This window comes from Capra hircus, chromosome 4, assembly GCF_001704415.2.
Source record: "Capra hircus breed San Clemente chromosome 4, ASM170441v1, whole genome shotgun sequence".
In the NCBI taxonomy this organism is placed as follows: Eukaryota; Metazoa; Chordata; class Mammalia; order Artiodactyla; family Bovidae; genus Capra; species Capra hircus.
This window is the reverse complement of record NC_030811.1, coordinates 73,657,713-73,729,801: the sequence shown is the minus strand read 5'-3', so window position 1 is coordinate 73,729,801 and position 72,089 is coordinate 73,657,713. Positions and strand designations below refer to the sequence as shown.

Genomic DNA, 72,089 nt, shown 5'->3' with positions numbered 1-72,089 from the left:
TTGTTCATCTTGTTATATTATTATTTTATTTTGTTGACATATTTAGTGTATCTGTTTAAACCTAGAGCTAAATTTCCTCTTTGCTGCAGCCATACATAGATGTCTCTGCCCCAGGGCCTGGACATTTGCTCTCCATGGCTCACTCCCTCACTGGATTTTGATCTTAGCTCAGATGCCAGCTCTCCTGACTAACTTATCTAAAAGAGCAACCCTTCTTCAATCCAGTCAAGCTCTGTTCTCCGCTAGTTAATTTTCTCCACAGCATTTATCAAGGGCTTCCCAAGTGGCACAGTGGTAGAGAGTCCACCTGCCAATGCAGAAGACACAAGAGGCGCAGGTCTTGATTCCTGGGTGGGGAAGCTCCCGCTGGAGGAGGAAATGGCAACCTACTTCAGTATTCTTGCCTGGAGAGTTCCATGGTCCATACGGTTGCAGACAGCTGGACACGACTGAGCAGGCACACAACAAAAAACAGCATTTATCATGACTTAACATTATCTATGTTTCCCCACTAGAATGTAAACCCAGAGGGAAGTTTTGTTGTGTTCCCCTGAATACGCCCAATGCCAAGAACAGGTCCTGGTAAATAGGTGCTCAATAAACATTTGTTGAATGAATGAATAAATCCTAAAAGAGGAAAATTGTAGTGTCATAAAAGCTATGAAAATCCAAATATCATTACAGAAGCAAATAGTATATTGCAACCAATGGAAAAAAGGAAACTATGACCCAATGTCTTTAACATATTAATGGCAATCAAATGACAATCTTTCAAATATCAGTATCTAATATATTCTCTATCATTAACCATATTGTATTATACTTTCTTTCTGCTACACCTATGTCATCTTCTTATTTTGGATTTACTTTGATGTTGCTAGAGAATCTTTTAAAAAAATTTCTCATTAGGGAGACAGACTTTTTGAATATCTCTATGTCTGAAGATATCTTTATTTTGCTTCCACATTTGGTATGTCTTAGCTAAATATAGAATTTTTTTAATTTAAAATTTCATGTTCCCACCCTTTTCTCCTCAAACTTTGAAAATATTGCTTCAGTGTCTTCTATCATTTGATGATGAGAAATCTGAAATTGGTCTGATCTGAATGCTTGGCAGGTGTCACGGCTTTTCACCTCCCTTTGTGGAAAATTTCTGAAATGTCATCAGAACGTGTGGACCTCTTCTCCCCTCTTTGCTCTCTTTTTCTTTACATTAATATATCCTCCATCTGCTGGCTTTTTGGTTTCTGAGAGGCTTCCTCTCTTTTATCTTTCCAGTTACTCAGCCTCCAGGTTTCTACTTTATCGTTCTTCTGATCCAGTAGGTTATTTTGGCAATCAATCTTTCAGTGGTCTGACTGATTCCCTTTCATGGCAGACTCTGTGTGTGATAGATGCACTATCCTCTGAGTATGCTAATTAGGACAATTTGAAAGTCTCCTCTGTTTTTAGAGTTATCTCTGTCTCCTACAGGGCTTGTTATTTCAGTGAGTTTGTTTGGGTCCTTCTCTTCCGTGCTACTGCTGCCTTTCGTCTTGTCTGGTGAGCCCTGACATTCACTCAAATGCAGGAACAAAGAAAGGCCTCACTGCTTAGCCTAGACCGTGGCGGGTGTGTTTCTTTAGTAGTGGAGCTCTCCGTTCCCCAGCTGGCTTCCCTCAAGGGAAGCAAGTGGCAGGGCTTGCCTTCCAGCCTGCCTCAGCAGATGTGCGGGTGCACAGGCAGCAGGAGGCTGGGGAACCCCACAATCACCTAATTAAGGAGGGCTGTACTTTGCATGGAGCAGGTTTAGCGTGTTTCTCTCCCTCTGAGCTGCCTTTCTTTCTCCCCACCCACAGCTGCCTCCCGTGGAGTTCTGAGGCTCAGGCTCCGCTCTCCTTCGCCCAGGCTTGAAGCACTTCACTGGGTGCCCTTCTTAGTCCATCTGCCCACTTTCTTCAGGAAAAAACACTTGGAACAGTGCCTAGTGCTTTGCAATGTGCTCAACAAATCTTTGTTGAACAAATACATGATGGAAGATGAGTGGGGAGGGACCCACATCTCCCTGCGAGTCTAAGCATGCTTTGGTAGTGAATGGTTCTAAACAGGCCTTCCTAGTCCAGCCCTGCTCTTGTACTGACCTCAAACTAGCCAGCTGCCAGGATTTCCTTCATTACATACAGTGTGTGGAACTCAGTGCAATTCCCTCTTCTTTTTCTCTATCAGTGTGATCCCACCTGCTCACTCTCTATCAGAATTTCATAATTTAATGAGGCCTTGGGAGAGAAAGAAGATAAATGTGTGTTCAGTCTGCCATATTAAACCAGAAATATACCTGAAAGGAAAGCTACAAAAAGAAACTTATTTTCAAACATTTGTTGGACTCTTACAAGATGGAAAATAGAAAAACTTAGTTCAGCTTTTTCTATTAATTATATGTTGCTATTTTATTTGGAAATTAGGAACATAATAATTGAATACTTATATGAAAAGCAGTGAGAAATGAATTGAAATGTTCTGGTCTGTATTTATCCGAATCACATTTTAATATAGTATGAATACAGTGTATTAATATATGCTAAATATAATATATATATTAATAATATAAATGAAATTTCAGGACTCCTGAGGAAAAGTCCAATTTTCTCAGTTGAATATAAACCTCATTTGAAATAAATTTAGCTTTTAAAGAAAAAGGAAGTACAGAGAATATTAAATGGAAAAAGAAGTTGCAGCACAATATGATACACACATTACCATCACATAAAAAATGTGTACATATACATGTGAGTACACACCTATAGAGGCATATGGTATATACACACATATACATACAGATAAATACACATATATAAACAGAGAAAAAAATCAAATCACAGCAAAGTGTTAACAAGTTATTTTAGGTGGTTTGGGTGTTTGAGAAGCACCAGCATCGCACAAATTTATTTCAAGTAAGAGGGATTAATTACATAAATGTTTAATTTGAAAAAATACACATGGAGGGGCTTGTAGAGTCAGCTCTGATACACTGAGGTTGGAAGCTGTCTCTCACATCATTAAAAGAGAAAGGATGAGCAAACTGAAAAATCGATCACTTTAATGGCTTCATTCGGAGTCAACAGAAAATTGAGGCAGCAGGACAAACTGCCACCTCAGAATCTGGAGAGAGAGGAGAACAGAGTGAATCACAGACGAAGATCAGTTTACCTGAAAAAGAAGCTGCAGGAGCCATAAACCAGTAGGAACTGCTACACTGACGAACTGCTGAAGGCTGGGTATGGATAGTGACATTAGAGTGAAAAACTCTGAGGGCTGTTTTCTCAGAGAGGCCTCCATACTTCAGTGGGTTTTACTTCCAGGAACCCCACTAGGTTCTCATTATGAAGAGCCAAGAAGAAACACTTGTGTTTCTGGCAGGGGAACGGGAAAAGTAACCATTTTGAAATATGCCCAGTGTTCTCCTTAACAAAGACCTATTCAGCAGGGAGAAAAGACTTCACCAGAGCCTTATCTGACTTGGTGGAAGGGAAATTACCCAAATTAACACACCACCCCACAGCTTTCTTCTCTCACCTTAGGGGGAAAAATGCTGAGAAACACTTGTGAAAGTTCAGGGACACAGGGCCCATTAAAAGACTGAGATTTAAACATAGGATGATAGAACATTTCCTCTCTGGCCAATACATTACCAGGTCAACAGGGCCACGGCTGTTAACAGTGGATTACAGCTGAAAGAGGGGCAAGGTGCAGATTCTATCCAATCACAGAGACAACAGGGAAGATAGAATCAAAGACACTAGAGGAAATGAGTCTCTGACACCTACAGCTGCAGCAAATATGAAATACAATCCAACTCTTAGCAATATAATATAAAACTTCACATGGAACACCAATTAATTTCAGTTCTTATTAACTAATACACAATGTTTGGCTTTCAACAATGATTTACAAGGCATCCTAAGCTTTAAGGCAAGCATCAGAACCAGATTTAGATATGGCACAAACTTTGGGATTTAAAATAATTATGATTAAGGTTCTAATGAAAAGAGTAGATAATATGCAAGAACAGGCTGGTAATGTAAGCAAAGAGAAACACTAAGAAAGAATAAAAAAAACTAGAAATTAAAAAAATCACTGTAACAGAAATGAAGACGGCCTTTGATGAGCTCATTAGTAGAGTGGACATAATCAAAGAATGAATCAGTGAGCCTGAAAACGTTACTATATAGTGAATGACTGTATTCCAGGAGCTCCTGTATCTTCTCAAGCTCACATGGAGCATTCACCAAGAGTAACCACATTATGGGTCATAGGATAAACCTGAAGGAATTGGAAGAGTAAAAGAAAAATCTAAGTACATTCTCACTTCAAAATGAATTAGACTAGAAATCAAGAATAGAAAGATAGCTGGAAAACTCCAAAATATTTTTAAATTGAAGTGTAGTATATTGTGGAGAAGGGATAGGCTACCCACTCCAGTATTCTTAGGCTTCCCTGGTGGCTCAGATGATAAAGAATCGACCTGCAATGCGGGAGACCTGGATTAGATCCTAGGGTTGGGAAGATCCCCTGAAGGAGGGCATAGCAACCCACTCCAGTAATCTTGCCTGGAGAATCCCCATGGACAGAGGAGCCTGGAGGGCTACAGTCCATAGCGTCATGAAGAGTCGGACAAGACTGAGTGACTAAGCAGAACACAGCACATGTGATTTGATTTAAAATATTGCGGTAATTTCCAGTTGACGCAGTGATTCAGTTTAACATATATATTTCTTCTTCCTTATGGTTTACTCAGGATATTGAATATAGTTTTCTGTGCTCTGACAACAGAATCTTGTTTATCCACTCTATATATATTATTAGTATTTTGCACCTGCTAGTCCCAAACTCCCAATCTATCCCTCCTGTCACCCCAAGCCTCCAGCAATCACAAGTCTGTTCTATGTCTAGTTTCTGTTTCGTAAATAAGCTCATCTGTGTCATACTTTAGATTCTACATAAAAATGATAAAATATTCATCTTTCTCCTTCCGACTTACTTCGCTTAGCGTGAAAATCCCCAGTTGCATTCAGGGTGCTGCAAATGGCAGTTTGCACTTCTATTTTACAGCTGAGTAGTATTCTGTTGTATGTGTACCACTTCTCTATCTGTTCATCTGCTGATGGACCTTTAGGCTGTTTCCATGTCTTGGCTATCGTAAATAGTCCTGCCATGAACACAGGGGTGCATGCATCTTTTCGAATTATAATTTTGTCTGGATATATGCCCAGGAGTGGGACTGTTAGATCATATTACAACTCTATTTTTAGTTTTTTGAGGGACCTCCATACTACCCTTCATAGAAGTTGTACCAATTTACATTCCCACCAGCAGTGTGGGAGAGTTCCTTTTTCTCTACACCCTTTCTAGCACTTGTTTGTAGACTTTATAATGATGGCCATTCTGACCACTGTGAGGCGGTAAACTCATTATAGCTTTCATTTACATTTCTCTAATAATTAACGATATTGAGCATCTTTTCATATGCCTTTTGGCCATCTGTATATCTTCTTCTGAGAAATGTGCATTTAGGTTTACTGCTCATTTTTTGAAGGGATTGTTCGCTTTTTTGTTACTAAGTTGTATGTACATTTTGGAAATTAAGCTCTTGTTGATTGCATCATTTGCAAATATTTTCACCCAGTCCACAGGCTTTTTGCTTTGTTTAGGAAAATTTTCAAATATTTGGAGATTAAACAAGATTCTTTACCATGAAATCAAAAACAGGAAAACAATCAAGAAATGCAATGAAATCAAAAGCTCATTCTTTGGAGAAAAAAAATACACAGTGAATTCTTCAACATTAGCTTTGATGGTTTTTGTTAGAAAGCCTTTAGAAGATGAGCTGTAAGAAAAAATCATTTGTAGTTATTTGTATTAACATTAATTTTGCCATTAATATTTTATTGGACCACAAATTCTCTGGTTTTAACACAGCTGATCTATGTAGTTATGTCTCTAAAATTATGTCTTCACTGAGCAAAAAAATTAGGAAATTGCTCATCTAAGGAGAAATATATTCTTTTACTTGTTAAATTTTTAAAAATTGAAGTGTAATTTACAATATTTTGTCAGTTTCAGTACAGCATAGTGTGATTCAACATCACTGCGGTTACACTGCATTACAGGTTATTTCACAATAACTGGTATAATTCCTTGTGCTATGCAGTATATCTTTGCTGCTTATTTCATATATAGTAGTTTGTAAGAGAAATATATTATTCATGTGTCTAATGTTACATATTTCACATTCATCTCGTTTCTAGACTATCTACTTAATGTCCATTTTCTGACTCATTTTCCAGTTTTATTCTGCAGTCAGGCTTCCCTTTCTAGTATGCTTTTGGACTAGCATGCATGGCAGTTTTTCTCCTACCATCAGTTGGTATATGCACAGGAAGGAAGTACTGGACAAACTAATTTTAAGAGCTCCTTGAAGACCAAGGTCTCCTTTAAGGTAAACCAACACAGTGCTTTCCATAAACAGGCATACTCAGAGATACTCTGGGTTCCATTCCAGATCATCACAATTAAGCAAATATTGCAATAAATGAGTCACATGAATTTTTTGGCTTCCCAGTGCATATATAAGTGCTGTACTATTAAGTATACAATAGCATTATATCTTAAAAAAAGTAAATACCTTAATTAGAAAAATACTTTATTGCTAAAGAAAGCTAACCATCATCTGAGTCTTTAGATAATCTTTTTGCTGGTGGAAGGTCCTGTCTGGATATTGATGCTGCTGATCAGACTGGTGGTTGCTAAAGGCAAGGGTGGCTATGGCAATTTCTTAAAATAAGACAACAGTGAAGTCTGCCACACTGATTGACTTCCTTTTGCGAACAATCTCTCTGTAGTATGCAAGTGGTGTTTAATGGCATTTTACCCACAGAAGAATTTCTTTCAAAATTGGAGTCATTCCTCTCAAAACTTCAAAAAGTTGAAATGTTGGTCGTTCAGTCATGTGCGTGATTCTGCGATGCCACAAACTGTAGCCCAGTGGACTCCTCTGTCCATGGAATTTTCCAGGCAATAATACTGGAGCAGGTTGCCATTTCCTTCTCCAGGGGATTTTCCCAACCCAGGAATCAAACACAAGTCTCCCATATTGTAGGCAGATTCTTTACCGTCTGAGCCACCAGTTTAATTGTCTAAGTTTATATAATGTTCTAAATCCTTTATTATTTTAACAATCCTCTCAATAATCTTCAACGATCTTCTCAGTCTACTCCTTTCTAGGAATAGACTCCAATCTCAAGAAATCACTTTTTTCATCCATAAGAAGCAACTCAACTGTGAGAAGTTCCATCATGATTGCAGCAATTCAGCCACATCTTCCACCTCCACTTCTAATTCTAGCTCTCCTGTTACTTCTACCATGTTTGCAATCACTTCTCCATCAAAGTCTTGAGCCCTCCTAAAATTATCCCCGAGTGTTGGAATCAATTTCTTCCAAATTCCTGTGAATGCTGATATTTTGGTTCTCCCCATCAATCGAGAATGTTCTCAATGGCACTGAGAATGGTGAATCCTTTCCAGAAGGCTTTCAATTTATTTTGGCCAGATCCATCAGAGGAATCACAACCTATATTGGTTAGGGCCTTACAAAATGTATTTCTTCAATAATAAGACTTAAAAGTTGAAATTATTCCCTGAACATAGAATGGATGTTCTGTTAGCAAGCATGAAAACAACTTTTAAATTCACTGCACATCTACATCAGAGCTCTTGGATAACCAGGTGTTTTGTAAATAAGTAGTAATATTTTGAATCTAAAAAAAAAAATTTGTATTGGGGTATAAGCTATCAACAATGTGAGAGCTTCGGGTGAACAAGGGGACTCTGCCATACATAATGATACATGTAGCATTCTCCCCTAAACTCCACTCCTATCCAGGCTGCCACATAAAACTGAACTGAGTTCCCTGTGCTATACAGCTAAGTCCTTATTGGTTATCCATTTTAAATACAGTCATGTGTACATGTCTATCCCAAGCTTCCTAACTATGGAAAGGAATCTTTTTTTTTTCTGAGCAGTTAAGTCTCCACAGTGTGCTTAACATATTCAGTCAACCATGCTGTAAACAGATGTGTTACCATCCAGGCTTTGTTGTTCCGCTTATACAGCACAGGCAGAGTAGACTGGGCATAGTTTTTAAGAGCCTTCAGAGCTTTTGGAATGGTAAAAGAACCGGCTTCACCTGAAGGACACCAGCTGCATTAGCCCCTAACAAGAGTCTCCATCCTGTCTTTTGAAATGAGGCGATGACTTCGCCTCTCTCATAGCTGACAGTTCTAGATGGCATCTTCTTCCAACAAAAGGCTGTTTTTGTCTATACTGAAAATCTGTTGCATAATGTGGCCACCTTCATTAATTACCTGAGTGTGATCTGGAAAATTGCTGGAACTTCTACATTAAGATTTGTTGCTTCACCTTGAAATTCTATGCTATGGAGATGGCATTGTTCCTTAAACTTCATGAACCAACCTCTGCTAGGTTCAAAGTTTTCTTCTGAAGCTTCCTCACCTCTCAGAGTCTTCAAAGAGAGAGTTAGCACCTTGGTCTGGATTAGACTTGGCTTAGGGCAATGTTGTAGCTGGCTTGATCTTCGATCCACATCTCTAAAACTTTTATCTATCAGCAATAAAGTTGTTTCCCTTTCTTATCATTCACATGTTCACTGAAGTAGCACTTTTAATTTCCTTCAAATATCTTTGCATTTACAACTTGGCTAGCTGTTTGGCACAAGAGGCCTAGCTTTCGACTTTCAACATATTTTCCTTGCTGTTTAATTGATTCTAGCTTTTGACTTAAAGTGAGACATATGACTCTTCCCTTCACTTGAACACTTAGAAGCCAAGGTAGGGTTATTAACTGGCCTAATTTCAATAGTTGTGTTAATTTCAATAGTTGTGTCTCAGGGAATAGGGAGGCTGAGGAGAGGGAGGGAGACGGGGGAGCAGCTGGCAAGTGGAGCAGTCAGAACACATATAACATGTATATATAAGCATGTTATATTATATATTATAATGTATATTACATGGTTGCAGTCTATGGCATCCCCCCAAAATTACAAGAGTAACATCAAGGTCACAGATCACCATAACAAATAATGAAAAAAAATTGAAGTATTGTAAGAATTACCGAAATGTGACAGAGCTATGAAATGAGTATCTGCTGTAGGAAAAATGACGCCAATAGACTTGATCCACATAGGGCTGCTACAAACCTTCAATTTGTAAAAAACAGTTATCTGTGAAATACAGTAAAATGAGGCACGCCTGTACTGCGAATGCAATAAATATTTGGGGTATGAATAATGCACACATTTTCTTTATAGAATTAGAGGTATCAATAAGTTATGCTATATTTAAAGTAAGCAATGTCTAAGTTTGAGTTTTCACTTTTTGGACTCATCATGACTTCTTCCTAACTAAAGCACAAGGGCCTGGCCCTAAAAAGCCAAGATGGCCCAGGAAAAGAAACAAGACAGGCTTTAGCTCCACATTATTAGACAGAGTATTAGAATCAACTAAGGCAATATCATCTTTCCAAAGGGTTAAGTCAGTGGATGATGGCTTCCTTGTCAAATGAAGTAACTGTGTCCTCTAGACCAAGGTTTTTGAGAGTGGAACATTTTGTCTTGGTTAAAATCAGATCTTCTATGTTGAAAACTATTTGTGTTCAACTCTCTGAAACCCCTTGGACTGTAGCCTGCCAGGCTCCACTGTCCATGGAATTCTCCAGGCAAGAACTGGAGTGGATAGCCTTTCCCTTCTCCAGGGGATCTTCCCAACCCAGGGATTGAACCCAGGTCACTTGCATCTCCTGCAATGGCAGGTGGATTCTTTTCCACTGCATTACCTGGGAAGCCCAACTAGCCATTAGGGATATGCAAATCAAAACCACAAAGAGATACAACTTCACAACCACTAGGGTGACCATAATCAGATAAAAGTGTTGCTGAAGATGTGGAGAACTGGAGTCTTCTTACACTGCTGGTGAGAATGTAAAATGATTTTTAGAAAACAGTATGGCAATTTATCAAAAGATTAAACACAGAGCTCCTACATGACCTGGCGATTCAACTCCTAGCTATATATTTGAAAGAAATAATAACATACATCATAAAAGAAACTTGAACAAAACTGTTTATAGCAGCATTATTCATGTCAGCTAAAAGATGGACACAACCCAGAAATCCATCAACTGATGAATGGATAAACAAAATGTGGCGCATTCACACATGAAATATTATGTGGCAACAGAAAGCAATGATGGACCCCAGCCTTGTCTTGGTGAAGGGGCCTGCATAACTCAATGAAGCTATGAGTCATGCCATGTAGGGCCAACCAAGACGGACGGGTCATGGTAGAGACTTTTGACAAAACATGGTCCACTGGAGAAGGGAATGCCAAACCACTTCAGGATTCCTGCCTCAAGAACCCGATGAACAGTATGAAAAGACAGAAAGATATCACAACCGAAAATGAGCTTCACAGGTTGGTAGGTGTCCAATATGCTACTGGGGGAGTGCCGAGAAATAGTTCCAGAAAGTATGAAGAGGCTGAACCAAAGCACAAGTGACGCTCAGCTGTGGATGGGTCTGATGGTTAAAGTCAAGTCTGATGCTGTAAACAGCAATACTGCACAGGAACCTGGAATATTGGGTCCATGAATCAAAGTAAACTGGACATGGTCAAACAGGAAATGGCAAGAGTGAATATCGACATTTTAGGAATCAGTGAACTAAAATGAATGGGAATGGGCAAATTTAATTCAGATGACCATTATATCTACTACTGTGGGCAAGAAGCCCTTAGAAGAAATGGAGTAGTCCTCATAGTCAACAAGAGTCCAAATGCAGTACTTGGGTGCAATCTCAAAAATAACAGAAATATCTCAGTTATTTTCAAGGCAAACCATTTACCATTACAATAATACAAATCTATTTCCCAACTACTGATGTAGAAGAAGTTGAAGTTGAAAGGTTCTGTGAAGACCTACAGACCTTCTAGACCTAACACCAAAAGATGTCCTTTTCATCAAAGGGGACTGGAATGCAAAAGTAGGAAGAGATACCTGGAGTAACAGGCAAATTTGGCCTTGGGAGTACAAAATGAAGCAGGGCAAAGGCTAACAGTTTTGCCAAGAATGCACTGGTCATAGCAAACACCCTCTTCCAACAACACAAGAGAAGACTCTATACAAGGGCATGGTCAATGCCAAAATCAGATTGATTATATTCTTTGCAGCTGAAGATTGAGAAATGCTATACAGTCAGCAAAAATAAGACCTGGAGCTGACTGTGACTCAGATCATGAGCACCTTATGGCAAAAATCAGGCTTAAATTGAAGAAAGTAGGGAAAACCATTAGGCCATTCAGTTACGACCTAAATCAAATCCCTTATGATTATACAGTTGAAGTGACGAATAGGTTCAAGGGATTAGATCTGGTAGACAGATTGCCTGAAGAACTATGGATGGAAGTTTGCAACAATGTATAGGTGGAAGCAACCAAAACCATTCCAAAAGAAAAAAAAAGTTCAACAAGGCAAAATGTTGTCTGAGGAAGCCTTATAAATAGCTGTGAAAAGAAAAGTAAAAGGCAAAGATATACCCAATTGAATGCAGAGTTCCAGAGAATAGCAAGGAGAGATAAGAAAGCCTTAAGTGAACAATGCAAATAGAGGCAAACAATAGAAAGGGAAAGAATAGAGATCTCTTCAAGAAAACTGGAGGTACCAAGAGAACATTTCATGCAAAGAAATAGTAAAGGACAGAAATGGCAAGGACTGAACAGAAGCATAAGATATTAAGAGGTGGAAAGAATACACAGGAAGAACTACACAAAAAAGGTCTTAATGACCCAGATAACCATGATGGTATGGTCACTCACTTAGAGCCAGACATCCTAGAGTGTGAAGTCAAGTGGGCCTTAGAAATATTACTATGAACAAAGCTAGTGGGAGTGATGGAATTCCAGGTGAGCTATTTAAAATGCTAGAAGACGATACTGTAGTGCTGCACGCAATATGCCAGCAATGTTGGAAAACTCAGAAGCAGCCACAGAACTGGAAAAAGTCAGCTTTCATTCCAGTCCCAAAGAAGGGTATCATCGACTCAACGGACATGAGTTAGCGCAAACTCTGGGAGATGGGGAAGGACAGGGAAGCCTGGTGTGCCACTGTCCCTGGGGCACAAAAAGTCAGACACGACTTAGTGACTGAACAACAATAACAAAATGGAATGAAGGGCTGATATTTACTACATCATGGATGAAACTTCAATACATAAGGTAAATGAAAGCCATCAGTCACAAAAGATCACATATTGCATAATTTCATTTATACAAATGACGAGAACAGACAAATCTATAGAGACTGAAAGTAGTTCTTGCCAGGATAGTGGTTGCCATGGGCTGGGCATGGAAAGTGACTGCTGATGGGTACAGGGTTTCTTTTTTGGGGTGATAGAAGTATTATAAAATTGATTGTGGGGATGGCTGCACAACTGTGAATATACTAAAAACCTGAATTATATACTTTAAATGAGTGAACTGTACAATATATGAAATATATCCCAACAAAAGCTATTAGCAAAAACAAAGCAAAAACTTCAGCCCTGCTTCAATCACCTTACCCTGTCTGTATAAAAAACCTGAGTTCCCAAGCTTATATGCTAACCAGTCACAAAATCCTCACTCTCATCCCTGAAAGCTTAATTCACATTCCATATATTTGGAATCTAAAATCTAAAAGAAGTCGCACTAGGGATTAGCTCTGCATTATTCAGAGAGAAAATTACAGTGTCATCGGAACTGCTTAAGGAAAATTTCAAGCATCCTGAAATATTTAGCATCTATTAACAGTCATGCTTGTTATGTGCTCCCATAGCAAAAATATTTACTCTCAATTACCATAAAATGTAATCATCTATTAAGCATTTCAAAATCACATTTAACCAGTCTTACTCCAAACTTACATATTCCCAGTTTTACAAGTTAAACCTTAGTACTCAAGACAAATTTACCACTATACCAATGACATGCAATAAAGAAGTGACCTTTCAAAACCTTATTGTGTAATATGGTAGCCATTGGCCACAAGCGGCTATTGAATACTGAAATGTGGCTAATCCAAACTGAGATGTGTTAAGTATAAAATGTATATGGTATTTTGAAACAGAATCAATGTGATTATTAGAACATTCTAAATTACATATGCAGCTCACATGGTATTTCTATTGGATAGAGTTGTTCTAGAAAAACATTTAGAGCTTTTATGGGATGGTATGTATCTGAGAACAGGGCTCTGAATAACTTCTCCCATTACAGCTCTCTGTTGCCACCTCTTTTATACACTGGTCACTTGGCAGGAGTCTTCAGTATGGGTGAAAAAGCTGTAACACAGTCATCACAGTACTCCTCAAGACAACAGAATCATATGCACCCTTCAACCCTTCTTGCTTTCTGTAGCTACTGCTTTCATAAGAAGCTATAGTGTGTGCCAGCCAGGAAGGAAAGTTTTTAATGACAGCAGTTAAGACTTTTTTTCTGGTTAAGCCATCAGTGTAAGCCTTGGATCTAACAGCACTGTAACCCCACTTGCACCTGTGGAATGTATTTAGCTGAGCATTTGCCTTTCATCATTAGCATCACTGGGTGTCGTACCTCCCGTGTATCTTGGGTGGCAGATTTGTTATCCAGAGCAGTGCTATCTTACTAGCCACACATATGGCTATGGGGCTGTTGAACTGTGCCTAGTGTGACTAGGAAACTCAATTTTAAGTTTTAGTTAAATTTAAATTAACCTCACGTGGCAAGTGACTGCCGTACTGCCCGGCACACTACAGGTCTACAGCCTTGCTTCCCCAAATGTGGTGTGCAGACCAGTAGCGTAAGCACCTCTGGAACTTTGTTAGAAACACGAGTCTACCTGGACTTGCTGAAATACTGTGCACTGTAACAAGACCAGGTGATTCCTATGCACATTAAGGTCGGGAAAGCACTTATTCAGAGTAGGGGGTCTTAGCTGAATATTACACTGAAGTGCAGAAAACTGTATGAAAAGTTGGCACATATGTGTGTGTGCATACACTGAGTGTACACATGCTTTACCCTTTTCTTTCCCCTGGAGACAATGTCCATACTTTTTCCTTGATTTCCCAAGGAGTTTGCCATTCAAAACAGAAGTTTTATCCTACAGGAGTGTAGCCCCATAAAATAGGAAAGCAGATTTCACCGAATAAAGAAAAACCTTTCAATTATCCTTTGTTTTGCAAGTACGCTCTTCAATTTATGAAGGGCAGAACCTGGCCATCCATGGCTTTGAGGTTCTTCCATTATATTTTCACCCATGCTAACTGGAGTATGACGCTCATAGAATGTTTTTATGTCTCAAATTACCACGTGCACACACATTAGCACAGATAAAAAGTTAGTATAACATTTACATATATTCTGTTTTGTATTATGTACCCACACCCATACCCTTATTTTTTAGTGCAGAACTGGCCACAAAATGCATCTCAGGGCAAATACATACCAGTTTGTGCTGGTTTGTACAGCCTGGAACAACTGGTAGAGTTTTAAGTATGGATGGGCTATTGCAGCTGCTACCAATTTTTCAGCTGATTCAAGAATTAACCAGGAAAAAAATTTTTTTATTACTATCATAGCTGTCTAGTTATTACCTACTACATAAAACCATGAACAAAACAGTTGGTCAGACTATGATTACTGAGCTTACTTTTCTATTAGTAAATAGACTGCTTTCACATTATAATAAGAAATACTCATCCTTTATTATTACTTTCAGGTAAAAAATTTAGGAAACAAAGATTTTTTTTTCCAAAGATACTTTTATGTTAAGGATGAAGTTGCTACCAGGCTTCATTAATCTGCCTCAGGAATCCTGTCACTTGCCTCCAAGTGTTAAGAACAAAATGCTAAGGCAATGACTTCTCCCAGTCGACCAAGTCCCTAGGATTAATTGTCCCCAAGTCTCAAAATGGCTCTGAGAATCTGCCGTGAGCCATTATTTCCCACTGGTGTTTAAGAGGAGACATATACAAACTGGTCGTCGGCTTATGCAGCCAGGAAACTTAACTTGTCACAAAGAGCCGTAAGTATTTAAAAACTGAAGAAACCATAAGTTTAGCCTCAGTTCTTTTCTGGGGAGTACTGTAAGTTTATAAATGCAGAAGTATTGAATGTACTTGCAATCTGTAGGGTGAGGTTCCCATAATAAATACTTTCTCACTAAACAGTCTGATGAATAACTTGCTAGCACTGGAAAGAACAAACAGTCCAATATACATTTAATACTCTGGTCCTTGTGAGGCAAAAGATTCTTCAGAAACTAGCCAGCTGAAAGGCTAATTTACCAGGAGAGTTCTAACCTTTTTAACCTCTACAATGTGACGGACATCATTAAAATACCAGCGTTAAAGAAACAGTTTTCCCCCTTGTTTCCACTGCCAGACAGAGGATGAACAACATCCACACTCCCCTGGTGTGATGCTCCTGGCAGGGCAACTTTTCTCCATCCCTGTCTCTTCCATCGAGAAAGCACGCTGGAAGGCAAGTGAGTGACGCTACCCTAAGAATCACCCTGCCTCCAGCTTCACAGGGTCTATCAGTCCTACAATTCCACATGCTGTCATTATCCCACACTCGGTCATGACGCACCTTTTCTGAGGAGCCCTTGTTCACCTGGTTCTTTGCCTTCGGCAGGGCCAAGATTCTCATTTGCATTCAGTTTTAGGTTTTTATGTCATTTATTAATATTACTAGTAGGACAGAGTTTTTAAAAAGATTTATTATATTTGGTTCTAGAAATGATAGAAAATAAAAATTGATATAATAATGTCACACACCCTTGGAAAGGCATATTTATGCTTTCGTACCAGAGCACAGTTTGATGCATGGCCAAAACTGGAAAGACCTCCGCTATGGGTAACAAAGGGAATGCTGCTGATAGGAGGAGCCCTTGTTAAGTCTGCAAAAGTCTTCTTCTCCATCGTTTATTTTTGGGCAAATATCAGTCCAGCGGAAAGAGTCAACATAAAAGGCACCTGGAGTAGAAAGTGGACCTTAACTGAAAATAGCTGCACATGTTTACATAAAGAAAAAAAGCCCTATTAATGCAACGCTCCTGCAAGGCAATGATAATAAATGCAAAAGCTATTGCAACCAGAAAGTCTATATACACTTAGCTGAACCTGGTTCATGGATAACCATCACTTTTGTGTTTATAAACCTGTGGATGTTTTACCACCATTAATATGAGCATAAGCACTGTTATTTAGATTTATAGGGTTTTTCTGAGGGGAGGGGTGTCACTAATCATTATCCATAGTCAGTATTTGTTCCACTGCATTTCTCTTAAAATGCACTGTTATGTATACATTCAGAGATGCATTAAAAATTCCTACTGCCCTTCAAGAATGTAGCAAAATGTAAAACTGCTACCTTAAACCAAATTTCTTTAAAATGATTATAAAGCCAATAAAAGCTGACATTTTGCTATGATTTAAGCACCTGAAATATATTCTAACCAATTTATATTCTCTGAACTAGAGTGAGGATCCTCACGATTTCTATATATGTACAAATATTGCAAATTAAGCTAATAAAAACTTGGAAAAATACAAATAGTCTTTTACTACAAAGATCCCAAATCCACACAGGGGCCTGCACTCAGAGGAAAATGAACAGGAAGCCAGCAAACACAAGTCTGCATTTTCTAATACGGGACACAGGCCTCAGCGGAGCCAGGTGGTGTTCAGCTGGGTCTGGTTCTTGATGCTGGTATCCATTTTAAGCACTTCGCGAATGGCCATGGTCGCGTAGGTAGAAGGAGGGAGAGAAAAATCCATCTTCAGAGCTCTGTATTTGCCTTCTGCCAGGCAAAGAAGGAGACAACAGACAGAAAAGTAAGGCAGCTGCAGACAGCCTGGCATGAGTCACGTAATCCCCATACAGAAAGAACTGCGGTCCTTTCCCCAGCCTGCTTCCCAGAGAAGGAGCATGGCAGAAAGGGATCTGTGAGTAAAAGATCCAGCTGACTCTCTACCGTAATTCCACTGGGGCCCTTCCTAAAAAGGGTGGGTGACAGACAAGGAAACCCATGTACACTGTTTTCACCACATGGCGAAACTGGACAAAGAAAAGGCAACAAGAATTTGCTGGTGAGAAGGCAGACAATGTCTTAGACTCTCTTGCTGGATTCTCACTCATCTTTGTTAACTCTCTATGGTGGGGGGAGGACATTCAATCACATGACATTATAACCTTCTATAATGTTCATTCATTTTCAGTGCAAAACGCTGCTTTAATCACCAACCTCCAGCTATAATCTTAAAACTAAGATGATAAAACACAAAATAGAAATCACAGAGAGGGTTGGGAGGTGGTTGATGATAGTAAGCTTTTTAAAAATATGTTTCTGTATGAGAAAACATCTCCAAGTCAACACAGAACTGATGGCTAAGTAAACTTACCAGAAGCAAACACTGGTGGTGGTTTACCTTCCAGGTTGTCCACATCTGTGTTGAACAGTGGAATTTTAGGATCATCATATGCAACAACTTCCCTTCAAAACATATAAAGAAAGAAGAGTGTGAATGTGAATTTCCGTGACAGGTACTAGGTTGCTCATCACCACTGGCTTAAGAAAAACACATGGGCCTAGTGTAGATAATTCTAGGTGAGACTATTCAGTAACAGAATAAGGCTAGATTTTATATACAAATACTACACAGCAAAGCGACAGATGCTAGCAATCTATGTGAAACACGAGAGACGTTTCCTTGGGGTGGAAATTCTTTTGTATGTGGTTGATATGTAGTATCCTATCATTCAGGTATGACCTAAATCAAATCCCTTATGATTATACAGTGGAAGTGAGAAACAGATTTAAGGGACTAGATCTGATAGAGTGCCTGATGAACTATGGACGGAGGTTTGTGACATTGTATAGCAGACAGGGATCAAGACCATCCCCATGGAAAAGAAATGCAAAAAAGCAAAATGGCTGTCTGAGGAGGCCTTACAAATACTGTGAAAAGAAGAGAGGTGAAAAGCAAAGGAGAAAAGGAAAGATACAAGCATCTGAATGCAGAGTTCCAGAGAACAGCAAGAAGAGATAAGAAAGCCTTCTTCAGTGATCAATGCAAAGAAATAGAGGAAAACAACAGAATGGGAAAGACTAGAGATCTCTTCAAGAAAATTAGAGACACCAAGGGAACATTTCATGCAAAAATGGGCTCAATAAAGGACAGAAATGGTACAGACCTAACAGAAGCAGAAGATATTAAGAAGAGGTGGCAAGAACACACAGAAGAACTGTACAAGAAAGATATTTACGACCAAGATAATCACAATGATGTGATCACTCACCTAGAGCCAGACATCCTGGAATGTGAAGTCAAGTGGGGCTTAGAAAGCATCACTATGAACAAAGTTAGTGGAGGTGATGGATTTCCAGTGGAGCTATTTCAAATCCTAAAAGATGATGCTGTGAAAGTGCTGCACTCAACATGCCAGCGAACTTGGAAAACTCAGCAGTGGCCACAGGACTGGAAAATGTCAGTTTTCATTCCAATCCCAAAGAAAGGCAATGCCAAAGAATGCTCAAACTACCGCACAATTGCACTCATCTCACACACTAGTAAAGTAACGCTCAAAATTCTCCAAGCCAGGCTTCAGCAATACTTGAACCGTGAACTCCCAGATGTTCAAGCTGGTTTTAGAAAAGGCAGAGGAACCAGAGATCAAATTGCCAACATCCGCTGGTTCATGGAAAAAGCAAGAGAGTTCCAGAAAAACATCGATTTCTGCTTTATTAACTATGCCAAAGCCTTTGACTGTGTGGGTCACAAGAAACTGTGGAAAATTCTGAAAGAGATGGGAATACCAGACCACCTAACCTGCCTCTTGAGAAACCTATATGCAGGTTAGGAAGCAACAGTTAGAACTGGACATGGAACAACAGACTGGTTCCAAATAGGAAAAGGAGTACATCAAGGCTGTATATTGTCACCCTGCTTATTTAACTTCTATGCAGAGTACATCATGAGAAACGCTGGGCTGGAAGAAGCACAAGCTGGAATCAAGATTGCTGGGAGAAATATCAATAACCTCAGATATGGTGATGACACCACCCTTATGGCAGAAAGTGAAGAGGAACTAAAAAGCCTCTTGATGAAAGTGAAAGAGGACAGCGAAAAAGTTGGCTTAAAGCTCAACATTCAGAAAACAAAGATCATGGCATCTGGTCCCATCACTTCATGGGAAATAGATGGGGAAACAGTGGAAACAGTGTCAGATGTTTTTTTTTGGGGGGGGGGGCTCCAAAATCACTGCAGATGGTGACTGCAGCCAAGAAATAAAAAGATGCTTACTCCTTGGAAGAAAAGTTATGACCAACCTAGATAGCATATTCAAAAGCAGAGACATTACTTTGCCAACTAAGGTCCGTCTAGTCAAGGCTATGGTTTTTCCAGTGATCATGTATGGATGTGAGAGTCGGACTGTGAAGAAAGCTGAGTGCCGAAGAACTGATGCTTTTGAACTGTGGTGTTGGAGAAGACTCTTGAGAGTCCCTTGGACTGCAGGGAGATCCAACCAGTCCATTCTGAATGAGATCAGCCCTGGGATTTCTTTGGAAGGAATGATGCTAAAGCTGAAACTCCAGTAGTTTGGCCACCTCATGTGAAGAGTTGACTCATTGGAAAAAGACTCTGATGCTGGGAGGGACTGGGGGCAGGAGGAGAAAGGGACGACCGAGGATGAGATGGCTGGATGGCATCACGGACTCGATGGACGTGAGTCTGAGTGAACTCCGGGAGTTGGTGATGGACAGGGAGGCCTGGCGTGCTGCGATTCATGGGGTCGCAAAGAGTCGGACACGACTGAGAGACTGAACTGAACTGAACTGATATGTAGTAAATGTCACTTGGCAGAGAAGCAACTGAATTAATCACAGCATTTATATTTTTTTTGCAGAGTGGTCATTACCACTAACAACACTGTGTCATTTTGAGAAACTGCTCTCCATAGTGGGCAATAGCAAGGACAACCCTGCCAACCTCTTCCCTCAATCCAGAGACCAGGAGGGAGGAGGCAAAGGGAGAAGAGGAGACAGAGAGAAGGAAATGACACAATTTCCTGACAGTCGGCATCTGGTCCAGGCTTTAAGTTTTTAATTATCAAATAAAGCTTTACATAATACTAAGTATTAAGGTATTGTAAAGTGGGTTCATACAAATGTCCTTTTCTCTTTAGAAACATGATATTGAAACAATCATAAGAGTGTGGAACTCACAGCTAATTCTGAGTAAGAACTAGAAAGTATCAAGTCTCTTGAGAAACAGGGAAAAAGTTCATTCTCAGCACATCTCTTCAATAATTTACCAATGTCAATAAGATGTAAACTTAGCCACTTTCACTATATTTGAATTCATTTATCTCCTGATAACTTGAAAAATACTGAATAGTAGTAGTTATGAGAATACTATTTAGTAACAACAATAACACTCATATACCAGGCTGTAAGCATTGAAAAGTATTTACGTGATGCAAAAGCTTAAAGTCTCACACAATAATTCAGTTCTATTTCATTCAAGACTATTACTCACCAGCTGACATTCTGAGGACGAATAATGATCTTTCGGTAGGCCCCTGATAAGGAATAATCTCTAATTTTGTGTCTCATGTTGTCAATATCAAGATTGTCTGCTGTGAGCATTTCCCTGTAGGCTTCACTAACTAATAAAAAACACAAAAAAGTTATGTGGAATGCAGCATGTCAGCAAGCTATCTTGAGCTTGACTACAAAGAAGGTAACAAAAGTTCAGTTAGATCGTCTTAACAAAATTAGTCACATTAACTTATAATCCAACCTGTTCTCTGGAATTAAGATTTACTGCCTTACTAACTAGTACTAGGTGTGTCCAGTTTAGGTTTGTTTCCAACTTGTAGATTATCTCTCCCACCAGACACAGTATCTGGGTATAAGGTTCCCAAGCCAGGCACAAAGGACCATTTCATCAGAAATTACTCAACTGCAACTTACATGTACTCAGAGTTGGAAGAGACTATATACAGAGCCTCAAACTCTTTCCAGAAGAAGGTAGTTATAAATAAATGTATAAAAATAAGAGACCTGGGAACACCATCTGGCTCACCCTCGCACCTGATGTAGAATCTTTTTTTATAACACCAGAGACAGGCACTCAGCCTTCGCTTGCACGTTGCCATCCACAGGGAGCTACTACCTCATGAAGCATGCAATTATTGGAAAGATCTTCCTTTGCCAAGCTGAAATACTCTTTGTGTGACTTCTGTTGACTGCTTTTGGACATAGATTAATTGCTCCCTTCCACATGTGTTCATAAGCACTGGGACTTTAAGCCATTTCTTCTCTAGACCAACATGTTCCCTCAAATGTTCTGGAATCCCCACAGAGTCCTAATCTGCTTTGGGTAACAGGCTTATGTTATCGTAACGCTGGATAGCTTTTATGAAGACTACCATCAAAGTAGCCTTTTCCATCTATACATTTGACCTTTGAACATAAATGTGAGAATTTACATTTAACCGTATTAAATGCCCTCTGCTAAGTCACTTCAGTCGTGTCCGACTCTGTGCGACCCCAGAGACGGCAGCCCACCAGGCTCTGCCGTCCCTGGGATTTTCCAGGCAAGAACACTGGAGTAGGTTACCATTTCCTTCTCCAGTGCATGAAAGTGAAATGTGAAAGTAAAGTCACTCAGTTGGGTCCGACTCTTAGCGGCCCCATGGACTGCAGCCCACCAAGCTCCTCCATCCATGGGATTTTCCAGGCAAGAGTACTGGAGTGGGGTGCCATTGCCTTATCCGAAAAATACCCTCTATAGTACTTTAAATACCTTTTAAATACTTACTTTTCATATAATTAACTATTTGGCGTAATACTACTTGCAAACATGCTAATCAGATTTCCTATTCAAGTCATTTGTAAAGAAATGTTAGGTAGACCAGAGTCAAGAAAAGACCTCACAACCCACTTATGAGGACAGCTGGGATCTCTGAGTGCGCGCTGCTGACATCAACAGCCTATGTCATGAATCCGCAGGCCTGGACCACCACCCAGCCAGTCTGTGAGCCCCTGCCATGGCCACAAAGTCTCCATGACTGGCTCTGTCAAAGGCTGTGCTGAGTAAGTGACACTGCCTAACCCAAAGTTTCTGACCTCGAGAGGTACCAGAAAGAAGATTCTTTTCTCTCTTGGAAAGAGGGCAAGTGCGGCTCTGAGCAGCTCAGTGCCTGCCTTCTCTAGCTCCCGGGTTCCCCACCGGGCCACGCCCACCACCCACACAGCACAGGTAGGCCACGCCCCTCGGGCATGCACATCCCTTCCTCCTCCTGCTCTTCTTTAATCCTTCTCTCTCCATGAGGCCAACTTCACGCAGCAATGTGATTAAGTAAACATGTAAATGGAAGATAACCTTTCAACTCTTTCCTAAGTATTTGCCTTATAAAAGAAGGGTGCTAATCCTAAGCATTCTGTAATTTCAAGGAATATAACATCAATAAGTAAGCTAACTCTGCCCTCTCGAGAGAGAAGATTTTTAACAGGAAAACACCTCCTACAGACCAGCCCTGGAGAGGAGTAAACTTTCAGTGTCAGTTCCACCAAACTGGTCCCGCACTCAGGGCTGCTTCCTTTTTTTCAAGTTCTGAATCCTGAACCATCCCTCCCCACCCAGCCCCCAACAACGGCATCCATGAAGGTACAAAAGTAATTTCCAACAGCCCCTGGGACATGGGAAACAAGGGTAGGGGATTTCCAGTTTATAAACTTTCTAAGCTTCTGGAAATTTCTAAGTTTCCACTTTATAAATTTCTGAGCCCAATGAACAGATATTACTTATATAGTTGAGTTTAAAAAAAAAAAAAGCTTTTTAAAAAAGCTATGTTAAAGTAGAATTGGGGCTTCCCTAGCAACTCAGTCTGTAAAGAATCTGCCTGCAATGCAGGAGAACCAGGTTTGATTCCTGGGAGGGGAGGATCCCTGCGAGAAGGAAATGGCAACCCACTCCAGTATTCTTGTCTGGAGAATCCCATGGATGGAGGAGCCTGGTGGGCTACAGTCCATGGGGTTGCAAAGAGTCAGACACAACTTAGCAACTAAACCTCCACAAAGCAGAATTATTCAATCACTTTCTCAATGATGCTTTCCAAATTCTTCCATCCTTAATAAGAATTAGTGAATTTCAGAAATTTAAATAACAGTGCCAACAATAATAGCAACAACAATAATAATACCAACACTATCACTACCACCACAATCTCCACCATCTGATTTCTTGCTTTAAATCATCCGTCTGAATGCATCCATATCAGGGAGACTTTTACAAGTAAACATGGCTTACATATATATGAAATCTAAACATTTTTTTCAAGTCTGATGGAAATTAATACTGATTTTCTTTTCCTCTCTCTATACTGTTGGGTGCCAGTGGCTTAATTATGTTAGACTTTAACTATTTTCCCCACACTGGGAACTTACTTTTATGCTTGGGGTAGATAACATCAAAACCAGGCAAAGGCATTACCACATCATGGATGGAGTAATTATTAACATCATCTTCCTCAATAAAGGTGGCTGTGGCTGAAAATACACCAATGAATAAATTAAGAATATGGGCAGCCCATATTCTTGAGCCCATTCTAGCCCATTTTCATGAGCCCAATCTGCTAAAATTACATACATCTAAGCAATCAGAAATGCAAGCTGATACAGGTTCAGTGGCCCATGAAGCTCAAAGAAATTAGTTTGGAATATATACCTTTCTGTCTTTTCTATTTATCTATTTAAGAAATAGATATGGATTTAGAAAAAGCAGAAAACTTAAAGTAAACTATTTCTCAGCTGCAACCTCATGTTTAGGAATCCTTTTAGCTTTTTCCTCAAATAATACTACAAAACACAATCTTGAAAGCTATCACAAATGAGTGCATTTTGCTAGAAAAATAAATTATGGGAAAAAAGACAACTCAGTCAGTATTTAGAGGATGAAATGGGTTGGCATAGGGGACATTAAAACCCACCAGATGTGATCAATATTGGATAAGGAAAAATTTAATCAGGAAAAGATTAATTAAAATTTCTGTACAAATAAAAGCTCTAGTGGATTTACTGGGCACACCTACAGATGAGCAGGCTCTGTCCCCAGACAGTTTCAGGGTAGACCACACCAGGAGAACATGGACTTTGGAAATGGACAGACTTAGTTCGATTCCCAACTTTCTCTTTTTTTTTAAACCAGCTGTGGAACCTTAGGTGAGTGACTGAACCTCGTCTGAAATACAGCATACTTTACAGTAATCCTGTGAGCTTTAAAGTAGAGGGCTTACTTAGAAGGCCTGGCCCACAGTACGGGGTCAATAGCAGATGGGGCTGTCTGCACATTTTATGAACATGTCAGGCAGTGAGTATGCACTTCACAGCCCCCGAGCAAAGGGAGCTCCAGTCTTGTGCTGACTAAAAGAAACTCTTTAAGCCTGACCTAGAACACCAGGGAGGTTGAAGTACATTCAGAGGTGTAGAGAAGTATTTGACAGACCCAGGTTAGGATCTGGCAAGGGATTTTAGGCAACACTTATTCCAAATCTTATCCTAGTTAAGACAATGGAGACTAAGGTGCATATTTTCAACTCAGAAGCATTTTTCTTTAAAGAGAACAGATCCAAACCAGTTAGTCTGAGCTTATACTGTCCTTTCATCTCAAGCTTTCCAGACACAAGCTCTCTATCTTAACCAGAAGCCAGGCTGGATTTTCAGCACTAGTGTCAAACAACTGACCCCAAGGTGGGCTGAGTAAGGATGATGTCCGCCTTTTACCTCCTTTAAGAACAAGGTCGCCGGGCACAGGCTTCAGCCCGTACTCGTCAATCCTCTTGCTCACCATGTTGTTCCACACGTAGCTCTGATAGCTGTGAATGTACATTAAGCGATTGTTTCTGGGTATCTGAGGGGAGGAAAAAAACCAAGCAAGAGAAAAAAAAAATTCTGAATACTGAAAGTACTGTACTTGCCAAGACACCCCATTTGTTAAGTGGCACACTTCATATAAGAAACTCCTAACTTCCAGCTCCCATTTTTTCGAAGAGCTTATAGAAACAGTGACTGATACGTGGCAACCAATTTCAGAGACGGAACCCCTCAGGCTGCAAGGTGCTCACAATCAACAGCAGCTCCCGCTTCGTACCCACACAGTGCAGATGTGAATGTGAAGAAAACAAGTGCTTTGGAATTCATACTCTACATCAGCGGCTCCCAACTTTTTTGGCACCAGTGACTGGTTTCGTGAAAGACAATTTTTCCACGGACACAGAGGGTGGGGGAAGGGTGGGATGATCCAAGTGCATTATGCTTACTAAGCCATCACTGATCTGACAGGAGGCGGAGCTCAGGCAACAATGCAAGAGATGGGGGGTTGGCTGTAAATACAGATGACGCGTCTCTCACTCACTCACTGCTCACCTCCTGCTGTGCAGCCTGGCTCCTAACAGGCCACGGACAGGTGTCAGTCCGTGGCCCAGGGGCTGGGGACCCCTGCACTAAATCAAAGACACAGACTTCAAACTCAAGGAACTTACACATCAATCTTAGAGCTAACAGTGTTTTCTAACTGTACAGAAGGCAAAAGCCTGTATGACTTTTTGACCACTGATTTCCTGGAACAGGAATCCTGATTTTTGGGGGGTACATCTGGGGAACAACAAGCAAGACTTAACAATTAAAAGTTAAACTTTTAGTCTATCGGGATTACTGTATACAAACACAAATATAGGCTATACTCACCAGGACGGTACTCAGAGAAACCACACTAAAATGTAGTCAATTAGACCACTTACTGTGTAACCCTCTCACTGAGGCAGGTTACATTCTGATGCTGGAGAGTAACCAAGAAATGACCTCTATGATGGGTTCTGATTTCTCAAATACCAAGACATTAATACTTCATTTAAATCAAACCTCCTCATAGCTACTGTTTCCCACACGGATGCTTTTTCCAAGCCCTCCATGTTAATTATCACTGCTCCACTGTCTGCACCCGCCGCCCTCCCCGGTCACCATCCAGGGTCTAAACAGGGATCACTCAGGTTGCACAGCTCGCAGAGATCACCAAAGGAGCCTTATTTACCTTCTGTTCTTTCGAAATTTAGTGAAATTTAAAGATAAAAATTTCAAAGCATTAAGCGACCTTGAGTCAGGGCCTGACTTCACAAATTGCACTCACTATGCCAAATGCAGAGACTATATTCTTCATTCCGTATTTTGAAAGTCCTCGGAGAAGCTGCCCTTCCACACACCTTTTGACAGGTAGTTTTCGGAGGGCAGCGGCTGGGTCTTTGGTCTTCGCCCATTCTTCCCTGCATTTAACCAAGTACCCCTTTTCAGCTGGAACGGGGGAGAAAAAAGCTGTGATTAAACAGTTTATCCAAAAGACAGACTTTCATAACTTAAACATTTCACAGAGAAGACAAAATTAGGAACTGCTATTTGTGATAGAGGTACTCAGAAAAGCTTCTGCTCACCTGAGAGCAATAATCAGAAATGAAAAGACAGGAAAGGCAGAGAGCTTACAGAACTAGATGGCTTTCATGCTACCATCTTAGGACTTAAAGTCAACCACTGAGCGCTGCCATGCCAACTCAACCTCAGACAAAACCTAGGCAGCCCTTGCTTCCTCCCCTCTCTTTTTCTACTGTATTGTCGAATGTAATGGGTTACTTTCCATAAAATTAGACAACCTCTCTTTTCAACGTGCAAATAAATAATCATCCACAGTGGACATAATTATTTGGTGATTTATAAAGTGATATTTAAATCCTTTTTTCAATACAGTATGACATTAGAATTTCTAATGAACTCTTCAAACAAAAATTCTCAGTGTGCTTTCTCCAAGTTTTTATATTATATTACACTCTGTTTCTATAACAAATTAACCACCAGTGAAATCTGTTTGGAGTCCTGTATGTTCAGAAATTTTGTAGTACACAAAGAAATAAATGTATTCATTTGTGAGTTAATAAATTAGATGAGCTTGAGCTAAAGAGCTGAAAATAAGAGATAAATTATAAGTCTCTAATATATACACAAGACTTGTACAAAAATAAAGATGCAAAAATTTTGAAATAATGATGCTAATTTGCACTTATACTTTTATTCAAAGCAATTTCATGAATATCGACTCGAATATATTCCTTTTTTTTTTTTCCTTAAGATTATTTTTATTCTCACCTCCAGAACGGGGTTTCAATATTAAATCCATGACTTCAGTCCAGGAATTTTGCAGTATAGCTCTAAAATTAAACAGCATTTATTTTACTTAATTTTGCATTAAGATGAGTTTTATCTGCCCAAATTTGTAGAGTCAACAAATCATGTTAACTTTATATATTTTATTAAACTTAAAAGCAGAAAAACTAATACTGATATAATGACACAGGTAAATGTCAAAAGAACTAAAAAGAGAGAAGAAAATTAAGAATATAACATTTATATCCTTCAGTATCATCTCATTTTTAAAATGCCATACAGTATAAATACTAGCTAGTCATGTTTTAAGCTGTTATACATGGTGTTATCTGTATAAATCAGTCTTTACATATCAATATTTATTTGAAACTTTAAAAAAATTTCTCCCCTATATTAAAAGATTTCTTGCCTAGGTAAAGAGAATAAATACAATTTATCTTTATGCATTATAATTCTCACCAAAATGGAAGTATCTTTACTTTCACTGATTATAAGTTATATATGTTTCTATAAAATTAAACAGTACAGAAGAAAGGAGGTTACCTGGTATCTAACCTCTAAAAAACAAACACTGTTAACACTTCAGAGGATAGCTTTCAAGACCTGCTTGATCTTTATGTGTATGCTATTTTTCCTTTTACTTTTATTATACTATCTTTTGCCACACAAAGGATATATTTCATGTATCATATCTGAACATTTTTTCCTCATTAAGATTTCTGGGCTTGGAGTCAGAAAGCCGTTCCCTACCACCAAAAAACAAAAATCCCTCTTATTAATTTTTCTGTTTTTCTACTTAACTAGGGTTTTTATTTTTCACATTTAAGTTAATCTATATGAGATATTTGTGTTTTATGTAAAATGCTACTGTATATACTAATGAGATCATATATTTAACCTACTAGTTAACTAACTAGTAGTTAATCTACTAACTAGTTAGTAGATTTTTAACCTACTAGTGCAATGAATTATTCTAAAAGATATCCCACTGCTGGCAATTCTTGAAGTCCTGGAACAAGCCATGCTCCAACAGTCTTTAAACACCCTCCTGAGTAAACATTATTCAGCTGGCTTAGGCCTTCAGTAATATTTTCAAAAAGAGCACAGTGCTAATTCAGGACTAGGTGGCGGTGCACCAAATACCATGAAAGAAAGACTTCTGTGTGCAAAAACCTTTGTTCTCTGGCTGGCCACTTGATTTTGTAAACAGTTCTACTGAAAACCAGCAGTGCTCATTAACATATGTGCTATCTCTGGTTGCTTTCACCCTGTAACAACAGTGCTGAGGAGCTGCCGGACACACTCTGTGGCCCACAAAGTCTAACTATTTGTGACCTGACCCTCTACACAAAAAGTGTGCCAACACTTGGTATAAAGTTGCTTAACTACGAGACTTCTTACATTACTAGTATCTTTCCTTTTTTCACTTTCTTTTATAAACCGTGTAAAGTATATATAGCATAAAATTTATCATTTCAGCTATTTTTAAGTGGACAGTTCTGCGGCATTAAGTCCAGCCACACTGTCGTATAACCATCAGGACCATCTGCCTCCAGGGCTCTTCAATCTTTCATGACCAATTCAGGATTCAGTAGACAGGAACTCCTTCCTTCCCCTCCCCACAGCTCCTGGCAACCACCGCTCTACTTTGTCTATGACTTTGACTACTCTAGGAATCGCAGATAAGAGGAATTGCATAGTGTTTGTCCTTTGGTGACTGGCTTATTTCACTTAGCATAAGTCTTCAGGTTTATTCGTGCTGTGGCATGCGTCAAACTGCGTTCCTTTTTAAGGCTGCATCCCACTGCATCCATGGACATTCTGTTTATCAGTTCATCTGTTAATGGACACCTAGTTGGCTGCTTCTACCATTTGGCTATTGTGAACAATGCTCTTCTCAACATAGGTGTATAAATATCTGTTGAGTGTTTTTATTTCTTTTGGGTATACATACAGAAATGGAACTGCAGAATCATACAGCAGGAGCTCTGTGTTTTAGTTTTGGGGGACTGTCCGTATCATTTCTACAATGGCAGTTCCACTCCATATACTCACCTGCAGTGTGCAAGGGCTGCAGTTTCTCCACGCCCAACACTTATTTTCTTTCCCTTTTTGTTCTTTTTTTAAATAACAGCCATCCCACTGGGTACAAAGTCATATCCTACTGAGGTTTTGATGTACATATCCCTAATAATTAGTGGTACTAAACATCTTTTCATGGGTCTATTAGTTGCCTGTATATCTTCTTTGGGGAATAGTCAAGTTCTTTGCCCATTTTAAAATTAGGTTTTTTTGTTGTTATTGAATTATATGAGTGGTTTTTATTTTTATTTTTTGCCACTGCATGTGGCGTGTGGGATCTTAGTTTCCTAACCAGGGATTGAACCCAGGGCCCTTGGCAGTGAAGGATGGAGTTCTAACCACTGGACTGCCGAAGAATTTCCCCCTTTTACCTGAGCTTTTTACTCTCACAACACAGCCTCAGAGAGGTAGAGGAAATACTATGTGATATTTTCATTCTGTGCTCTTAAGGATGCATGAACAAACGCAACTTCATAGAGTCAGCTGCTGAAATCATGGACTGAATTGAGAAGACCCCTCTCCTCTCAGGACTGCAGCTGACAAACCAGTGAGCTCGAGCTGCCTCCCAAATTTCACCTTTGCTAAAGCAAAAAATTCAAAGTGCCAGGAAGAACATGAACTAAATAATCTCTCGGATCACTTCCAACTCAAGCTTCCCAATCCTAACTGCAATGTGAATAATCATTTAGGTAACACAACATGCACCGGAGAGCAGGATAGTGTAAGTAAGCTTATAAACCCGAGTCTTTACTGATGGGATTCCCACCCCAGCTCACCTAGAGGGATTTCCTATTATCACAAAGCTGATGAGAGAGTTCTTAAAATGAATTTGATATGCTATCTGCATCCTACACCACTTTCTTTAAAGGGTGAGGGAAGGGCAGGTACCAGTTTAAGAAATTAGGAAGCACCTGTTAACAGAGAGCATAAGCTACTCATCTCCTTCAGGCTACTCTGGGGCTGAGTTACCCAACCGCTACTGCTAGGTCATGTACTGAGCCAAGATTTATCTGTGTGAAAGAAAACAGAATCCCTGGATGTATATTAGGTGGGAGAGAAAAACTGCCTCATCAGGTTAAAGCTCTCTGAACCCTGACTTACTTTTTCACCTTGTACATGAACTATCATAAAACAGAACAAAACTTATGGAGGCTATGGATCAGTTGGTCATCTAAAAGGATTCTTTTGGTCCAGTTTTCCAGGAAATCTAGAAATAACTAAAAACACCACTGACCAAAAAAAAAAATCCTGCTTCTTTTTATTTTTTAATGAGCAAGTTCTTTTAGACAAAAGTTAAGAAATTAAATACAAACCTTCCAACTTGATATGTGGGGACAGCTGTTGTTCCAAACCTTTGCATTCCGTAGTAGTTGATAAACCCAATCTCCTTGAGAGAGTTCATGGCTTGTTCCACTTGGTTGTCAGTTCCTGTTATATTTCTGCGGGGGGGCCAAATGACCCAGAGAAAAAAATTTACAGGCAAGTACACTCAGGGATGCAAATCATAAGCGACATAGCTCGGCTCCTGTGCTCTTCCCTTGTTCCATGGAGCTTTCTCTCTACCTCCCAAGGACTTTGTCTTTTTAAAAATTGCGAAGTGTACACAACACAAAATTTACCATTTTAGCCATTTCTAAGCATGCGATATGGTAGCACTAAGTATATTCACAGTGTTGTGTAACCTCTACTGCTACATACTTCCTCAACTGCTTCATCTTCTCGAAGTGAAACGCCAGTTACTGAACAGTAACTCATCTCCCCACCTTACACCCCAGGTAACCTTTATTCTACTTTTTTGTGTCTATGAATCTGCCTATTCTAGGCAGGTGGAAGTGTAAGCTGTCTTTTGCATTTCAAGGAGACTGCCTCATTCCAAAGGTGGCGCTGACTGAGTAGAGGCGTGGCTGTACTGGCACAAACACTACAGCTGGGTTTGCTCTCCCAGCTCCATCGGACCCCACCTCGCCTTTCTGGGCCGCCAAGACCATTGGTGCCAGCTCACTGGAATTAACAACCATTCCGAAGGGACTCGAGGTGACCCAAGAAGATCCTCCCTGGTCTGTACTCCCCGTCGCAGCTCTTTACCTGAGGACGACCGTGAAGTGATTTCCTTGAAGCTCTCCCAATTTCAGAGGGTTTTTCTGATAGCTGAAATTCCCCAGCTTAAAGTTCATCAAGCACTTGTTCAAGTGGGCAAGTCTTTGTGCAGTTATTCTAAAAAACACAAAATGTAAAAGGAGCAGAAAGATGGTCATGGCCTGTTGCCTGGCTAATGTGATCTAGGACAGTTTATGATAGAAAATGGCAGCTTAAAATGAGACTAGAAGCTGTGATGGCAGAAAGGAAAGGCACCAAGGCCAGTGGGGTAAGCCTATCTTTCATTCGCCTCTGGAATGTTCCTCCAGCCTGAGGACACCTGTTCCTACTGGAATGATGTAACCTGGGCCATCGTTATATTCTTAAGAGTCTCATGTTACTTGCATACTGATAATGGAACAATTCTGTTTGAAATTTTCTACTTTTTGTGAGGGGAGAAGGGTGAGAAAGGGAGCAGAGAGCAATTCCTACAGGTAAAAAAAGTTCTTACTAAGCATTAAAAAAGAATCATAGTTTCATTTTTGTCCATCAGAAAAATATTGTAATCACACTACAGAAAACTTGGAAAAGTACAGAGAAATACAGAAGAAAAAAAAACTCAGTCTCATCAGGTAAAAAAAAAAAAAGTTAGTATCTAACTTTGAATTTCCTCCTATCCTTTCTTTCTTAAACACACGTCAGATAGATATATGTATATGATCTTTATCTGACTACATATACTTAGTCAGAATCACATAATCTATACTTGCCTGCTATCATTTAAAAGGTATTAAGTTTTCACGAAAAACTAACTTCTTTAGCAATACACGTAAAAAAAGAAGTACAGTACTAGAAAGCCTCTGCTGTAACTCTGTTCCTCAATATCCCGCTCCACTGGCAGCCAACACGAACAGTTTCTTGTATATCCCTCTAGAAACACTTTCTGCACAAGTAAGTGTTCCTATTATCTTCTCTCTCTCTCTTTGGAATTTCTCAGTAAGCTTCTAATATATGTTATACGGACAGAACTGCTTGACAGATTTTCACAAAGTGAATGCAACCATGTAACCAGCACCCAGATCCTCCCTTTTACAAAACAATTTTTTTGTTACAATTACAAATTGTTTACTATCTTCCTTTATTCACAGAAAACTGGAAAACTGCCTATTAGAGACCTGCCTTATCCAGAGAGTCCTTTCATAAGGTCCTCGCTCTGTGAACAGGTACACAGGGTGGCTGCCACACTGCCTAGATCTTTTCTCTGGCCTTCATCTGACCAGTCCCCTGGGATGGCCATTTAAATTGCTACCCATCTTCTGCTATTACTGTAAAGTACTCTCTAACAAACATCCTCATACAGACGTCATGGTACACCTACACAGGTGAATGATTTAGATATGTTCATATCTAAGGAGAAGTGGTGGATTTTAAATTTTAACCCCTACTGTCCTCCAAAAAGGTTATACTAATTCACACTCCCATATGTCAGTGCCTACTGTCTCATGCCTGTCTCCTCACACAGCATGTTATAAACCTTATTTTAGCTCCAGGCAAAATTTAAAATGCTATTTTCATTTTTTACTTACCTGCTTCTTACTGTGGGAGAATTTAAACATTTTTTCATGTCTTGACTGTGGAGTACCTATTGTTCCTACTACCTCTTTTTCTATTGGATTGTTAATATTCTTCTGTTTTCATAGATTAAGGAAATCTACCCTTTACCACACAGTGAGAAAATATTATCTCCCATTTTGTGAGTTCACTTAATAATATTTTTATACTTTGGAAAATTTCCCAACTTAAAAAGAAAAAACTGATAACACTGTAACGAAGTCTTATACTTTACACTCAGATTTACCAATTGCTAACATTTTCCCACTATACTTTACATGTATTTCTAGACATATGAACACCCCTATACCACACATACATGCGCACGTGTATGCATGCACGCGCACACACACACACACACACACATTCTGAACCACGTGAGAGTGAGCTGCAGCCTGGGGACATCTCACCCTTAAAGAGAGTGTAGTATGTGTCTCCTAAGGACAGCAGTCTCCCAAGCTACTCACCACCGGTAACCCTCAGGGAGCCTACGGGAATTCAGTGCTACCGAAGAGCAGTCCAGATTCAAACTCACCCAATTCCCCCATAACATTACTGAGATTTTGTGTGTGTGTGTGTGCTTAGTCGCTCAGTCGTGTCCGACTCTTTGCGACCCCACAGACTGTAGCCCACCAGGCTCCTCCGTTCATGGGGATTTTCTAGGCAAGAATACAGTAGTGGGTGCCGTGCCCTCCTCCTGTGGATCTTCCCGATTCAGGGATCGAACCCAGGTTTCCCACACTGCAGGCAGATTCTTTACAGTCTGAACTACCAGGGAGTTTTAATGCTACTTAACTTCAGGATCTAATCAAAGACCAGGACAATCATTATTTCCACAACAGTAAGACTCCCATAGGTTATGCTCAAAATCTTACTGTGAGGAAACAATGATTCTCCTGGTTCTTGATTAGATCCTGACATTAAGGAGCTTAAAAAAAATCTAAGTGACGTTACTGGGAGGAATTGGGTGAGTTTGGATGTGGACTGCTCCTCAGTAGCACTGAATATTCATTGGAAGGACTGATGCTGAAGCTGGAGCGCCAATACTTTGGTCACCTAATGTGAAGAGCCGACTCACTGGAAAAGACCCTGATGCTAGGAAAGATTGAGGGCAAAAGGAAAGGAGGGCAGCACAGGAGAAGATAGTTAGATAGCATCACCAACTCAAATGGACAAGAATTTGTGTAAACTCTGGGAGACAGTGAAGGACAGAGGAGCCTGGGATGCTGAAGTCCATGGGGTCACAAAGAGTTGGGCATAACTTAGTGTGAGTGACATGACACTCATGTCTTGGTGACTGAGCAACAACAAAAAACTCCCACATTCTGGGGGGAGTGTCACCCAGGAGATGCTGAGGCCTTCTCAGTGTATCACAGCAAAATGGTACCTCTCCCTCCTTCTCCTTTTTCAATTTGTAACCTGTGGCGTGCCATTTTAAAAATTCTGTGCCTAGCCTGTTTCCCCACTGTCTTTCATCCAGCTGTTTCGATGCCCAAGGATAGCTGCTGGCAGGCGCAAATATTACTGTGCTGACTGAGAAAGAGTGTTTGTAAACCACCCCCCACCCCATTCCTCCTGTATCAGTTGACATTCTACAAACAAGGACTAGATAGTAAAATTTTAATTGAGAGTTTTTAAAAATAACTCTGGGATTAAAGCTTTACTTAGAAAGGGTGTCCCTAGTTGGAGATTATTTTTTTAAACAGTATCCCCAGGTATAAGTAGAGTGCCTTTTCTAACTTTTTATTCTGTATCGGAGTATAACTGATTAACAAACAATGTAGTACTTTTACACTTGTTCAGTTGTTGCTTTAGAGTAAAAAGGATACTTTCTCTTCTGTTTCATTTTGGCTTACAGTAGTGATGCATCTCATTTACAGCAGTGCTGGCCTCCATGCAATCATTAATACACTAATCTTCACTACTGGTCTTTTACAAAAGACTGGTCTTTCACACGGGCTGCAGCAAAAAAGGAAAGACCTCCGCGCACAGGGGTTCCAGGGCTTTGACTGGGAGTCTCTCCCCAGTCAACTGCTGATGCCAGAAGTGGCTCATTTAGAAAGGAGGGGGATGAGGTCATGCTCTCTCCCTCGGCTTTAAATTATGGACTCTTTTCATCCTGGGCCACAAGGAGACTAAGGAAAGAGGGGAAAGTTTTTCACACACAAGCCAGTAACTGCATCAGCTGCTGCTTCAGTGGCTTTGGTTCTGCATTTTAAATTAACAGCATCACATGTTCCTTTTTGTTTTTGACTTTTTTTGTTTTTTAAAGGTAGATTATGGAGTATAAACATTACATCAAAGACTTGGCTACAAAAAATAAATCCACAAATTCACTAGCTCAGAACATCTTTTCTCTGCTGATTTTAAATGCTACTCTGATTACACACTAACTGTGGACATATCTGGGTCTGTAATTATTCTAATTCTACCCATTTATGTGTAAGTATCACACTGCTTTAACTGCTATACTTCTATAATAGGTTTAAAATATACTGTGGCTAGACAATCATATGTAAAAAAATGAAATCAGAACATTTTCCAACATCAGATACAAAAATAAACTCAAAAAGGATTAAAGAGCTAACTCTAAGACCAGATACTATAAAACTCCTAGAGGAAAACAGGCAGAACACAATTTGACAAAAATCACAGCATTATTTTCATAAGTCTGTCTTCTAGAGTAATGGAAACAAAAGCAAAAATAAACAAATGGGATCTAATTAACCTTAAAAGCTTTTGCATAGCAAAGGAAACCATAAATAAAATATAAAGACAATCTACAGACTGGGAAAAATACATTTGCAAATGATACAAGCAACGATGGTTTAATTGCCAAAACATACAGTTTATACAGCTCGTTATCAAAAAACAAACAGCCCAATCAAAAATGGGCAGAAAAAAATAAATAAAACTTAAAAATGGCCAGAAGAGCTAAACAGACATCACTCCAAAAAGACATACAGATGGCCAACAGGCACATGAAAAGATGCTCAATAATGCTAATTATTAGGTAAATGCAAATCAAAGTTACTGAAGGTGCCACCTCACACTGGCCAGAATGGCCATCATGAAAAAGCCTGCCGATAGGGCTTCCCTGGTGGCTCAATGGTGAAGAATCCGCCTGTCAATGCAGGAGGCATGGGTTCGATTCCCAGTCCAGGAAGACCCCACACGCTGCAGAGCCACTAAGCCTGTGCATGCCACAACCACTGAGCCCGGGCCACAACTACTGAAGCCTGTGCACCCAACAGCCCGTGCTCTGCAACGAGAGAAGCCGCCACAGGGAGAAGGTAATGCATTGCAACTAGAGAGCAGCCCTGCTCACTGCAACTAGAGAACGTCTGCACAAAAACACACACCCAGTACAGTCAAATATACATTAAAAAAAAAAAAAAAGAACAATAAATATTGGAGATGGTGTAGGAAAAAAGAGAACTCTGTATACTGTTGGTAGGAATGTAAACTGGCACAGCCACTATGGAGAACAGTATGGAGATTCCTCAAAAACTAGTGACAGAGTTGCCACGGGAGCCAGCAGCCCCACTTCTGGGCACACGCCCAGAAGAGAGGAAAACTCTAATTCAAAAAGATGCATGCACCCCAGTGTTCACAGCAGCACTATTTACAGCATATCAAGACATGGCAACAACCTAAATGTTCATCTAGAGATGAGCAGCTAAAGAAGATGCAGCATATATATATACAATAGAATATTACTCAGCCAGAAAAGAACAAAATAATGTCATCTGCAGCAACATGATGGGCCTGCAGATGATTATCCTGAGGAAAGTAAGTCAAAGACAAATATATGATATCACTTACATGTGGTTAAAAATAAAAAAGGAGCTTATTTACAAAACAGAAACAGATGCACAGAGAAAACAAACTTAGGCTTACCAAAGGGGAAAGACAGGAGGGAGGAATAAATTTGGAATGTGAGATTAACATATATACACTACTATATATAAAATAAACAAGTATGTATTACATAGCACAGGGAACTGTATTCATTCTCTTGTAGAAACCAATGATGGAAAAGAATGTAAAAAGAATTTGTGGAAAAAAAAAAAAAAGAATTTGTGTTTACATATAACAAGTATAAAATCGACTTTGTCGTTCATCTGAAACAATGTAAGTCAATTGTACTTCAATAAAAATAAGTAAACTGCTCTAAAAAAAGCGAGGTGATAAGTGAAAGAAACAGATTATTATAAATCCAGAAATACAGTGGAGAGTGTGATAAAAATGTTTTAGTAATCTAAGTGTACAATTTACTCCAAAATCACCATGGGACTGTTTTAATAAAAGTATTTTAAATGAGATATATATATATATATTTCATTATAAATTTTTACACTAATCCCCCTTTATTAGTCATTTCTTCCAGAATTTTTATGGTTAGTTCTGACTCTTTCCCACATTACGATCAGCTTGATTAGTTTGAAACATTCTATTGGTATTTTCATTTAGTATCAGCATAAATGTACATGTTTTTTTGTTAAAAAACATTTATATGTATCCAAGAACATACAGCATTCATTTACTCAAGTTCTTTTATGTCTATCAATAGCATTTCAAAGTTTTCTTCACAGAGAGAGATCTTACACTTTACAAAAATTTTTGTTTCTAGGTATGTTCTTTTCTTCACCTTCTTCTGTGTAAAATATTTTTTTCTGCTATAATTTCTAATAGGCTATCATCTGAATACTGATTTTTGTACATACTCTTTCCTATCTTGCATAACTTTCAGTTAACTCCTTGAATGGAAACAATCATACATCAGTAACAAAACTGCAGTCTGGCCTCCTCCTAATTTTTACATCACTTATTTCCTAATTATTCTTTGTATTATAGAATGCCAAGAACAAAGATAAGTAGTAGTAACAGTGTGGCCATCTCCATTTTGTTCTCAGTTCTAATAAAATGCTTCATGGTTAAACAAGATGTCTGGTTTTTCACTTGCACATTTTGCCATTTTAAAATATTTTCACATTTTCTTATGTTAGTATTCATCTTTCTCTACTTTAGCAAAGAGAGTTTTAAAAAATTAGAAATAATCTAATATAATAAAAAATAACTCATCAATTTAAATTTACTTAGTCATTCATTTTATTTAAGACTTTTCAATTTGGGTCACCTGGGTTGTTGACAATTTTTTTAAAGCTAAAAATAACGCTACACAGTACATCACTGTGCCTCAGCAAGTGGTTTTAACTTTCTTCTGAATTCAAGCATCCTCTGAAGAGCTGAGAACTACCAGAACAAAGGGCGTCTGAGCTTCTCTTTGTTGACTACACTTCTCTCTTTACAACTCTGGACTGCATGGTGTTTCTCAGAGTGGGCCCTTGAGCGCATTCCTATTGGCTCTTATTGCCAGAAGCCATGTTCCAGCTTTGGCAGGAAGTAACTACAGGGGTTGGGAAGGTCTGGATGTGGTTCCTGGGCCCTGGGCCTGCACAAGAGGCTATTCTGCCCCTAAGTGCCTGGTCTAGAGACCCATGCCCATATTTAGACTCAGATCCTAATTACAGAAGCTGCCCCACAGGGGCCTGTGCAGCCTCCCAAGTCCCAACATTACATGCAAAATTACTGAGGAAATTTTATTCTACTTCTTCATTAAAAATATGCTGTTACTGAGTTAAACTGTTTAAAATCCACCATATAATACCAGTTTGCCATTTCATCTCAGAGAATTCTTGTTTCCTTGCTGAACATTTAGCCATATTCCCTGAAAGCAATCAATTTCTTGATGCATTATCAATCAATCAATTTGTTTCCTGGTTCAATATGTGCAGAAGCAGCCTGACCAAATTTCTTAAGGAAAGAAGTGTCACTGTCCACTAATTATTATAAAACGCAGGAAGCTAGCCAGAGAAGTAGGCAAACCTCATATTCCATTACCCTCTCTCCTGGCCCTGAATGCCCTGTCCAACCCAAGTACCAAAAGGTGTGAAGTGGGTCTGTACCAGCTCGGGCCAGCTGCTCAGGGGAACCACATCCTTGACTTTAGACATATGGAGATGACGGCAGACCCACAGGGCATCAATTAGTCCAGAAACAGTATCCCAAAGGGTCCAGGAAGCAAAGGATCAGGATGAACAGTGGGAGGAAAGGGAGGACAGAGACCCTCTTTGGTCAGTAACTCTTGCTATAAAAATGGACAGGAAATTAAAGAGTCAAGAGGAAAGAAGGAATCAGATAGGCAGCTTGGCAGTTCTGGAAAGAGATTAGGGAGACTGCTTCCCAACAGCCATGAAAGATAGCTTAGTTCTTTTTTTTTTAATAAAGAGCTAAAATGAACATAACAAAAAACTTACATTTTAAGCATTATAAAGTGTACAGCTCGGGGGGTTTTAGTATAGTCACAATGTTGTGCAACTGTCACCATGATCTAATTCCAGAATATTTCCATCACTCCCAAAAGAAACCCTACACCTATGAACCCCCTTCCCTTTCCCTGCGACTCCTAGCAACCACTAACCTACTCTGTCTTTACAGATCTCCCTATCTGGGACATTTCACACAAACATAATTATATAATATGTGGTCCTTTGCGTATGACTCCCCTTACTTAGTTTACATAGTGTTTTTTAAGATTCATTCATGGTATAGTATATATCAGGGCTTCCCTGGTGGCTCAGTTGATCAAGAATCTGCCTGCAGTGCAGGAGATCTGGGTAAGATCCCCGGGTTGGGAAGATCCCCTAGAGAAGGAAATGGCAAACCACGTCAGTACCCTTGCCTGGAAAATCCCATGGACAGAGGAGCCTGGTAGGTTACAGTCTATGAGGTAGCAAAGAGTTGGGCACCACTGAGTGACTAACATATGTACTTCATTCTTTTTCATGGCTGAATCAAATTCTACAGTTGACTCTTGAATACACAAAAACATGTATTTGTGAATCCCACTAGCATAGCAAAAAGCAAGAGAACACTCGGTTCTTGCTGGTGTGGGTGCTCCTTGAGAACTGATGGGATGAAGTTGACAATACCTTTCATGACACTGTTCACAGTTTTAATTTTGATGATCCTGGATCAAGCTCTTTGGTTGTAAATTCATAGCAATCCTGTGAGTAACTTGGGAATACCAAAATCTCACTTTTAAACGCCAGGAGCCAACCTAAGCAGCATGTTGCACAAAATGCCTTTATTAACAAAGCCAGGAAAATACTGGCCCAGGCTCAGAAAGGAGACTGGCAGGAAGAGGCAGGAAGAGAAACAAATCATGCTGAATGAGGCTGTTCCTGCTTGAGATCCTGTGAAAGCTACTAGGCGACTTTGGAGAGTTACACGAAGCTGAGAAGCTGCTTATCCCAAACACTAATCAATTCAGCAGTAATTAAAATCCTTGCGTGGCAGAGTGAGTTTATCCTGTCTACCAGTTCTCACGGGAAAGGCCAATCCACTTGGCCCCACATATCCATTAAGCAAACGAAGGGAGTAGCCTGCATCCGTGAGATAAGTGCTATGTGCTTTCCAAAGGCTAACCTTTAGGTGTTTAATATGGTTTCTCACTAAATCAACAGGAAGACGACAAAGGCAGCAAAGGTCTATGAAGACAGAATCGCAGTGCGATCAAGTATGACACCTGGTGGCTGACTAAGAAGAGAAGTATACCTTCATTCTTCGAAGATGTCACATCATAAAATGCAATACAAAATAAGGAGATGCTCTGTTTTGACACTGAATATTAGCAAATATTTTTTTTTAAGATTAAAATGTGTCAGGAAGGATTCTGAAGTCTTTTAAGAATAAAGGTGATAAACTGGTACCACCTTTCTACAGGGCAATTAAACTCTGGATCAAAAACATAACATCTAGAATTTCACACTCTACTGCTAAGTTTATCTTTTTTTTTTTTTTTGCTAAGCTTATCTTAATGACGTTATCACAGATACCAATATGTCCATCATGGAACTGCTTATAATATCAAGAAATGGAAAACCATGTAAAATTAAAAAACAGAGTAACAGCTCATAAATTAGGATACTCTGGAAAAGAACCTGGTGCTGGGAAAGATTGAAGGCAAGAGGAGAAGGGGGCAACAGAGGATGAGATGGTTGGACGGTATCACCAACTCAATGGGCGTGAGTTTGAGCAAACTCAGGGAGATAGTGAAGGACAGGGAAGCCTGGTGTGCTGCAGATCACGGGGTTGCAAACAGTTGGACATGACTTAGCAACTGAAGAACAACAACATATACTTAAATATCTTTTGCCACACATGACCACCTGACCCGCCTCTTGAGAAATTTGTATGCAGGTCAGGAAGCAACAGTTAGAACTGGACATGGAACAACAGACTGGTTCCAAATAGGAAAAGGAGTACATCAAGGCTGTATATTGTTACCCTGCTTATTTAACTTCTATGCAGAGTACATCATGAGAAATGCTGGGCTAGAAGAAGCACAAGCTGGAATCAAGATTGCCGGGAGAAATATCAATAACCTCAGATACGCAGATGACACCACCCTTATGGCAGAAAGTGAAGAGGAGCTAAAAAGCCTCTTGATGAAAGTGAAAGAGGAGAGCGAAAAAGTTGGCTTAAAGCTCAACATTCAGAAAACGAAGATCATGGCATCCGGTCCCATCACTTCATGGCAAATAGATGGGGAAACAGCGGAAACAGTCTCAGACTTTATTTTTTTGGGCTCCAAAATCACTGTAGATGATGACTGCAGCCATGAAATTAAAAGACACTTACTCCTTGGAAGAAAAGTTATGACCAACCTAGATAGCATATTTAAAAGCAGAGACATTATCTTGCCGACTAAGGTCCATCTAGTCAAGGCTATGGTTTTTCCAGTGGTCATGTATGGATGTGAGAGTTGCACTGTGAAGAAGGCTGAGCGCTGAAGAATTGATGCCTTTGAACTGTGGTGTTGGAGAAGACTCTTGAGAGAGTCCCTTGGACTGCAAGGAGATCCAGCCAGTCCATTCTGAAGGAGATCAGCCCTGGGATTTCTTTGGAGGGAATGATGCTGAAGCTGAAACTCCAGTAGTTTGGCCACCTCATGCGAAGAGTTGACTCACTGGAAAAGACTGATGCTGGGAGGGAATGGGGGCAGGAGGAGAAGGGGGCGACAGAGGATGAGATGGCTGGATGGCATCACTGACTCGATGGACGCGTGTCTGAGTGAACTCCGGGAGTTGGTGATGGACAGGGAGGCCTGGCATGCTGTGATTCATGGGGTCGCAAAGAGTCAGACACGACTGAGTGACTGAACTGAACTGAACAGGGAAAGATGTACATTATTTACTGTTTGCAAGAAAAAACATACTTTATGTAAATATTTTAGTTTTAGGAAATAAACTAAAGAAAACTAAGGAAAAAAAACTCTTCCACAAAAAATACATCAAGTCATGAACAAGGCAATCTGAAGAAGTACAAACTGTGGTGGTACTTTCATTTTCTACCTAGTGTTTTCTGTGTTGAAAACAAAACAAATGAATCTATCTTTAAATTTAGGTGGAAAAATTCAGAGCCAGCTGGCCGGAAAGCACAGGAGTTGACTACAATATTTCAGATACCAAAGAGAAGTCAAGAAGCTTCTATGCCCCATATCCAGAGTATAGGAAAGGCTGACTCCCTGAGCCAGTGCCAGTCCCCTGCTCTCAGGAGCTGCTGACCAGCCCATCACCCACACAGGCTATTCAAATCTTCCCACTGTTTTCAAGTTCCCTTTCCCACTCCCATCCCCTTTACTCTCAGCAGATGACCCCACATTCCACGCGTCTCAGGCACAAAGAGATCAGGGCAACAGGTGGAAGTGCCAGCATCTTCAGGCGTCACCTCCTGCTCTGCCCCAGACATGGCACCACGCACACTGCTAGTGATGTTGTATTGTAGAGAGCAGATGTTCTCGACCTGCCTTTATGCCTTTACCATGACCTCATGCTCAGGGTCCAAGGTCAAGGAAGAGAAGGGCTGGAAAATCCACTAGGAAGCAATTGGGAACTCAATCCTGACACTATCTCAAATGAATCAGAAGGTGGGAGGGGAGCCAAATGGCAAGGGACTGGGGGGCGAAGAGGAGGTGCTACCTCAACTTCTTTATGAAAAGACAGGGGAATTACAAGCACATGTATGCCTTTAAGTGGGGACAGCAAGCATAGATAACTTTAGAATTAACAAGTGGGTAAACTAAAATGCTGGACTGGATGAGTTACAAGCTGGAAACAAGATAGGCAGGAGAAACATCAACAACCTCAAATATGAGGATGATACCACTCTAACGGCAGAAAGCAAAGAGGAAATAAAGAGCTTCTTGGTGAGGGTGAAGGAGGAGAGTGAAAAAGCTGGCTTAAAACTAAATATTAAAAAAACTAAGATCATGCCATCCGGGCCCATCACTTCATGGCAAATAGAAGGGGAAAGGGCGGAAGTGAAAGTGACCGATTTCCTCTTCTTGGGCTCTAAAATCACTATGGATGGTGACTGCAGCCATGAAATTAGAAGATGATTGCTTCTTGGCAGAAAAGCAATGACAAACCTAGATAGTGTGTTGAAAAGCAGAGACATTACTCTGCTGACAAAGGTCCATACAGACAAGCTTTTGGTCTTCCTAGCGGTCACGTATGGTTGTGTGAGTTGGACAGTAAAGGCAGAACGCCAAAGAATTGATGCCTTCAAACTGTGGTGCTGGAGAATACTCCTAAATATCCCTTGGACAGCAAGAAGATCAAACCAATCAATCAATCCTAAAGGAAATCAACCCTGAAAACTCATAGGAAGGACTGATGCTGAAGCTGAAGCTCCAGTATTCTGGTCATCTGATGAGAACAGCCGACTCATTAGAAAAGTCCCTGATGCTGGGAAAGACTGAGGGCAGAAGGAGAAGAGGGCGTTGAGGAGGAGATGGCTGAATGGCATCAATGATGCAATGGACATGAACCAGGGAAAACTTCAGGAGATGGTGTGGGACAGGGAGGCCTGGGGTGCTGCAGTCCATGGGGTCACAAAGAATCAGACAGGACTGGGTGCCTGAACAACAATAAACTGTACATATGCAAAATGTACAGGTTTTAACACGTGAATAAGCCTGTGAAGCCATCCCCGCACTCAAGACAACAAGCACCTGCAATCCCCATTTCCTCCTGCCCTGTTACTTGTTCCCCCCACCATCCTCCACCTCAGGGGTACGTAAGCATGGACTCCTGAGCCTGTCTGACCGCCGGCTTTCTAGAATCGAGGATGGACACCTGAGTCTGGCCACCCGTCCTTCTAGAATCTAGACCAGTGGTTCTCAACCAGGGCTATTCTGCTCTTCAAGAGACATTTAGCCAGGTCTGGAGACATTTTTGTCTGTCACAGTGCTGACATGAATAGGGGGAAAGTTACTGAAATTCTGTGGTAGAGAGAGACCAGGGCTGCTGCTGAATGTCCTAGAGTGCACAGTATGGCCCCTTCAACAAGGAATTATCCAGCCCACAGGGTCAGCAGTGAAAAGGCAGAGAAGCCCAGTTTAGATGAAAACTCGAGCATCCAGGGAACTCCCTGGTGGTCAAGTGGTTAGACTCCCACATTTCCACCGCTGAGGGCTTGGGTCTGGTCCCTGGTTGGGGAACTAGGATCTCACAAGCTGAGTGGCACAGCCAAACTAAACAAAGAAAAAAACCCCGAGCATCCCATTTTCTGTGAAAGTCTCCCTGGCCTGCCCCCACAATGAGTGCCACACTTTGTTAGCAGGTCTTGCCTAACACCCCAAATACACCTCTATTCTAGCATTTATATCACTGTGTGTAAGTTCTGATTTACCTGTCTGCTCCATCATAATTACTTCAAAAGCAAAGACCACCTTTTTCCTTTGCAGATCTTCAGTGTATAACAAAAGAGCTCATTCACTGTTTTGTAATTTAAAAAACTCATATTTAACAATCAATGAATAAGAGAGACAAAAGATAAAGAATATATTCACATATTCTCTTGGTTCTACCACACAAATCCTTTAAAAATGACATAAATAATACCAGCTTGCTGTGAAAACATTAGGGAATGCAGATAAGCAAGAAAAAAGAAACAAACAGAAAAGCAGTTTTTTGAACAGACAGAGGCATTATCTAAAGCTGGAAGAGGTAAACCCCACAAAGCAAATCCTCGAACTTGGAAATACAGTGCTAGGATTTTTACAGAACCAACCCCAGTATGTACTCCTACTTACTTGAGAACAGCAATCTCCTGAACGGTTATGGCTCTTTTATCTTTGGTTCCCATGTAGGAGAATATGTTTGGCTTGACTCTGATGAGGCAAAAACAAAACCACACAAAGTCACATACCGTTAGGAAATCACGCTTCTCATAATTTAAGATTTAATATAAATATACTTAAAATAGTAACAGAGTAAAAGAAAAGTAAGGGGAAACTTTATTTAAAAATATATCCAGGAAAACATAAATTAGTATTTCTTAAAAGCTAAGAAACTAAATGATGCCTGGACAAACTCCCTCCTTATCTCTGTGTGACTTGGAATGCGTCAGAAAAGGAAGTAATGCACTTTCTGTTGATTTCATACAATTCATATAATTATATAACCAAAGGTAAAGAACTATCCATCCTAGATGTATCATGTATCACTCAAAAATTTTGTATTTTCAATTTCTAAAAGTTAATATTATATGAATTTTCCATAAATATATGCTATTTCTTTGTATAAAGCCAAATGCTACAACAGGGAACAGAATAGTTTTAATATGAAGATACAAGTAAGCTAGATAACTAAGAGGAATTTAATAAAAACTGTTTCACATGAATAGGAGAGAAACAGGAAGGATTTTTGAACTCTGAGCAATCCAGATCTCATGGGAGCTCCCTTCCCTTCTCTCACTGGAACTGTCTTCTCCCCAGGGTTCAGGGACAGACAAGGCAAGAGAGAAAGCTAGCAGTAAATAAAATGCTGCTTTATTAGGTACTGTGTCCTATGGGATGAACTGTGCTCCCCTGAAATTTCTGTGTTGAGGCTGCCTCCCGGTAGCTCCGAACCCAGCAGGATTTGGAGCCAGAGCTATAAGAGGTCATTGAGTTAAAACGAGGCCCTCATTCGATTAGACACGTGTCCTAGAACAACAAGAGGAGACCTTGCCTCACAGAGGACTCTGGGACACACACACTCAGAGGCAAGGCCACGGGAGGGCACAGAGGCCACCCGCGAGCCAAGGAAAGGCCTCCGCGAATGACCAAACCTGCCAGCGCCCGCAGCCTGGGGCCCCCCGCCTCCACAGTTTAGGAAAACGAAGGGCTGTTTTTGAAGCCACTCACTTCGCAGCATCTTGTTGAGGCAGTCAGAGCAAACTAACACAGTATGTTTGTGTTTAAACCAGGTTAAATACACATCAGAAAGTACATTTCCACTGTGTACAGATTTGCTCTGGGACTTGAATCCATTTCTGAAAATAAAGCGGCAACCCGGCCCATCCTCAGAGACCCAAATTCTGTTACATTTGCATTCCTATGAGAAAAACTGACTGGTCTCAGGATTCCAATCCAGTTGATTTCTAGGAGTTCAGAACTCAGATTTAGCAACAGACCTCTGCAACTACATCAAAGTATGCGTTTTTAGGAGAGACAGTTAATTTGTCTTTTTTTCCGTATTTATTTTTGGCTGTGCTGGGTCTTCACTGCTGCAAGTGGGCTTTCTCCGGCTGCTGCGAGCAGGGGCTCCTTCCTAGCTGTGCTGTGCAGGTTTCTGACTGAGGTGGCTTCTCTTCCTGCAGAGCACGGGCTCTAGAGCATGTGGCTCAGCAGCTGCAGCTCCTGGGCACTAGAGCACAGGCTCAGTAGCTGAGGCTGAGGTACAGGGGCTGAGTCGCTCTGTGGTATGTGGGATCTTCCAGGATCAGGGATCAAACCTGCAACCCCTACACTGGCAGGCGGATTCTTAACCACTGGATCAGCAGGGAAGGCCAATTAATGTTTACTGTAGCTGGATGGACTAGTAACTCTCTACTATATGTAACCATTTACTTAGAGAATTGTCATTTTGAATCACTGACCATTTGTAAGGAGGTTAAAGAAAATTAATTCAACTATTGTCTACAAAAACTAAAATTGGGAACTCCCCGGCAGTCCAGTGGTTAGGACTCAGGACTTTCACTGCTGTGGCCCAGTTTCAATCCCTGGTTAGGGAAGTAGGGTCCCACAAGGCACAGCCAAAACCATAAAAAAGACTAACTGGGAGGTACATTCGCTACCTGTTTGCCTATTTTCCCATTCCCTTTTCATCAGCATGGAAAGAAAAAAACGTTTCTGTGTTTTGATTTTGCATAGGCACAAGAACAAGATACTAACCTTAAATATTTGGACAACAGATTAATAGCATCCATGGTGTCTTTGTTTTCCTTGTACAGTACAAAGTGACAGTAACTTCCCCTAGATTTTGGCCAAGAATGTTTCCTTGGATCTTCGAAAAAAAAATTAAATGTTATGTACACCATAATAAACGTTAGCAGAGTTTTTCCTCATGAAACTCTACAAGATCATTTTTGCTAGAGAATCCTTGAGCGAGAAATCAGATCCAGACTGACAAGAAACACAGGTTAGATGGTTACAGCTGTGTGGACCACAGGTGTTATTAACTTCTCTGATTACATAGTTATCTGTCTCTATTTGACATCAAAAGCAAGAAGTACAGGTCATATGACAAGTGATTAAACCTAATAAGCAATCTTCACATACAGAAACACAGAGGAGTCCAACCATCCCCTGGTTTAGTTGATAAATAGCTGTCTGAAAGGGGATCAACAGGCTCTCCAGAATGTAAGCAGGCCAGGAGGGCACCAGCAGTCGTGGAGGAACCCACAAACCTTGCCTTGTCTCGCCAGTTAGGTGTTCCCGCAACAAGCTGGCTTGGTGACATGGTGAGACTTTCCAAAGGCCACTTCTGTCACAGAAGTTTAGGTAACAGTAGGTCATTTACAAAGGTCTCCAGACAGAGAGAGCAGCTGGCATTCAGTACCTAACTGTCAATCTTCGGGCGCGAGGAGACTTTAAAAATTAAAAGTCTGAGCCATTGCTACTTCAACTGCTCAACTTTTTAGAAACTGACAAACATTTCAAGACTTTGGAGAATCTGACTTTACAGCTGTTCTTTTAAACATTTAAATTACACTACTAGAAACATCTATTCAAACAACATCAAGATTTAGACTTCATTGCTGAAAGGTGTTCTGAAAAATCAACACTCTGGGAAAAATGTGTAAGCCACAACTGCACTTCCCAGACGTTGCACAAGAATGTCCATGAGTCTCATGTGACGCACAGATGCGGCTGTTATTGACAATGCATCTAACTCACTTCATTTCTCTAACTCGTTGAAAGAAATACACTGTGAAAAAATATTTCACACAGTCCCTAGAAAAGTCTTTGTCTTTTAGAAATGTTCCTTTTTCTTTGTGCCTAAAATAACCCTTTAGCATGAACTCATGAATTCTTCATCTTTAGAGACACAAGAAACTTCTGGTACTAAAGTTACTGATACATCTGCCTTTGCCAAGGCAAAAAGCATTGCTTGACAGGTTAGTTATGTAAGCTACAATGTACAGAACAACCTGACCAATTAAGACATTTGGAAAACTGCCACAGGGCATACGCTTAAAGTATTATAGAAAAAGCACTGCAAGTATTTCTTTGGTTCTTGATGTGAATTCCTTACAACTCATCCTCAGGAAATTGTGAACAGGGATACTATTTTTGGTTTTCCTTCCAGCTCCCTCCATTTAAGCAAAGCTGTCTCTACTTAGTACTTGTGACAAAATTCATTGGCATTTCATTTTACCTACATGAAACGCCAACCGCTCTTACCTGCTGCAGTTCTGACCTCTGTCCAAATGCACAGCATAAAGAGCACAAGAGAGCAGTATTTAATTTATAATAACATTAAAGTGCTTTAGAAGTGAACATGCAAATGATCGCTTGGGAAGTTGCTACCGAGGAACTCCTACAGCATCTGGTGGTTATGTGGTGGGTTGACAGCGATTTAGACATTAACAATGGAATGTCGCAGAGGCAAACAGTGAACAAGAAGAAAACTCACCAACAGGTTCAAGCCTCCCTGTCTATGCCCTCACAGTGGCCTGTTCATTGATCCTCAAAGCTGCAATGTCTGTGCCCACAGGACATAGCAAAAAGTGTGAGACTGGATGCAAAATGCCTCCCCATCCAGAGATTTGTTTTCTTTAACATGGGAGGACATGTAGCAGAACACTATTCGTAATTATCTTTTGGTTGTTGAGGCTGCAAGTGATGACTGTTTTGTATTGTGCTTTTCTGTGTTCATGAATTTCCTGCACTGATTTTATTTTTTAAAAATGCAAAAATTATGGAAAACACTTTTCAAACCAATAGATAAAAAGAGGCTGAAGAGACGTCCGTCGAATGCAATGTTCTGACCTTGCCTGTATCATGATTTAAACGAGTCCTCTGTATGCAAAAGGCATTTCTGAGACAATAATGAGGGAAAAACTGAACATGCACTGGGTATGAGATATTAAGAAATTATTATTGATTTTGTCAGGAGGTGATAATGGTTTAGGGCTTTAGTCCTTTTCTATCAGATATATGCTGAAGTATTTATGTGTGAAATGAAGTACTACATAGGATTTTCTTTAAAAACACCTCAAGAGAAAAAAAAGTGGGAGGAACAGATTCAACAACAAAATGTTAATAATACTTAAGATGGTTGACGGGTACACAGAGGTTCAATATACTACTTCCTTTACTTGTCTGCATGTTTGAAAATGTCCGCAATAAAAAGTTAAAACAAATTTTGTGATAAAAGCTGATGAAGCGTAAGCTACATTTTCCTCTAACTACCCATTCGTTATATTTAGTGACAAGAAACAAATGAAACCACAAGACTAAAACACTAAGTGCTATTACACCTTACGAGAAACCATGACAACCGATATGAGTTTGGCTCACAAACATGCATCTTATTAGCAAATCCAAGCAGTGAGCATGCATTCAATTATCTCCTCGGTAAATGACATACAAGGATTCTTTTTCCAAGTGCGCTCAGTACACAAACTGTTGATAAGCATATGTATTTATTAACTGGAAATGTTTTGAGTAATAGAAAATCAGTGAGTCTCAATTTCCTTTGGGAGATTTGTTTGACTTCATAAAACTCCAAATCCTTGGAATGCTAGGTAGCAATTTAAGTGAATTTAAAATAACTTTCACACATTTTTGAGACACACTGATTTAAAATGCGAAAGCAAAGAATTCTCAGGCTAGGAAGCAAACTTCTGATGGTCTGATACCGCAGCCCCAGGGAGAGGAGAAATAGAATCCAGATAAAAAAGGAAACTACATTCAGGGAGATTCATGTATTGAGCAGAGATCCGCATGAATAAAGAAGGAAAAACGTTTGTAGCTTGAGAAAGACGACAGGATGGGTAGCATGCAGAACATTCTTTCCTTCTCATTCAAGACAATTTCCCCTGCGGCACCCCTGCACACCCACCCTGCAGCTTCCTCTGGGTCCTGCTCCAGCCACCATCACCCAGCTCCTTCTCCATCAGCTCTTCCCCTTCAACCTATCAATATGCTCAGGGCTCTTGCATTTTAGTCAAACCTACGTCTCCCTCTCCTTAAGCATGTTCCTTTTCTTCGTCCTTCTCTTTATGGTGGATTTATTATCTTCCATCCTAACCTACTGTGTGAACTGGTTTCCAATAAAACTGCTCTGGCAAAGATGCCAATGATCTCCAAGATCCTAAAAATCGGTGGATGTGTTTCAGAGTTCTTATCTTGCTGGACCCGTCTGTAATATTTTCCATGGCTAATCACTCCATCACTGAAATCCCCTCTTCCTATGGATTCCGTAACACCAGTCTGTCCCAGAAAATGAACTTTTTATCTGTCTGGCTCTTCCTCCTTAGTTTCTGCAGACTCCTAGATACGGGTATGCCCCTGGAAACCATTAATTTCATACAGAATGGATTATCTCTACATAGTATATGGCCAAAAAAAAGTTTTTTTAAACTTAAGTCTTTAAAAAGTTTTTTGGAGATGTACACTATTTATTTCAAAATATAAGTTAATTTACCTGAGTACATGGTCTATGATAATTATACAGTATTTTCAGAAAAATATCATACGTACACTTTGGTAGATAAATCGATGTGCCCTGTCTATCAGGTTGGATTAACACACCAAATAACATTAGGGTTAAAAGACCTGCTATCAATAATTTGTGTTTGGCCACTATGATTTAGAATCTATCACACCTGTATTTTAGGCTGCGTGGCTCTGTCTGAGGTTAAGAATGTTGCAAACCTGCTACATGGTGCATGACCCACCAATAACAACTTACGTCAGGGTTTGGTAGTAAGGGAGCTCAAAACAATCCAACTTAGCTTTGCAATGAGGCTATAAAAGCTAATCTGTTCAAATGCCAGGCGAGGTGCCCTAGGAGGATGAGCTGTCACTGTTTCTGGGTTCTGTCTGTATAGGCAAGAACTGCCATCTCCACACACCAGCTCTCCCTACGTTCCCAGTGTTGCTTACTTGAAGTGGCCCCCAGCTCGCAGGTGGGGGCCAGACCTGGAGATGCTCACGGGCTCTCCGGTGCCAGTCGGGCCTCTGAGGAGGTGGTAGAGAACACGCAGAGAGCAGGCCTCTAGTCCATCTCTGAATAAATGGCACAGCCCCTCAAGCCCAAAAAGGCCAGATCTTCGCCCACACACTGATTCAACTGGACCTGCCTTCATGTTTCTTTTTCATAGTGAGAAATTAACATTTTATTGAAGATGTGAGAAGAGAAAGGGGTGGTTCATATCACACAGCTCAGTACCTCACCTGGAAAACCTTAAGGACATTTTTTATTTGGGGGTAAAAAAAAGGAAGGTGTGATGTGGCGTAGGCACAGAAAAGGTGGATAAACACAGAACACCAGAGATCCGGCACCACTCACTTGAGGGGCAAACTGCTGGCCACTGTGGCTGCAAATACCAAGATCACAAAACAAAATGGTTGATCCAAGGAGGAGCAACCATTTCCAAGAAGCAACCAGTCCGAGAAACACAGGCTTCACCTTTTCCAATCTGCTTCCTCAGGACCACAGTTGTCAGAACAAGACCCTGCCTCTTCCTCCTGCCTTTGCAAAAAGGTGGCTGACTGATGAGGACTGCCTCTCTCCAAGGAACATCTCCGCAGCAGCCCTTCTCAACCTGGGTTCCTGAGAGAATTAAGACTGAGTGCAGCAAATCATCTATGTAGGAATTCACCTTCTCTCCTCCACTGCTAGATAAGTTACCAGCCACATGCCACTTGCGGGAGAATAGAAGAGACAGTCACTCATGTCACTCCCCACTGGGCTTCATTCTCCCGGACAACCCTGGCTGCAGAACAGCTTTCAAGGTGATATTTTATACTGTCACTCAGACATCAAAGAAACATATAGCACTCAAGCCATGAGCCTCTGAACTGAGAAGTGATTAACAACTCATGCCCTCAAGCAGTCCCAGAACACATCCTCCACCTGCCCTTTCTGGTTATCTGCTGTGAAGTGACCTCCAACCTCCACTTTCTCCTCCCCACTGCTCAAGGATTCTCACTTCTATGTCACTATCCAGATCTACTGACTTGATGACATGATTTTCTTAGGCACAGCTAATCTTATTTCTGCTCCCGTTTTTCTCACATACTCTCCTTTCACTAGAACCATAGTTATAGACAATTAAGGCTTCATCCACTCACAGCGCTATCCCAAGAGAATACTGACAAAGCCCTGATGGTTTGGACAATCTTCTCTTATGTAACAATTGTGGAGTTTTACTCCAACAAATATATCTAGAAGTAACTCTTCACTGACAGGTGTCATCAACGGTAGAGGAGGAGGTGAAGAATTTTCCCTTTTGTAATTTTCATAAAAATTTTATCTACTGATCTGACAGATAAAAGAAGAAAAATTATCATCCAATATTTCTTAAGGTTATATGCAAATAGTTATTTTCATGGCTGTAGAACATAGAACATAAATAAACAAGATTCACTGACAACACACCCACTTCAAACAAATGCTACTCAGTGAAACATGGGCTTTGGTGAAGGGGTGGTTTTCTATATATTCCATGTTTTTTATGTGTAGTCAATAAGGTACTCACGATTGGAAAGCAGCGGCACTGTCGATATAGGGAGTTTGCAGAATATGCCACTGGGAGAGGTGACAAGCAGTTTCTGTTCATTTGAAAGCTTTCTTACCTCCATTAAGAGGACAGAATGAACAATATTCTTCTGTCTTCTTCTTGAATTACCACTTGGCCTGCTCTGCTCTTCAGGGAACGTATTAGATTACATAAGACTTTCTCTCTGGCACCACTATCATTACAGCAAATCCGTACTCACATGTAAGACCTACTGCCCCCTTTACCAGACGCATGATTGTGTGATTGTGATTGTGATTTCAGATGCAGGATTGTTCTAGCATCTGAAAGACTGTTCACCTTCTTTGAAGGAATGGTATGGTCAATATCCATCTCGGAACAACTGCAAAATGACCCTTGAGTGTGAACAGGCAGGGAGAATGAGGAGGCAGAAGAAAGGCCAGGCCACAAGCCCACTTACTCGCCAGAGCCTTTTTTCCAGCTGCATGATAGGCTACTATATATTTCTTCCCCTCTCTGTCTTCTGTTTTTGTCTCTAATCCTGGAAACAGAGATTTAATCGCTTGATGGATGATGGTTCTTTTCTCTTTGGTGTCCTCAATAACCTATTAAAAACACAGACAATGATCCTCATTTAACAAACACTAAATAAAGGAAATAATGGAAAAGAATTAGTAAAAACACTACTTAGCTTAGTAATGACATAAAGTAACCAAAGTACAAGGGTACAATTTCAGAAGTCTTTTTCTCTTTTTTTTTTTTACTGAAGTATAGTTGATTTACAATGTTTCAGGGGTAGAGCAAAGTGATTCAATATACATATATAATTACAAGATATTAAATACAGATAGCTCCCTGTGGTATATGGTAGGTCCTTATTGTTTACTATACATATACTAGTTTGTATCAGTTAATCCCAAATTCCTAATGTATTAGTCTCTCACCCCTTTCTCCTATGGTAAACTTAAATTTGTTCTCTATATCTGTGAGTCTGTTTCTGTTTTGCAAATAATTCATTTGTATCACATTTTAGACTCTACATATAAGTGGTATTACATAGTATTTACCTTCCTCTGTCTTACTGCCCTTAGTAGATCCCTCCATGTTGCATATTATTTCATTTTTATTGCTAAGTAGGATCCCAGCGTATATATGCACCACATCTTAGTTACCCATTCATCTGTTGAAGGATATTTAGGTGCCTAAATATCAGAAATCTTTTAGACCTTTACAAATTGCAAATCATAAGAACCCATTTGCTGAGTTTGTCCAGCTGCCAGGTACTGTTACCAATCATTTTACAATCATTGTCTTATTCAGTCCCCATCAGTTCCCTATCAAGCCACCAGCACATTTATTTAGAGATGAGGAAAGTGAGGCTGAGAGAAGTTAAGATTATATATTTGGAGGGGAACAGAGTCAGATGTGAATTCCAGGCCATCCAACTCCACAGCCACCCATCACAGACGCTCCCTTTCAGGGACTCAGCTAAACAATGAACACCTCAGGGCTCACAGATGGAAAAGCAGGTGAGCTGTATGTATGGGGATATCAGAAACTCTATTCCCTGAATAATGCAATCTAATCTACTCCTGCGTCTAATGAACCCTGCCCTATACTGAGGAACTTAATAATGACAATCCAGTATATTTGTTACTAAAAGAGAAAAATCTACATCAAGAAAATGTAAAGTAACTAGTTATACAACTGTTTTTCAATTTCTGAATGTATCTTACACTGAGAAATACATTTCATACCTGGATTCAGGATCCAGCAATATATATTAATATGCGATGGGTTAGTTGCTAAGTCATGTCTGACTATTGTGACCCCATGGACTGTAGCCTGCTAGGCTCCTCTGTCCATGGGATTCTCTAGGAAAGAATACTGGACTGTGTTGCCATTTCCTTCTCCAATATATTAATATGTGTATGCACCTTATTAAAAATCTAAAAAAATGTACAGAACAGTACTTAACCCTTATAATGTGCAATGCACTGTTATTTCCTATTTCATTATGTTATAAAAATGTTGGTTAGCAAGAGCAGTTTCTCTGAAGAGGTAAACAAAAATCGACGAATCTCTGGCCAGGCGTTCCAAATGAACAAAATAAGAAATGAAAGAGGAGAAATAACAACCAATAACACAGAAATACAGAAAACCAGAAGAGAATACTGTGAACAACTACACGCCAAAAAGTTTCTTTGCCAATCTAGAAGAAATGGACGAGTTTCAAGAGCAGACAGTCCACCAAAACTGAATCAGGAAGAAACAGATAATTTGAACAGACAGAGCACTAGAAATGAAACAGAATCTATAATAAAAAATACTCCCTGCAAACAAAGGTCCAAGACCAGATGGCTTCACTGGGGAATTCCATCAAGCATACAAAGAGAAACTTACACTGATCCTTCTCAAACTCTTAAAAGGAGGGAACAGTCCCAAAGTCATTTTAAGAAGCCATCATCCCATACCAAAACCAGAAAAAGACACTCACTATAAAGAAAAATATTATGTTTGATATAAAAAATTTTAACAAAATATTAGCAAACTGAATCTAACAACACATAAAAAAGATATACACTATAATCCAGTTGGATTCATCCCAGGCTCACAAGGAAGGCTTAACACATGCAAATTAATCAATGTGAGGGACTCTCCCTGGCAGTCCAGCAGTTAAAACTCTGCGCTTCCTCTGCAAGGGGCACAGATCTGATCTCTGGTAGGGAAACTAAGATCCCACAAGCTACGGCCAAAAAAAAAAAAAAAATTAAAGTGACACACCACATCAACAAAAGACAAAACCATGTGATCATCTCAATAGATGCATAAAAAGTATTTGATAAAATTTAACATCCATTCATGATATAAACTTTTAGCAGAGTGGGTACAGAGTACAAACAAAAGCAAAACTAAACAAATGGAACCTAATCAAACTTACAAGCTTTTGAACAGCAAAGAAAACCATAAACAAAAATGAAGTCAATCTACCAACTGGGAGAAAACATTTGCAAATGATGTGACTGACAACAGATTCACTTCCAAAATATAAACAGCTCATATGGCTCAATATAAAAACAAACAAACAAACAAAAAACCCAATCAAAAATTGGGCAGAAGATCCAAATGGCTATTTCTCCAAAGAAGATAATACAGGTGACCAACAGACATGTGACAAGATGCTCAACACTGCTAATTATTAGAGAAATGCAAATCAAAACTTCAATGAGGTACCACCTCACACCGGTCAGAATGGTCATTATTAAAAAGTGTACAAATAAATGCTGCAAAGGGTATGGAGAAAAGGAAACACTCTTGAACAGTTGGTGGGAATGTAAATGGTGCAGGCACTATGGAAAATAATCTGAAGTTTCCTCTAGAAACTAAAAAATAGAATACCATATGAACCAGCCATCCCACTCCTGGACATATATTTGGACAAAACTATAGTTTGAAAAGATACATGTTCATGGCAGCACTATTTATAACAGCCAAGACATGAAAACAACCTAAATATCTACTGACAGATGAATGGATGAAGATGAGGTATTTATACAGTGGAATACTACTGCTAAGTCACTTCAGTCGTGTCCAACTCTGTGCGACCCCATAGATGGCAGCCCACCAGGCTCCTCTGTCCCTGGGATTCTCCAGGCAAGAACACTGGAGTGGGTTGCCATTTCCTTCTCCAATGCATGAAAGTGAAAGTGAAGTCGCCCAGTCGTGTCCAACCCTCAGCGATCCCGTGGACTGCAGCCCACCTGGCTCCCCCATCCATGGGATTTTCCAGGCAAGAGTACTGGAGTGGGGTGCCATTTACTACTCAGCCATAAACAAGAATGAAATAATGCCATCTGCAGCAACATGGATGGACCTAGAAATATGTATACTAAATGAACTCGGTCAGAAAGAGAAAGCCAAATAAAATATGATATACCTTATATGTGGAGTCTAAAGTATGATACAAATGAACTTACTTACAAAACAGAAACATACTGACAGACACAGAGAACAATCCAAAGGTAACCAAAGGAGAAAGAGGGTGGGAGGAATAAATTAGGAGTTTGTCATTAACAGATATAAACTACTATATACAAAAGCATAAAAAACAAGGTCCTACTATATAGTACAGGTAACTAACATATTCAATGTCTCATAATAAACCCTAGTGGAGGGAATCCCCTGGCATCCAAGGGTGAGGGCTCTGCGCTCCCACTGCTGTAGGCATGGGTTTAATCCCTGGATGGGGAAACTAGGATCCCACAGGCCACAGTGAGGCCAAAAACAAACACAGAAACAAACCAACCTAATGAGAAGGAATATGAAAAAAGAAAAAAAAAATATATATATATGAACTGAATCACTTTGCTGTACACCAGAAAATAACACAATACTGCAATTAAAAAAATAATAATGTTGGTTAAGATACAGTACACTAATTTCATGACCCACTGATGGACTGTAACTTGCAAGCTAATAAGATATAATATAACTACTACTAGCTAAACCTGAGCATATTCTAGCAAAATAAAAAATATAAATGAATATGTATGTAAAAGAAAAATACATTATAATATAGATGAGATTTTTCATATTGAAAAATGAGTCTAGGGGAAATCCCTGGTGGTCCAGTGGTTAGGACTCTGCAGGTTCAGTGCCTGATGGGGGAACTAAGATCCTGCAAGTTGAGTGATACAGCCAAAAAAAAAAAAAACAAACACCTGAGTCTAGACCTAGAATTCACTGAAAGCAATGAGATGGAACCATAGTTTGCATGTATGAGTGAATACATATTCAGACCTAAAAATTCAGAAAGTTTATCCTCCTATTTTATAGATGAGGACCCCTACCCAAGGTTCATGCTCTTTAAGGTAAAATCTTTCAGTAGATGGCATAACTATAATTTTTAAGATGATAGTAAATCTTGCCATCTCTGTAGGAAAAAGCATATTGTAGAGATAATATATCACTGCACTGCCTGGACCATCCTCCTAGAGTGCCCTCAAAACCAATTCTTGGGAATTTTCTTCTTGGCATTGTTGACTATTTTGTCTGAGTAAATTCAGTTATTAAACATCTCTAAAATTTTAATAGTACATACTTCTGAGAAATTTTGGCGGGGAGGAGAGATGAGGGTTGGAGACAAATAATAAGTTCTGAAAGTGAAAAGAGTGAAAGTGACATCACTCAGTTGTGTCTGACTCTTTGCGACCCTAGGGACTTTGTCTGCCAGGCTCCTGCATCCATGGGATTTTCCAGGCAAGAATACTGTGAGTGGGTTGCCATTTTCTTCTCCAGGGGATTTTCCCAACCCAGGGATCGAACTCAGGTCTTCCACATTGCAGGCAGACTATTTACCGTCTGAGCCATGAGGGAAATCCCCAAAAATTCTGAGAAGTTACAGTAAACTCTTTTTACCTGGGAGCCACGGAAGTGACAATTTCAGACAACCCCAAATCCAGCAAGTCATCAAAATATAGTACAAGATGAATTTAACACAAACTTACAATTCTAAAAGTCTTGTGCTACAAGATTCTTAGAATCTTGTATTTTCTTTGCTACAGAGATTACCTAGAACTGCTGTGTCCCTTATGGTAACCACTAGCCATACACAGCAACTGAGCACTTGAAACACGGCAAGTCTGAAATTAGATGTGCTACCAGTATAAAGTGACACAGGATTCTGAAGACTTAGTACGAAAAAAAGAAAATAAAACATGTCATTAGTGATTTTGAAAATACTGATTATATATTGAAATATTTTGACAATAGTAGGGCAACTAAAATATACCGCCAAAATTATTTGCCTGTTTGTTTTTACATTTTTTGAAGATTTGAAATTAAAAACATGTCTCGCATCGCAATTTCACTGGACAGGACCGTGGTGGTGGTAGTAGTTTAGTTGTTAAGTCATGTCCAACTCTTGTGACCTCATGCACTGTAGCCCACCAGGCTCCTCTGTCCATGGAATTCTCCAGGCAAGAATACTGGAGTGGTTACCATTTCCATTTCCTTCTCCAGGGGATCTTCCCAAGCCAAGGACTGAACCCACATCTCCTGCGTTGCAAGCAGATTCTTTAGCGCTGAGCCACCAGTGCTGACAGCACTAACTGAGAAGAGTAAAACTTCCATAACAGCTTTTAAAAAGGCATTTACTGTTCTATTTAGTAGCTGAGCTCTTTTTTGTATGAACAAAAGAAGTCTCAAGATAAGCAAAGAAACACTCCCTTACCTCCTTCTCCCAACTCCCCTCCCTTCCAGTGCCTCATTTGAGACCAGGAGGCCTTTGGAGCTGGGGCCACGGCCTCCCTGTCAGGACCACTCTCTGTCAGGCTGTGACAGTCCTTTGCAGCAGACACTATGTGATACAGTGGTCACTCTACAATTCCAAACAGCAGATTTTTTTTGTCGATTTGTGGTCATGTAAAAAAAATTTTTTAAAGCAAAAACATAACTTTTTTTCTTCTTTTGGCCAGTTTATCTGAATACTTGTTACCTGCCACTGATAAAAAAAACATTTTTTAACACAATGCTCTTTTAGATCAAATAGGGAAAGTCCATCCTTTTGTTAATTACTGTAATTCTTCCAGAAGACACTTACTAACCATCCACCCCAAAAGATGCAATGAAAACCTTAAAAGAAACTTTTCACACGTTTTTGCACTACTTACCTCAATGGCAACACTGGTTTCCTTATTTTTAAAAAGCTGGAGCTCTTCTAAACGCTGCTTTTCTTCAGCTGTTAAAACTGTAAATACATCTTCTGAAGGATCCTTTAAAATAACCATGAGAGCTTCCAGTGAGTCACACACAGAATTGAGGCTGTCAAAGCTCTGTATTTCTATGATCTCCAAGAAATATTATTTTTATACAGAAGGTGACTTTCGCTAGAGAGCTGTTCCTACCTCTTCATCCACTGGGACAGACAAGTCGCTCAAATGGCTGATTCGTCCATCTCTTCCTATTTCATGAACGACGAAGTCAGAGTACCTGAGGAAAAGAAGATCAGGGCATTATCATTTTGCTGCCTATTAATTTTAGGAGAAAGTTTGTCAACAGTAAGCCTTATTATTGTGCAAAACAGGTATTAAAAATAAAGACTTTCAGTGCAAAGTCATATAGTTATTTTTTTCTGGTTTCATGATGAAGTCTAATCCACACCTTGGCCTGGTACCAGGTACAGAAAAGACCTTCTGAGCTTCTAGAATATTCTTCCAGAAAAATGCCTAGGTCAAAGCTTATTAATGTTGTCCTATGATTCTATAGTTCATTCTAAAGTGAATCATGAAACACAGCAAATTTAACTAAATTGGAAGCCAGTGTATCTACCTTAAGCCACGCTGAAGCTTACCTTTATGCTAAATACTTTACGTACATTATTTAAAGTCCTATTAACTATTCCCAGGTAGCATTATGACCCATTTTTCAGACAGGGATTCGGAGGCTCAGAGGAGTTAAGTAACTATGAAATGGTTGAATTACATTCTCATCCAGATCCACCTGGCTACAAAGACTACCTTCTTTCTCCTGTTGATGTGGCCCATTCAGGCAAAAGATTTTAAGATTTTAAGGCCAATTCAAGGGAAGACTCGAAACCATTTAAGTACCATTGAGAGTAACTTATTTTAAGGAAATACCCATTCACATACTGACAAAGCAGGCCACAAGGAAATTGCTATTTTTCACTCATTTTATATTCAAATAGTTTCATTTACTCGTTTGGGCAGCTTTTCTTCATCCTATTCCTGACTGACCACTGGTATGAAAAATCCTTGGGGACAGAATGCTAAAAATGGAAGAACAGACTGATTTCTTTTTAAAGAAAAGAATTAATAAAACAAAAATAACTTGATACGAAAACAAAACCAACCTTTCTTTTAAGATTCCTGAGAATCCCTGGTGAGAACTTACGAACTTGGTGATGCCCACATCCAGCTCAGTGAGCCCATGCTTCATCATGTCTGCAAAGCTCTCCGCTTCCTCCTCCTCCTCACCCTCCTCTGAGAGGCCATCTTCCTCCTCCTCTTCCTCTGACGGAACTTCAGAGTTCTCTTTACCCTGTCCAGCAGTTTCGGGAGGCCCAGGCACCTTTTCGCTGCTGGGTAGAGAGCTGTTCTCTAGCCCATCTTGCCCTGTGGCTGGACAGCATCCTGAGACCTTCTGTCTCTTGGCCTCCTCAGCTGGGGCCACACTGTCATTATCTTCGATGGCAGCGGACCCCCGTTTCAATGACACACTAGTCATTTCTGTCATCTCCATTTTCAAGTATCCAAGAAAACGTTTAAGAGAACCTTTTAGAAGGAAGAGAGTAAGTGGTAAAAATCACTTCTATACAAAATTGGGTTTCAGCAAACAGAGGCACAGTTAACTTTGTTCCTAAGGTTCTAAGTATCAATTATTAAAATAATCCTTCCAAATATGCTTTTAGTGGCATAGAAAAAAATGGTACAACACTTCTGCAGGGAATTTGATATCAAAAGTATTTAAAATATGTATGCCTTTTGACCCAGAAATACTTCTTTAAGGGATTATCCTAAGAAATTAATTAAAGTGTTTCAAGTTTTAGCTGCAAGGATGCTCATCTCAGTGCTTTTACACTAAAAAAATAAAACTAAGAACAATGACATTAAGGTACATAAGCCGAACAATATGTAAAAACAATGTTCAAAGAAACTGGAAAAGGCAGTTACTTCTAGGAGAGGGTATAGGTGGCTGGGCAGGAAGACTTGTTTTCACTGAATACCACAGTTGTATCATCTAACTTTTGCTTCATGGATCTTGCTATCTTTTCAAAATACTGATTAAGATAAAAGTGTATACATATATTTACTGACATGAACACATACTCATTTTTTTTTTCTTTTTAAAGCAAGAAGAACGAGATTTCCCTAGTGGTCCGGAGCCTTCCAATACAGGGAATGTGGGTCCGATCACTGGTTGGGAACTAAATCCCACATGTCTCGGGGCAACTTAGCCTGAGCCTCAACTACTAAGCCGGAGCCTCAACTACTGAGCCCGAGCACTTTAGAGCACGCGTACACAACCAGAGAAGCCCACGTGCCACAATGAAGACTCAGCACGGCAAAAAAATAAAAAATGGACTTAAAAAAAAAAAGCAAAGAGAACAAAGAGTTGTTTAATCTAAGTACAGAGTTTCAGTTTTGCAAGATAAAAAAGAGCTCTACATATTGGCTACACAATGAACTTAACACTACTGAACTATATACTTAAAAATGGTCAGAATGATGTTGTGTGTATTTTGTCACAATTTAAAAAAATACAGATCACTTACAGCTAGTACACAAATTACTGAGCAAAAGTCTAGGAGGCCATATATACTTTGTAGTACAGAGCACACATTTATTAATATCTAAGATTGCAAGTGCCTGTCTAATTTGATTTTATTTGATGCTCTAGGTGAAACAGGGATAAGGCGGCTTCTTATTTTAATTATATTGCTATTTAGTCGCTAAGTCATGTCTGACTCTTTTGTGACCCCACAGACTGTGGCCCACCAGGCTCCTCTGTCCATGGGATTTCCTAAGCAAGAATACTAGAGTAGGTTGCCATTTGCTTCTCCAGGGGACCTTTCCAACTCTGGGATCGAACCCGTGTCTCCCGCATTGCAGGGTGGATCCTTTACCACTGAGCCACCTGGGAAGCCCTATATTAATTATATCGGGAGATGCTTAAAGCAACATACAAACTCAGTAAACATAAAGAACATAAATGAGCAGAACATCCTAGTTCTCTTAGTTAACCGGAATCCCATCTATAGAAGCATCTACAGCAGAGCAATCATGATGAACTAAATTTTAAGAATCCATGTTTGATCTTGCCTCATTGTCAAAAATCAAGAATGGAAAGAAAAGGAAAGGGGAAAAAAGGATCATGACAGCTACAAAAAAAAGGGGCGGGGCAGGTAGAGAAAAATATCAATAAAAATAATTTTGTTTGAAAGACAAAAAAAAATTAAGAAAATGGAAGAAACCAAGAAACAGGAACAGAAGTGGACTGCAACTAGTTGTACAATTTATAAAATTATCTCTTAAATCAACTAAGAAAGCGCTTATCTTTTATGTGTTCTAAGCAAGGTATAGCAAAACAGAACACTGACTTATGTGATGTTGGTGCTATTTCATTCTCATTTTATTTCAACAAAACTGCCCTCAGAGCTTGTACACCAGTGAGGGAGGCAGACAGGGCCCGGGGTTTCCTTGGAGACATGGCAACACTCAGAAGACCACGGGGGCACTGGTGGTGAGGGTGTCCGAGAAGACCCCTTCCTAATGAAAGACCAGAAGTGAACACCTGAACTAAGCTTTGGGGACTAAGAGAGAGGCTGTGGAAAAGAGGGGAGGAAGGTGGTGCAGCATGCAGAGAGAGCTAGAGGAAGCCCACCAAGCTGACCCCGCATCACACAGAGTAAAGCATCCAGGGAGAGACCCTGGAGTTAAGGCTGGGAGCAGGCTGAAGCCACACCAGGCTGAATGGAGGGAATTACATCTGAAAACCCAACTGCCATCTGATTCATGTAGCAGGGATATTTCATGGCATCTTTTCAAAGAGAAAGATGGGGTTAGGCTGGGAGATTAAGTAAGACAACAACTGAGGAAAGAAATCAGCTTGATCTAAGGCTGAGGCAAGGGTAACTGAAGGTGGAGGTGGATTCAGGAACACTTAGGAGGTGGTGTGGACAGGACTGGGTGACCAATGTGGAGGAAAGAGGAAATACTATAGGATGACTCGGGTTTTCCGTCCTGGGGACTTGAAAAGGGTAGGGGAACTCTTCCTGACATGAGGACCCCAGAAAGAGGCATGGGGGCATGGGGGTGGGGAGGAGACAAGCATGTGTACAGTCCAGCAATGTTGCTGGCACCTGGCAGACATCCCTGAGTCACTTGTTACACTTCATCACACACAGTCTTCCCCTCAAACCCACAACAGCTCCCCAGCGGCAGTGTGGACCTCAACCAGGGTCTGAGCACGTCCTGTGAGCTGCTGACCTGGAACCGTGGCCTCCAGAATGAGCAGCATGGCTGTAGAAGTGCCTGCAGGAAGCCAAGAAGGAGGCACCGCCCACCGAGACGCCCCAGGTGTGAAGACACGCTTGCATGATGCAATCATCCTGCCTGAGGTGGTGGGCTGCACGGTGGGCATCTACAATGGCAAGACTTTCAACCAAGTGGAAATTAAGCCTGAGATGACCAGCCACAGCCTGGGCGAGTTCTCAGTTACCTACAACCCAGGGACATCAGGGCCACCCATTTGTCCCAATTCAGTCCCCTCAAGCAGCCTGCCAGCCAAAAGAGACACAGACATCTCTAGAAGAAAACAACCCCCTCCCCACCCCAAGTTCCCAGCTGGCATGACAGGATCTACCAGGAGGTCCTGATACCCTTCCGAGTCCTGCAATCTGCTCTCTCCAGGGAGGGCTCAGGCTTTATGGTGAGCTGCACATCTACCTCCTTCCCAGAATGCAGAGAACTCATCAGGCTCTTTCTCAACAACCTGAGGGCCAAGAGCCTCAACAGAAACACCAGTTACTTCCTCTTCCCCATTCTGCTTCGGTACCATGCATCATCCAGCACTGTGTGGATTTCCAATCCTCCACACGCGCCTCTAACTCAGGCCCAGCGCCCACAGGTCCCAATCCCAGCCTGACTGCTCACAGAACTCTCTCCAGTGGGAAGGCCTCCATATCTGTATTCTCAGATTAACCTAGTCTCACCTGACTCGATGGACATGAAACTGAGCCAACTCCAGGAGATAGTGAAGGATGGGAGAGCCTGGTGTGCTGCAATCCATGGCGTTGCAAAGAGTCCGACACGACTGAGCACCACTACACCACCACCGCCTGTCCTTTAAGACTCCTCTGAAGACCTTGAGGCCCAAATCCCATGCCCTCCTCTCTATTAAGTCCACGTCTTCCCATTTTACCTCCCTTCGTGTGCACTACCCATACAGGCACCCAAACACCAGGCTTTCCCGCCCCACTTTCCAGCTGCAGAACTGGTCAGAGTAAAGAACCTCTCCTAGCCCCTGTTCTTCAGCTGAAAAACGTGAGTAATATGTGCTTCATAGGACTGTTGTGAAAATGAAATGAGATGACAAACACAGAGTGGCTAGCCACAGTAGGAACTAAATAAATGCTAGTCTCCTGTCCCCCTTCAAGGGGTGTGCAGACTCTGAGGATGTTAACTCTAATACCTGCCAGAGAATCCAGAGAAGTATAACAAGCATCAGTAGATATTTCTGAGAAGTCTTGAAACAGGAGTCAAAACTCTTCCCCATCTACAGAGATCAAAGACACAACTAAGTAGCAATTCCCTAATGAAATACTGGCCCTGGGCAACGACATCAATGGCCACTAACATCACAAAAAAGAGACAACCAAAAAAAAAAAAAAAAAAAAAAAAAAAAAAGAGACAACCAGACGCTGCAGGCCCCTGAAAGGACATGCTGTTGTCTATGAAGTTCTTACTGACTGAAGCTGTGTCTACTAGTTTGGACGGCATAAAGAAACAGAAGATGGTACGTTCACCACCAGCACGGGGAAGCAATCAGCAGAAGTCTGAATGTGGAAAACTCAACAAGGATCAAGACACTCCCTCAACTAATGGACAGCAACAGGAAAAGGAGGAAAGGGGAATGTACGAATAGATAAACCTGGATCCTTCTTTGAATCCAGGTTTAACAAGCCAACTGTTAAAAGTGTATTTATCAGACAATCAGGGATATTGAAACAGTGGGGACAGTTGATGACATTAAGATAGTATGGGCAACTTTTAAGATGCAATATCACTATTCAACTCAGTCGCTCAGTCGTGTCCAACTCTTTGCGACCCCTGTCCATCACCAACTCCCGGAGCTTGCTCAAACGTATGTCCATCAAGTTGGTGATGCCATGCAACCATTTCATCCTCTGTCATCCCCTTCTCCTCCTGCCTTCAATCTTTCCCAGCATCAGGGTCTTTTCTAAGAAGTCAATTCTTCGCATCAGGTGGTCAAAGTATTGGTGCTTCAACTTCAGCAATATCACTGTGGTTACACTTAAAAACAGAATCTTTATGTTTTAGAGATACAGACTGAAATCTTTATGGTTGAAAAGATATGAAGTCTGGACTTTATTTCAAAATAATTAACCAGTGGTGAATGGAAGTGGAGTGAGGTACAGATTTAAAACAAGACTGGCCATGAGTCGATAATTGTTGAAACTGGGTGATGGGAACACGGGGATGTCACCATGTCATTCTCTCTACTGTGAATGTCTGAAATGTCTTATTATAAAAGTTCAAGGTATAAAGTGAAGTGAAGCCGCTCAGTTGTGTCCGACTCTTTGCGACCCCATGGACTATAGCCCACCAAGCTCCTCCATCCATGGGATTCTCCAGGCAAGAATACTGGAGTGGGTTGCCATTTCCTTCTCCAGAGGATCTTCCCGACCGAGGGATCAAACCCAGGTCTCCCACATTGCAGGCAGACACTTTAACTTCTGAGCCACCAAAGCCACTAACTATTCTACCCTCATCAAACCACCACTCTCTCCAGCTCTACTGCTTCCTCTCTCCCATTACCTGTTCTTCAAACACACCTAGACCTCCAGTTCCAAGATACCACCTCTTTCATCTTCATTTCCTCAAGTACTCCAAAGCTCAACAACTCCAAACTCCTAACCAACACGCAACCCTCTTGCTCACTAGTCCTGCTGCAAGATCCCTGCTAAACCTCAACTGAGGACCAACTGTGCTGTCTCCACCTGTGCTCCTGGCTGGCGAACAGAAGGCCAGTTGAGTGGACTTCTTCTCGTAACAACCCTTCAGGCTGTCTCGCCATCCCTCCAACTCCCGTGTGCCATTCACAAAGAAAACAGGGGTCCTCAGGCAGTGCCCCTCCTACCAGCACAGTCACAAAGCCCCTTATGATAACCACTGCCAAACAACGGCGGCCCTCTGAAGGGAGGTCCAGACTCATTTTAACACTCACTCACTCCTCGTACCTGTACTTCATCCCCTCAACACTCACCGTGCAGCTCTGTGCCAGGCATTACTCCAGGCACCATACACGACACAACACGACACACAAGCAAATCAAATAAACAGCCCACCAGCATGAAGCTTACGTTCAGGTGGAGGATCTGGCTTCTACTCCATGCTTTTCTCCTGCCTCTCGAAGTGCTCTTTTCCCCTCCTGCTTAACTTGCTTACACTTGACTTCCCCAGCTTCCTTCCCCCGTCCTGATTCCTTCTCAGTCTCGTTTTCCAGCCAAGACCCATCTCCAACTCCCTGTTCACTCAAGGGTCCAAGGCAATGGGAACAACAGCTAAACAATGACAGCGTGTGCACACTGAGCTCATTCAAGCCTCTCTTCAGCCCTGTGACTTATGTGTCATTATTAGTCCCACCTTAGCCCCTAAAAAACTGAAGCCCAGAGAGTATCTTGCTCTAGTTCACACAGCTAGTAAGAGGTGGAATCAAACATCAAATTCAACATGCCCTAAAGTGATCTCATCTTTTCCCACCACAAATGCACTTCTTTTAAATTGCATCTCTTACCTCAAAGAATCTTACCAACAAACTACCAGTCACCTAAGCCAAAATACAGGTATCACTCCATCCCCTCATCTTCCCCATGTGAATGAAATTCTAGAAGGCTTAGGACAGCACTGTTACACCTAACATCCCTGGAATGAGGATATTAGCAGATGGTGGATCTGAAGTATCAACCACTGGTGTCAACTCTTGTTTGGTGAGTGGCAGTCTGGGCATATGACTTGGAGTCTGATCTAGGCTATGCCCTTTACCAAGTGAGCCACCACTCTTTAAGTCTCAGTTCCTTTCTCTGGAAAGCAGAAAAATGATGACTTGCTCAAAGGTCTGTTCAAGCTGTTGTTATTCAACTGTTGGTCATTAATATTTATTATGGATGCTTTCCACCGCAGAACTGTGCTGCTGAGTCTGGGGAAAAAAAATCAAAGCTTCTTATGGTTCTTTTGTTTTCTGGGCTAATGCTTAAGCATGGCTCTCTCCTTCAAACATCATTTCAATTTTAAGAGACCCTCAAAGCACTGCCAAGAGCACCAAATAAACGGGCCTTTAGTATTTTTGGCAGTCTTTTTCTTGATACTTTGGACACTTGCCTGATCTCTTTTTCTTGTTACATTTAATTGCAAAGACAAGCTCATTAAACAAAATTACTTTCCATTTGTTTTAGCCGATGGCCCTAATACAGACATTAATTATTAACGTATATGTAGCACAAGTGATTATAAATCACTTAATATACGTTTTGCTAAGTTCTGTCTGTGGGCCTAGAAGCTGAGAATATATTTACTAGAACAGCTGTGCAAACTTCTGGACCAGGACAGGCAGAACTAAAATCAGCATCAATTTCTTAAGCAAAAAATACATAAATGAGAAGACTGAAATGAAATATAATTTCTAAATGAGAGAGGATCATGTGAACATCCAAGAGGCTGAGAAGAATTTAACCAGAAAGATGGAACAACCCTGACTGCCCCCATTCAACTGCTCTAAGGAAATGAGTTTGCATTCAGGAAAATCCAAATATACATATTCAAGTCTTCTACAGCAAAGGTGTAAAAAAAACGACTGGCTTTAAAAAAAGGGAGGAAAAAAAAAGAGGGGGAGGGATGGCAAGTAAAAGGTCTAGCTTTATCGGTTTTTAAAATGGTATTGAAATTTCAAAAATTTTCAAAAAACAAAGCTGCACAAATACGCTATCCAAAATAGTAAGATAGCATCTCAAATGTCAAGCAATCTATATTAGAGACTAGAAACTTGATGCTTCTGGGAAGAAAATGAAATCCACTGATACATACCCATGAACTAGAAGTCCTACACAATTCATTAGAGGAAATATTAAAGTAATAGATTTTATCTCTTTTACACTCCAAATGAACCAAATGGGATTAGAAATTTTACAATTTCAACAGTTTTTAAGTTTTTCATTAAGAAATTAGATTCAGAAATAAGCTTCCTCTACAATCCACAATAAAAATCAAGTTTAGCACTTCCAAAATTTTAATGCAACATTGATAGTCCCTTAACATAGTCCTGCAAAATGAACGTCGAAAAAACAGCAATATTAGTCTCAATCCCATCTGTACTTTAAAACCCTCCACAACTTATCCTTTTTAAATGCATCTCTCCTCCTCCTCTGCAAACCATCAAGAAGCCCTCCAGCTCTCACAGTAAGGAGCCCTCTCCTTAGGGCAGGGCACACACTACACTCTAATATGTGAAGTAATGAAATCTGTTAGATTTATTTCACACATATTTATTGAGCCCCTCTTATTTGCCTGGCACTGTTCCAGGCACTCGGGAAATGAAAATTTCCTGCCCCCACTGAGCTTACATATCAGAGAAAAAAATTAAAACAATCTCAGGAAACGCACATCTGTAAAAGCCACAAATCAAGCAGAGTAAGGACAGTGAGAATAAGAGGGGTGCTCTTCAGTGAAGTCTAAGGAGGTGCCTTTTGAGCAAAGGCCTGAAGTAAGAACTAGACATGAAAAGCAGCGGAAACAGGGCCAACAAAGAGCCTGAGATAGGAGCAAACTTGGTCAAGGGTCTCCTATCTGGGGCCAAAAGCCATGTTTTACTAATCGCTCTACTGCACCAGTTTCTGCCAAAATATAAGTTCAAAAGGAGTTGTAAATTAATACATACGAACTGTTGGCTACTCTGCCTAATGACGGACCAAAATCACTGCATATCCAGCAGTCCCTTTTCAGTATGAGTGTACAGTAGTCTGATTTTTGACATTTCCCTCAACTGCCAAGGCAGCCCCAGGTGATGAGGCATGCCCGATTCACAGATGATTAGAGACTTGAAACAAAAACCAACCTTTAGTTATATTTTCGGAATTAAAAAAAAAAAAAAGTGGTCTGACAACAGAACTAAACTCTCCAAACCTTATTTCTTGGCAGGCCCTAATGCCCAGGCAATGAGAGTCTACTTTTAAATCAATCTCTCGGTGCAGGGCTGGAGGTAAAGACACCTTGCGGATTAGTTTCAACACGCCCAGCAATTCCCTGCTGCATCCACTCTTTTAAATCCGACCGAGAAAAACTCTGGTTTGCTCCTACACTGGGAAACGTCTATAAAACAGTCACCTGAGAGCCTGCCCGGAACACAGTAGGATCGCTGTTAGTAATGAGAGATAAGAAGGAGGATGAAAGAACGTGGGCGGGCCCAGCGGTGAACGGGTGCGCTGCAAAGGGCTTCAGGATAAAGGCGGGTTGTCTCTTCCAGGAGGAAGAAGACTTCAGGAACCCTCGGGGGCAAAGAAGAGGAGGAGTGGGACAGGGATCCACGCGCTGACAGCGCCGCTGGGAGGAGAGAGGGCGCGGCAGCCTCTAGGACCCGCCCGGAGAGCAGGGGGGGCGGGGCTGGCACCGCCGAGGCGCTAGACCAGCCGGGCTTCAGCCGCGCTCCCGCGGGCACGATCCGTAATGGAGGCGCCGTGGACGCGCCGCGGGCTCAGAACACGACCCGGACTCCTTCCGAGTCCATGCTGCCCCTTCCAGGGGGGGTTTCGGGCCGGGGCGCCGGGCCGAGGGTTGGCCGCGGAGCCCAGGAGGCAGAGGGGAGGCCGCACACTTACCCGGGGCCTGAGAGCGTGCGCGCGGCGCAGGGCGGGCGACGAGAATGCGGGCGCGCTGGTCCTGGCGCCGGAGGAAGGCGGAGGTAAGGGCCACTCGGAGGAACCAACCACGAGGGCAGCCCAGCATAGGCAGCCAGCGCGGTTTACGCCGAGGCCCCCGCAGCGCTCAGGCGGACTCACAGCCGCCTCGCTCGCACACGTGCGGCGCAGCGACGCGCCGCTGCCTGCTGGCCCCTCCCCTGAGGGCGGAGCTTGCCCTTCGCCGCCAGCCCCGCTTTTGGCCCTGCCCACCGATCAGGGGAGGCGGTCTCACCCGCTTCATTCCGCTCCTGCTTCTCGGACCCGGGGAGGCATCGCGCTCGCATCTTTTGGCCTCGCAACCTGTGGGTGCTGGAGCTCACTGTGGCCCTTTCACTCTAGGAGCTCAGAGGCTGCCGCACTTGGACTTTGGTGGGGCTATAAACCCAGAGAGAAATTGCAGTGTCATATGGTAATTATGTCCATGGGGGCCATGGGGCCGCAAAGAGTCAGACACCACTAGGCGACTGAACAACAACAATGGTAATTTAAAATTTTTTGAATAACCCCCATATAGTTTTCCATAGCAGCACTTCAGTTCAGTTCAGTCGCTCAGTCGTGTCCGATTCTTTGTGACCCCACGGACTGCAGCATGTCAGGCTTCCCTGTCCATCACCAACTCCCGGAGCTTGCTTAAACTCATGTCCATCCAGTCAGTGATACCATCTAACCTTCTGATTCTCTGTCGTCCCCTTCTCCTCCTGCCTTCAATCTTTCCCAGCATCAGGGTCTTTTCCATTGAGTCAATTCTTCACATCAGGTGGTCAAAGTACTGGAATTTCAGCTTCAGCATCAGTCCTTCCAGTGAATATTCAGGACTGAATGGACTGGTTTGATCTCCTTGCAGTCCAGGGGACTCTCAAGAGTCTTCTCCAACACCACAGTTCAAAAGCATCAATTCTTTGGTGTTTAGTTTCTTTGTAGACTTGTTTTCAAACCCTGGGTTTACATGTGGGAATCTGGTTAGCTGATTATAGGTAATTCATGCAGACTGGTAGTGTTCTATCCTGCCTTCCTCTAATATTATTTATCTCAGTTAAGTACTTCGGGTAGTTTTCTGTCCCTGATGCATGCTGCTGCTGCTGCTGCTGCTAAGTCGTTTCAGTCGTGTCCGACTCTGTGCGATCCCATAGACGGCAGCCCACCAGGCTCCCTCGTCCCTGGGAT

At 40.9% G+C, this 72,089-nt stretch overlaps 1 protein-coding gene across 1 annotated transcript; it reads right to left on the bottom strand.

Annotated features, from left to right (window-relative positions):
- On the bottom strand, nt 15,825-71,134 carry PUS7 (pseudouridylate synthase 7 (putative)). The gene is made up of 16 exons (XM_018047243.1): nt 70,845-71,134; nt 61,086-61,506; nt 60,121-60,205; nt 59,887-59,988; nt 53,676-53,820; nt 47,397-47,508; nt 45,273-45,350; nt 31,508-31,636; nt 30,736-30,861; nt 27,323-27,384; nt 26,319-26,479; nt 24,917-25,043; nt 23,582-23,683; nt 20,667-20,796; nt 17,529-17,620; nt 15,825-16,927 (listed from the first exon to the last, which is right to left on the bottom strand). Exons 1-16 carry the CDS (start codon nt 70,969-70,971, stop codon nt 16,791-16,793), a joined length of 2,136 nt encoding a protein of 711 aa, XP_017902732.1. The 5' UTR covers nt 70,972-71,134; the 3' UTR covers nt 15,825-16,790.

Excerpts from the sequence above, each read along its gene's own strand:
- PUS7 (XM_018047243.1), bottom strand. The coding sequence starts at position 70,971 with ATGCTGGGCTGCCCTCGTGGTTGGTTCCTCCGAGTGGCCCTTACCTCC. Across the intron at positions 61,507-70,844 it reads CGCACGCTCTCAGGCCCCGG|GTTCTCTTAAACGTTTTCTT; the intron begins GTAAGTGTGCGG and ends TCCTTCTAAAAG. Across the intron at positions 45,351-47,396 it reads CTGTTGTCCAAATATTTAAG|AGTCAAGCCAAACATATTCT; the intron begins GTTAGTATCTTG and ends TTGCCTCATCAG.